We start from the raw sequence: 72,089 nt of genomic DNA on the forward strand, positions 1-72,089 counted from the left end.
TTTCTTGATAATATCACTAGTGAAGCAACTGCCCCTATTAGGTACCAGGTACCTCCTTTCAGAACTGACCTGACTGACCTATTCCATTCAACCTTCCTCTGTGTTCTGCCATGGATTACTTTTGTCATCTCCTTCATAGCCAGTTTCCACAGAATGTTTTCTGCTGGTTTCTTGGAAATTTTCTTCATTGTTTACAAACTATGGCATACACAACTCCAATTACTGTCAACAATAAGATGTCAGTACAGATCCAAATATATGTGGCTGAGTAGTACAAAGGAAGCATTCTCCTATTTCACACCCTTTGCTACCAGGACTGCTGCACTTTCTTCTGGTCCTAACACGGCATTTTTTTGTTTGTTTCTTTGTTTTATGTAAACTCTCTCCATGGAGGCCCTACACCACTATCGCAAGAATGGGAACTTGACTGGGCCTCCTTCAGAAACTGTTAGGAATGTTCTTTTACCAAGACAGATTGGCAATTAATCATGAGGGCTATAAGGTGTCAGAGGAAACACAGGGGAATTTGTATTTTCTTCTTACTCACAGAGGTGGATATTGGAAGTCACGTCTAAGGCTTGCTAAAGGATAGTCAAGCTGTTGGTCTCAGCATCATTCCCAACTCCTGCCAGCTCCCTATGTAATATGGACTAGGCTACTCAGTGTAAGACCATGGTGCAACAGTGTTTGCACTCAAAGTTGAACCACTTTAAGTGAACTGATGCAGCATTTAGACAGACAAACCTTTGGTGAGTGAAAAGCTTCTTTCTCCCTTTGATTTCAATCAGACCTACCAATCCATTAGTTTAAGTCTGAGGCACAAACACTGGCAGACCTGATTAGACCATGAACAAACCAAATAGCACCCAGAACCACCCAAATATGAACCTTTATATTATATTTTGGATTTGGTCATTGCACGTCCACCACATGATGGGGACATTTTTTACTATACCACTGGTTTAGGTATGTCTAATAGTGTAGTCAAAATAACAAGAACATCAACACAGACTGCAAAACACACCCAAGGAGTCTGGGAAATACTTGTATGGCTAATCTATCATAAGCTATGTGCAGCCATGGCTAGCTGGCTTCAGAAGGGTTTGGGAATGTCTACAGAAGGACTTGCCTCACTGTGAGTTCAAATCAGCCACACCCTCCATGGGAGAAAAAAAGAGGGTGAGCTTTGCAGTGGTTATAATTTTTTTGTTTGTTTTTTTTTGCATAGAAAAGGGGGAGTGATATGTTAGTTTGGAAAAAGACTCTCTGCTTGTCTACAAGCTAATTCCAAACGAGCGATGTGATTTACTCAGATGAACACACCCCGCTGCAGCTTGGCTAAAGTCAGTGGGTACCCACAGGAGTACGAGGGAGACTATTCCTCCTGACCAGCAGGCAAGCCTGCAGCCTACACAAACAATAAAGCTTATTTCCAGCTGGTGAACTGTAAGATTTAGAATTTAAAAGCAATGATTTTGAAACTAATTTGGGCACTGAAGTCCCTTATGTTTCCTCTAAAAAGCCTGGTCTGATGGTTGTTTAGTTTGTTAAACAACCCTTTACCTGTGGACAGACCAGCCCTTTGTCAGATCTTTTTTTCTACTTTGTGATTTTTCCCAGAAATTATAATTTAAAATAGGTTAAATTAAACTGAAAATCAGTTTGTTATAATTTTTTTCCATGCAGACAATTTAAAAAAATTAAAACCATTGAACTATTTTTATGTTGACTGAACTTTTCCAAGGTCCTTTTACTTACATAAAAATGAAAGAAAGCGACAGGTACTGGTTTATATTTCCCTTCTGTTTTACTAACAGAGAGAAAAAAAAAATTCCTGTTGGTTTCAAGTCCCACAAATTGTCCTTTTTTGGTCAAAAATAGGAACTATCTCAGGCAGTTTCCAAAGAGATTTCTTCTGTTTCTTCCCACCAGACATACTATTTTTCAGCCATCAACAGGAAGATTCCCACTGATACAAAAGGGAGTTGGGTCAGGCAGAATCACAACAATTTTGTGATTTTGTGAAAGGGATGTTCTCCCTTCTGGGAAACTAAACAAATAGAATAAAGTATTTTTCAGCTTTTACAGGTAAACCAGAGGAAACTACCATCCACCAGCAAAGCTATGCTAAAAAACCGGAAAGTTTTGCTATTATTCCTCTTGGAAAAATCATTGCTAGAAAACAGTGAAAAAGTAAGACTCTTCTACATCCAACCATTGAAACATTTCATAATTTTTACTGCCAACATCCAAAATATGGCCAAGGATAGGAGTGCTACTGTTTTTTACACAGAGATGGTGGCATTTTGGAATGAACATTCACCACACATCCAAAAAAAAAAAAAAAAAATATTCTATGCCTCTAAATACTCAACAAAATGCCCCCATCCTTTCCTTAAACAAATAATTTCATACAGTTATCCAGATGCAATAAAAACTTAAGAAACAAGCCTGGTTTTTTTTCAGATGTAAGGTCCCAGTCTTAAATATAATTGCATCCAGCCAGACTCCTGTGTTCACACAGGACACCACTGGCTTCAGCACTGCTCCACACAGGTTCAGGTTCTGCTTGCATGGAGTAATTACCAGATTGAGACCTATGGTAAGACTAGAGAAAAAAAATATTTTAAAAACCTCTACGTTGTTCAATATACAATAGACATAATTTTCTAAATGAGTTTGGAGTCCTTTATTATAGGCCTCTAAAAATTGTTGTTAGGGTTATACATTAAAAATACTAAAGTAATTAAAAAAGGGTTGTTTTTTTTTTCTGTGTTTGCTTGTTTCCTTCTATGGTACCATTAAGCTATAAATAATTTTAGGATAAAATGCCTAGGTATAAATGAAACTGTTAACCGATCGTGTTTGCTGATGTTCCTTTCTCACACTGCCCAAGTTGACTCCTTTAATCCAGCATCTTCTCTTGTTTCTTGCCTTCCTTTTTCTTCTTCTTGGATTCTGTCAAGATAATAATAACCATAAAAAATTAACATCTAACAGTCACTGCAATCAATTTCATTCAATGCCCCTGAAAGTTCCACTGGTTTACTCTATGCATATAAGAACTAACTTTGATTCCTCATTCTGACCAAGGAAAGGGAAAACAAGAGGAAAAGAAGAAAAAAGAAAAAAAAAAAAGAGACATCGAGTTGCTAGAGAAGGTGGAAAGGGGGCTGCACGTCCAGTTTGGAACCCTTCCTATCTGAGCAGCTGACCCTGTTTAGCATGCAAAGCATTGTCTCAGGAACTTGCTTTGAAAATAAGAAAACGGCAGGCAGCTCCTGGAGAAACCGGGTCATGGCTCAGTGGAGAGCTGGAAGAAATCTCTGCCCACCCTCCCCACACACATACCCTTCCCTTCGCTTCCTTTCTATTTAATTGTTAGTCTTTGGCTTTCTCTGAATACAAGAGCAACTCCAGAGCATGGTGAGAAAGCTCACTCATTTCTTCAGCTTCTCCATCGCCAAACCTTCGCCTTTGTCTGGGACAAACACCTACATACAACTTGAGAGGCAAAAGAAGTCATGAGAGCATAGTCTGTCCAGCCAGCTGGTGCCTATAGGACAGGGAAGGGACTGGAGAGCTTCTGCTTCTCTGATTAATTTGGGGTAAATAAGGGAATGATGTGCAGGTACAAGTGAAAGTTTATAAATTAAACTACCATCTGCAGTTACTTTCACTATGGTTTAGGGCAGTGTGGTGTTGTACAGGTAAAGGAAATTCACAGAGGGGCCTAAAAATAAATATTAAGAGGATTAGGTACTCTTGCATCACATGTCACCTTGTAATAAGGGAAAAAACAGTTCTCACTGGAAATGTAAATAAATCCTTGTGGATCCCACCACAAAATCAACAGGCATTACAGAGAGATGGAATACTTGCTATGAAGTATCTTTCCTGGCACCAAAACAGCAAGCAAGCAGACCCATGTTTGCCTTAACCCAGACTTTGCTTTCTTCCTTTAAACCCTGTCTTTGTTTCTTCCTTCTCAAAAAACATCACCTCCCCATGCCTGTCTCCACCCTCCAAAAAAAACCAAACAAACAAACAAACAAAAAAACCCAAAAAAATACAACCAAAACAAAACAAAAAAACCCAAACAAACAAAAACCTAACAAGCTGAGGAAAAAAAAAAATCTCAGGTTAAATAACAAATATCACCATAAATGAAAAGACAAGCACTTGGCCCTTAGTGTGGTATTATTTTTTCTGAGTATTATTCCTTTTTTTCTCTGACCATAGACAGTCAAGCAATCATCAGCTCTGGTAAAACCGGCTTACTTGCATTAAAGCCAAGGGAGCTGCACTGACATCTTTCAGCTATGGATAGGGTCAGTGTACCTCCAGAAGAAGGGACATTTAGGTCATCACATTTATTTTATTGTTGTTTTTCCTGTTTTTTAGTGTTTCAAAACAACATTTTTTCTTCATCTTTTTCAACAAGATAAAAATCTTTTCCAGTAATTCTTTAGTCAGAGCAATATAAAATACCTGTTTCATGTTTAGTCACATAATCTGCTCTAAAACCTTACAATCATTGCTTAACATTTAAAGGCATAATAATTCAAAACAAGAAGCAATTTGTAAGTCTGAAAATGAACATGATTTTATTATTATTATTATTATTATTATCATTATCATTATTATTTTATTTACCCATCTTTGTATTTGCATGCATGTATTTATGCACAATTGTAGTCTGGTGTCATTCACAAAATCTGGCACTATTTACAAACTGTCATTCCAAAACGTCCTTTTTCATTAAGTTAATAGCCGATCTGCTTTCAGCTAAAGCTTTTTCCCTCCTACAAATTTGCTGTCTCCCCTCCTATCCTCTTTTACCCACAGCCCCCTCTTCCTCTAATTTTCACTCTGTAACACTGACCCTCCTGGATTCTGCATTGATTGTGCTCTCTCTTACACCCTCTGCCCCACCTCCAACACTACTTTTTGTGAAAGAAACAGCAGCAGTTTGTCAATAAGACCAACACTGGAATCTGTTAAATATTTAGACTCAGCATAAGCAGAAAGGTGTTTTCTGCAGACTTCAGCTAAACTCACTAAAAGCCAAGGAGACACATGAACATGGACAGACCACCAACAGGACTTTGGAGGTGTTTAAAAGATGTATAGATGAGGTTCTGAGTGACATGGTTTAGAGGTGGACTTGACAGTGTCAGGTTAACAGTTGGACTCAATGATCTTAAAGGTGTTTTCCATCCAAAATGATTCTATGATTCTATGTCTTCTCCACTCTGGACCAGGCTTCCTTTACCTCAAGGAAATACTTAGTTTTACCATCCTTGTGTACCCTTGCAGTAAAACAAAAGCACCCGAAGGGCTATGTATGCTCCAGAATATTAATGACGGTGACAAAACAGTCCTCATTTTTTGTGTCTGTTTTACAGCATACACTTTCCTCCTTTCCTCTTGTCCCACAGTGAGAGGCTGCCCAGCCATGCTCTTGCTCAGATGGAGGCCAGAATCCTAGACCAGGGCACACGCAGACAGCAAATTCGGAATACCAATCCCTAACATTTTGTGATTCTGCGTGTATACGTGGCAGTTCCTGCAGGGCACGGCAACCAAGCATTGCACAGCCATCCCACTCCCCCCAGTAGCCAGAGCATTTCCAGTGAGATAAGAACACCCACACAGCATTGTACAAATAGCCCTGCAAGAGCAAACTGTGTCGATGCACACACACCAGATTATCTAATCATTCATTACCTGAATAACTCTATGAATAGCTGTATGCCTAAGAGTTGTTTGCAGGATTAAAAGGTGTGTGGTCATAGACTAGCACTGGACCCACTTCTGTGGGTCTGTGATGACCAGTAACAAAAATTCCAGTAAGCATCTTACTCAGTAAACAAATTAATTTGATAAGCAGAATTTTTCTATGCAATTTGGAAGGGCAGCAGACTTCTTTAAATAGCAATGTTTATTCTGAAGCCTCATTCTTACTGTAGAAGCAGCAAAAGAAAGTAATTATGTTGAACAGGAGCCACATACCATTTGAAGCCACTCTTAATGTATAAGGCACAAAAGGGAGGTAATTACATTTTAAGAGAAGCCAAGCTTTGTAAGGCAAGATTTGCAGGTATTTATTTTAACTTGTTGAGAAGAAGGTAACAATTCACTCATGGCACTGCTGAACTCCTATATATAAATGTCAAGCAGTGTCCCCAAAAGCAATAGAAATTATCCAAAATAGCAAAAGCTGTTCTGATGGCAGGTTAAAGCAAAGAATTTCCACAGCAGGTGTTCAGGACACAGTTTTTCCAGGAACTAGCACTCAGTCCCACTGAGTGCAGAGGAAGGCAGGTTTTCTAAAGGGCTCTCTACTTCTCATTGTGGCAAATTTTTCAACACATGTGGTTCCTATGGTGGTGCGGGGCAATGGAAACATTTGGTGCAGGACAATTTTGAACTTTGGGGTTGAAATGCCAAAGCACATGGAAGGGGGCAGGCTTGACTTTGACAAAGCCATGGATTTTACCCCTTGATAAAAAAAAAAAAAATCTCACCCTCATGCGCTTCACCCTGCTCCAAGGAACAGAAATTTTACCATCTTGTGATTTCTACGATTGTAGAAATAAACCCCTTGATTTCTGAAATACCCTTTAAATACAGCATTTCTTCTGCTTACAGAGAAAGAGAATATTTCATGGCTAATTCCTTTTCCTCCTATTTTCCTGCATTATATAAAGCATTTATGTATTCCAAATGAGTTTAAGAAAGAAAAACCACATTACGATAGCAATTTTGTTCCATAATGAATTATTCTGAAAAGCCTATTTAAGCAACACACAGTTCTACTGGATGGAAAAAAGGCAATGCTCCACTAGCTAAACAGCAGTAGAAGGCAACTTTCCAATTAATCAATGACCTTGATGTGACTTTTACTTCATTAATATATTACAATTGATTATATCCCTATACTTTAGCTCTGTGCTGTTTAATGACTTTCTGTAGTTGCCTGTAAGTGTTTCTTGATTCCTCCACTTTTCCAGTCACTCCTCTCCAGCAAGTTGTGTTCTGTTTCTCACTTTGCTAGATTTCCATTTTGGACAGGCCTGTATTTGTTCCCAGTTGAACATATGATGGACCCAATTCAAACCTAAAGGATGGAGCTGCATCACATGAGCCAGGAAGGCATGCTGCAATGTGTGTTATGAAGGAGGGAACAGCTAGATTTATGCCTCATGGAAAATGTTTCACTCATTTCTTTTCTCATTGGAATTGTAGGAAGAAATAAATTCAAAGAAAAGTTAATCCAATCTATTCTAAAACCATCCACAAAGCTCTGAAATTATCTTAGACAGACAGAAGCCATTGCTTGAACCTGACATTTGGATGTAAGAGCTAAAAAAATTTCACTTTTAACATCCTTATATAAAACTCATCAGGAATTATAGGAAGTTTTTTATAAGAGGTAATTTGTTGAAGCCAAGGATTTTCATCAGGAAAGTTTAATTTCAGTGATTTCCATCATTCAAAAATGTAGGAGAATAAGCTTCAAAATTGTCTACACAGAGACACACGCATGTTCTCTTTTTGCTAGGTGGCCTACTTGCCCAAAGATAAAGATCAGGAAAGTCTGATCTCATTTTCTTTGAGTTACATGTATGTAAGATGTTAAAGCCTTAAGACTAAGTATTTGGAAGATTTCAATGGATAAAATTTTCAAGTGAAGCTTGTTTTGCAATTGGAGATTGCTGAAGGGGTCTGGCTAACTGGAAGGTGATTTCCAGAAGTAACTCACTTTGCTCTCCTGTTTGCTGCTGCTTCTCATCTGCCTGTGACACATTTGTACAGCTCCCTCTGTAGGGTATAGTCTTTCTTACTGTTCTTTGTCATGTTCTGCACCCAGCACAAGAGGGACCCAGCCTCAGCTGGCTTTTCAGCCCTCTTTCTATGTTGTACACAAGATCCCTCTTAATGCCAGCAAGACAGATGCAGGCACAGACTGACACATTCAGAGTTTACTATCTGCATTCATACTTTTGCAGGAGATCGCTGGAAACAAAAGTATTAAGAATTCATTTAGAGTTTGGCATATACCTTTATAGAGAAAAGATCACACTTTGAGGCAGTGTATGTGTCAAATTGAGATCTATATCATATATAAATATATATTCTATATCAATAGTTATTTAGCAGAAAGTTATTTGTGATATACTGTGAATAGAGACCCCAGTTTGTTTAATCAGTTTTTGAAAACCAGGCATGCGCTTTTCTCTGTATTTCTCAGTTGTGCTTTCTGCACCTGCCCCAGATGGGATGTGAGGGGATCTACCTTCAGGGCAAGGGATGAGGGCTTGGCTTTGGTCAGTGCTTCACACTCTGAAAAGTTTGCAGTAAGCACAGATAGAAAAAAAAGACAGAGAGAAGAGGACATGGAAAATGAAAGGGAGGGATAAAGAAGTGGGGAAAAGGAAGGGGGAAAAGGAAGGGGGAAAAGGAAGGGGGAAAAGGAAGGGGGAAAAGGAAGGGGGAAAAGAAAAAGAACTCTCTCTGTTTCACTGCTGGGAACAGTTAAGGAGTGTAAACATTTGCTTATGGCACATCTTTTATCATGGCAAGTCCCACAGCTTCAGACATTTTCACAGCTCAAGGGTACTGACTAACGCCAAGAAGGCTGGATTGCTCTTGCAAGCCAGGAAAGTGAGACAATGAGCATGTAACAGAATTGGCACACACGAGGCTGTTTAAACTTTCACCCACAAAGGTCCGTATTAAACCCTGAAAGAAACTCCTGCAGGCACAAGATGGTTAAACAAGAGCACTTGCCACATCCCAGTTTTTCATCTTTCAGGGTAGCACAGAAAAAAATATTTGAAATACAAACCAGGGGGTGAAAAAACCTCAAGGTCTGGGTTTCACATGGAAAGTTCCAACCTTTTGTTTTCAAAAACAGCTGTAAGGGCTGCAGAACAACTAAAAAATTAAAAATATTTATTTGAGAAAAAAATAAAAAATTCCTTTCTCCCTCTTCTACAGACATTTCCTGTTCCCTGGAATCAGGACTATGTCAATCAGAATGACAGTATGTTATGATCTGACAATGCCTTCAAATTATTGATCCAAACAGTTTAATTTTTCAAAGGTACAGAAGCCATCTCAAGGGAGACTACAGTGCAAAGTCTCCAAGAAACATATGGAAATGGAAGCAGAAAAAAATATCAACCAAACTTTATTAGTTATGGGCTGCACTGGCAGCTTACGAACAGCTTGAGGCTGGTCCACACTGTAGCCATCATTGTGTATATTTCTCTTATATGGCTTACTCTTTTCCCCATTTAAATCAAGAAAAATCTTTTTTCCTCGTGTTACGGCAGCAGGAGACAAATCACAGAACAGTGTCTCAGAGCCTAAAGTTTCCAGTGAGTTTTACTTCATCTTGAAATAACAAGCCTTGTCCTCAGATTAGCAAGTGGCACAAGGAAACACAACCAAACATTTAGTACCCAGCCTTATCCCTCCGAACCACTGTTTCTGCTCTTGGTTTTCACATTTCTCAGCTCCATAAGGCATAAATTATTCATGGCAAAACTGCCTCTCACAATGTTTATGCAGTGCTTAGCACAATGGCACTCTTTTTCAGCTGGGGCCTCTGGGTACTCATGCAATACAAATAATCATGATGATAGCAACAATAATAAGAGCCAGCTCTGCTGTTCCCACCGGGCATCCACTGCCAGTGTCTGTCCCACAGAGCTCAGATCACTGTATTTCACTGCAGGCTCCTAGTCACTGCCACAGGCCATTCTTCAATAAACCTGCCTCGTCCTTTAAAGCAAGTTAAAAACCTCAGAGTTTTGGCTTTCAGCTTTTTGTTTAACTATCACAGCTGTTTCCTAATATGAGAAAATCCCTCATTTTTATATTTAATTAGTTTGAGCAGATCCTATTATTCTGCCTCCTGTAATACTAATTATTACGCTAGCTGCATGCCTGCACGACTAATGAGTTACATTAAAGATGGGGAATTCTGAAACCTACAGAGGGAGATGCAGCACAAGTGTGATGCCAAAATAGGAGACACCAGCATATTTCAAACAAAAGAAAATCACAGTCCTAACAAGTCATTTATTCTCCCCCTGTGTTTCCTCCAGTTATTCTTTAGAAGCAGACATCTTGTTGCTACATAGAGGCAAGGTTGAAGGAGGGCACTGCAGAAAAAGCAGATTGTCCAATATGCACAATGGAGTGGGCCACAGGTGATAATTTTCCTCAGTGCAGCATCCAGTTTGTCTGAGCAGTGAATATCTGCTGATCAGATGAGCGATTCATTCAGACATCACTGTCAGCTCCTTGCAACAGTCAGTAGCCAAGACACCCCGTCAAAGCACAGTCAGTCTGTTCTGGCAGTAGTGCACTGTGAGTAAGATGTCCTCTCTGAAGGCAGAAATCAAGACTGTCACTGTAGTGCTCAAAAACCACAGGTTTTCTGCTCCTGGCACCAAAGTAAGGCTGGGGATATACCTGATCATTAACAGAAGTTAGCTCTACTTTTTGACAACAGCCTCTCTAAGAAGACACAAGGTAAATCAGTGTCCAACACTGTCTTAAATCCACTGAGATTAATAATGTCAAAACCAAAGACCCTCGTTAAAGATTGTAGTTCATACACTCACCTTGAAGTAAATCATCACATTCTAATAATTATAATTGCAGACTAAGATAAAAGGGAGCAGCAGATACTACCCCGAGCATGGAGCCAAGAGTCATCAGCTCCTAGCTGAGTGCCTGGACCTGCCACTGGTGCTGTGCAAACCTGGAAACTCACTTAGCCTTTCCAACTTTCAAATATTACTTTTCTTTCAATTGTACTTCTTCAAGGAGTGACAGAAGGATTAGCTATTTGCTACCTGTAAAGATTGCTAAATAAAATAAACGAGGTAGTGCAGATTATTTATATTGCACTAAATTCTTAAGTTTTTCAAACAGTATAAAATTATTAAAAACACCTGGAGCACAGTCTTTCCTCTGCTGCAGTAGCATGTACTCTGTGCCAAACACAGGGAACTGCACTGACATCTTGCTAGACTTTCAAATGCTACACCTAATCTGCATTATAGTAAAGAGATTAGAGCCATTAACAACTTGAGTAGGTCTTGCCTTAATGTGAGCAACCTTTCCAAACACTGCGTGTTGGAGGATGTGATCTTTGGATGCCACTTCAATTACAAAAGACAACAGTGGTGTAAGCAGTGTTGTTTGCCAGCTCTACTTGGAGCTGTTTTCTTATATGGCAAAGACTCTGCCAAGCCAGCATAAAGCAAGTCATAGATCAGATGCACAGTAAATTGATAAAAAGTTGGGAAGGGAGATTTATTAAAAGGAACTAAATACAGCTGGGTGAAAACTTTATCAGATAAAAAAGGAGCATAATTCAAAAAATGAAGAGTATATTGCAGAAAGAGCAGGCGAACAGCTTATTCTATTTAATTTTATCTTAATCAGGAGAATAAATAGCTAAAAGTACAAGAGATTCTGGGAAAAAGAGAGGAAGAATGAGAGTTACTGAAAAAGTGGAAAAACAAAGCCTATCAAGCAACCCAGCTCAATAAAAATAAATTCATCCTCTCTTGGTGGTTAAAGCAAAGTGTTTCCTGAATCCTGACAATACTCCATTCTTTTACTTTCTGGCTGTCTGGAACCCGAACAACCATCAATCAAGTTTGGGGGGTTGTGAAGTAGGCCAGATGGAGTATGTTGGAAGCGTTTTCTGCTCTCCAGTGCAAGCTGGCCATTAGAGCAGCCACTCGACAGAAGTGCCTGAGTCTTCACATCTGTCAAGATAGTTTAGGGAGACCTTGAACATCCCAGGCCTTGCAGACACTGATTAGAATATGCAGTTGTATGCGCTAGAGGAGAGGTGGCTGTCTCTGCTGGGATTTTATGATAAAAATTATCCTTTCATCCTTTCAAGCCTTTGTGACAGGCTTTCTCATGACCTCATTTGTGTACTAAATACACAAACCATGGTGACAACCTCTCTGTCCAAATGTACAATATTCAAGAACGAACGACAGTTTTCATCCTGTGTTAACTACACTTTAGCACAGCAGCCCAGGATCAACATATTGTCTTCCAATCTGAGAACACCTCAGCAAAGCTATGGAGAAAAGAACTTGTCAGAATTTCAGATTAAATTCAAATTCCTGACTCATCCTCTGCTCTCCTCCTTAAATCCAATATACAGCAGAGCTTCTCTGCAAGCAGTGAGCTCCAAAATGTCCAAGTGTCACAGACTACAATCCCTACTTAAAAGTCAGCTGTTCAGAAGAAAAAGTACTGAGACAGAGGAATTGCTGATAAGGAAAAAAATACTTTTTTTTTTTAAAAAAAAAAAGTTTCCAAAATAATTAGAGTGCTTCAAAAAATTTTAAGGCTTTTCCGAAAGTGCTGACTAATGATAAACCAAATCTGTAAGAACAACTAAATCACCAGTTTATGAGGCAGGCATTGATTCCCAAGGTTAATGAGTATCTCCTAGTTTAATTTAGCATAAGTTTTGCCACAGCTCACAGAAGTTCCTGGAAAACCAAAATATACTTTTATCAGCAAATATGTAAAATGGTAACCCTTGGGATTTTTCTGCAGGTATAGTTTTCCTTTCTGTTAAGCATAAACTCCTATGAAACAGCAGTCATCTTTGAAATAGTTAGGTGAGAGGAGAGAGACACAAGATTCATCCTACCAGCAAAGTTACTGCGTGTTCATGAGCTGGAAAGGAAGAGGAGCAATGGGAGAGCAGCAATTACAGATAATATCAGTTTATTTGACTTCTTCTCAAATAACAGAGGAAGCGAGAAGGAACTTCAGACATCAAGCCACACTTAAGAAATGTGTCAGGTGAAATCCGATACACAACACTTCATTGGGCAAGCCTAGATGAAATAATCTGCTTTACCCACACACCTTCTTGGGTTCTTAACTAACTGCATTAATTAATTTTTTAAAAAAATTTAAGAGTTAGGGAGAATTGCAAAGGTCTCAGATGAATATATTTGCTCCACATGCAAGTAGTGATTAATAGAAAAAAATATTTGAGTTATTTTGTGAGTGTAATGAACAGAAAAGGAAGTATTATAGTGATATTTTCTTTTTCAACAAAAATCTGTAGAGGATATGTTTGGAATACTGTGTACAGTCCAGTCTCTTCATCTCAAAACTGATTTTGCAATAATAGAAGGAATTTAGATAAGTCCAATAGAGAATATTCTTATCATGGATAAATTGTTATATAACAAAACACTTAAGTCAGAGGATTTAGCTTTGAAAAATGGCAAGTGACAAAAAGAAACAGAAGATATCTAAACCTACAATTGATTAGAGAAGCTAAAGACGGCCTTTTACTCACCCAATTTTCAATATAAAGTCAAAAGGAAAAGTGATGTAATGGAGAGGTTACAAACACAACCTAATAGAAGGAAATTTTCAGGACACATGAAAGCAGCTTAGTCAGGAAGATCATGAAAACAACCGTTTTTCTGAATATACTGGTATTTTTCAGTGCAATATTCTCAGTCAGTTCACATCTGCTTTTGGTACTCCCGGCCTGTCACTGTCAGGGATGTATTCAGTGATGAAGCTCTTGAAGTGCACACCAGGCAGAGAGGTAACCATTTAGTGGTAGAACAGATTCCTGTAATCAATAAGCTCCTCACTTGCTATTCTGCTGCCAGAGCTCCCAAATGCCAGAGAGCCACTGCCCTGCTACTCCAGGCAATCACAGTAGGAACGTACAGCACTTGATAAGCGTTCACAGGTCTGGCTGCATATCAATGCAGACCTTATGAGACACATAGAAAAAAAAAAAAATGCTCCTTCCAAATAATGTATCATATGCTTTTTCTCTTGAAGCCTTGAGGCATTGATGTGAAGCTATGTGTGAAAAAGGAGGCTAACACATAACTACAGTCCATTCCAAGTGCTCAGATAATAATTTAGATCTTACTTCTCATCTCCAAAGAATTAAATTGGGTCCTATTCTAACTACAGATTGAATACAGTTTATTTTTTTACTTTATCTAGATGTAGACTTACTTTCAACCTGTAACTTCCTTCAACTCAGAAAGAAAATAAATACTCTTCTTCCATCCAACATGTAAGCATTCAGATTTTTTTACTCAGAAGTAAAGTTCAGTAGAGCACAACATTTCACACGGTACTAATCTGCTTGACCTGATTTCTTACTCTAGTTCCTCTGACTGCTGCCAATACACTTTCCAGTGTAGCTCCCATGTAGTTGTACCCACAGATCTGCAATATGGATTTCTTTTCCTTAGTTAGGGCCCAGGCAGGCTGCAAGTGTGTGACTTGAACGCATGCTGCTCCTCCTAATGCCAACAGCAGATGAACGAGCAGGTGGCATTCAGGAAGATACTGTGAGATTTCTAACACAAATCAGGAGAGCAGAATTTCTGCCCACAGTTATTACGATCACAAACCTACATTTGTACCTGTTTCTCCTTTTGTATTCCTTCAAATCAAATGAAGTCAAGATTTCTATTTAAGTCAAACCATGTTTGCTGCAGTCAGTCCCAATCTGACTTTCAGTTTCAGCTATAACTCACTCCTATCTACAATCTGTTAAAGTTAACTTGAATCTAACAATTTCACAAGCTCTGCCTTTCAAACTGTAACTTGAAAATGACCCTGTACCACCCAAGAACATTGTTCTCACAAAACTATGCTGCATCAATGCTCTGCTTTGTCTTCCTCTCCCCTCTTCTGACAGCCATTGATAGAATATACTGACTCAGCGGGATCAGAACAAGGCAGAGGCCCACTAGTGGCAACACAATAGGAAGCTTCATTCAATAAAGTCCCAAATGTTAATGGAAACTTACTCAGAAAAAACACCAAAAAAAAAACCACACCAAAATAAAACAAAACAAAACAAAAAAACACACAACAAACACCAAAAATTCCCCACATAAACACAAAAACCCAAATGCACACACCAAAGTTCTTCCCCTCAAAATAAGAAACAATAAAATCACACAGTTCAAGGGCCTTCCTGCATTCTCACCCAGTCACTTCCATCCCCAGATGAAGATGTTTATTGTTGCCAACTCAGCCAAGTCAGCTGGTCTCTGAAAATCTAGTCATATCCTTTCTGCTTCACAGCTTGTCATTATCTATGCAGGTTCTAGACTCAGCACTTATCTGATAACTCTGTGGATGGTGTATGAGGTAGACCAGTTACAGCTGTATCGACTGCAAAGCAGATGGATGTATGCACACATGCAGAAAGCGTCTGCAGGCTCATCAGGCATGTCTCTGGTTGCACAAGCAGAGCTGGCCACCTGCAGGTACTCCTCAGATCAATGGTGCCCCACCACGTACAACGTGAAAATTGCTCATCCCAGTTGCACCTGTCACTCCAAATCACATTTATTTTTATAATTATCCAAGTATTCAGAGCCTGGATTGTGTTAGACCTAGGTGGTTTTAAGCAAACAAGTGCCAGGGTAGCGTAGCTTGTATAATCCACTTAAAACACATTACTGCTGTATCTCAAACAAGATCTCACAGTTTTAGCTCCCACTGTAAATCATTGTACACACATAACACCTGTTACTCCAACAAAAGAATATATTAAAAGGCTTTAACAATTAGAAAGAAATTAACTTTGTCTAATGGACACCTGGAAACACAAATGCATGGCACATGCCTTTCTGTGTCCTAGGAATTATGCTGTCACTCGCATTTAAATAAGATATGTACATTCTGTACTCTCCTTCCTGCTATCTTTGAATAAAGAATATACAACCCCAAGAATGCAGAGCATCGACATATTTCAGCATGCAGTGAGCAGAACATTGCTTCAATACTACCCGTCCACAAGGAAAGCAGTCCTTTATTCCACTAGCCATTATTTGATACCAAACAAAACCTATATAAAAGGTATCTTTATCAAGAGATATTTTTCATGCTGTTATTGGTCTGTTCCCATCACCAGATGAATTATGGAAAGCATCTGTGCTCTGGAAGTCTAGTCGCATCAGCAAACTGGTAGCAGTACAGGTGGTCTAAGGTTAAAATTGGAGTTCTAATCTTCAGCCTACCTCTTATGCGTGAGACTGACCTGACTATACAACCTGGGAATATTGTCAGCCTGACAGCTGAGAAATAGGAGCAGTGCGGAACTGAGGAAAGGCCATGAAAGTACAATCTCCTATATTACTGAGCTCCCACTGAAGCATGCAGGACATCACAAATCGAGTGATTTAAATGAACTGGTGTGCAGCTTTCAGCAAATGAAATTTACCTTGAGGTTTGGTTTTGGTAAGCTTCCCACAGGGCTTTGAGATTGTGACAGTCTTCTGGCAGTCAGCATTATGAAGGGCTCTCTTTAGGTTCCCGGTTCGAGTCTTCAGGGCAGTATTCAAGTCACATTCTCCCCAGGCCTGGAACTGGTATTTGCACTCCGCTGCAAGGAGTAAATAAATGGTATTTTTTAAAACAGAATGACTGAGTGTGACAACAAAGATATTTTGAGTCTAATAGGATAACATGGACAGTCAGCGCTTGTAGACAAAAGGATCATGCAGCTGAAGAAAGGAATCCTAAGAAAAATTTAAAGATGATTTGCAATGATAACTGAAGTCTCCACCCCTGCCTCGAATATTTTAAAATTTAATCCTCTTGCCTTTGCATGGATATTGCATTATTGTCACATAAAGAACAAAATATTCAACTATGAAGATACACAATAAAAAGGAAGAGGAAGGGGAAGGCGAAGGGGAAGGCGAAGGCGAAGGGGAAGGGGAAGGGGAAGGGGAAGAGAAAACAACAGCAGTGGGAAATGTCATTCACATTTTATATGACTGTTCCTCCATTTGTGTGATGTCAAAAGTTACCAAATAAGGCTTGAATGGTTTCAAGAGCATATGTGCAAGTATGAACTTGTCAAGTCTGAAACTAGAGCACTGATTGCCTTGGTAAAGTCACAATGATGTTCAAAGCCTGTGGTTGTTTACTAGAAAAAAGCCAAATTTGCAAGAGTAATCAGATCTGAGTCCTGGACAGACATCTTGTCCAGGACAGAGCTGACACATCTTTCTGAACAGTTATTATGTATGCAAACCTTCTGAATGGAATAATATAGGTGAAATACTATAGGTCTTCATTCACTTGTTTCACTGTACACACCTGTAGCCACCCATGCTCCATGCTGCAAATAACACATTGCAAGGTCATATAAAGCCTGTGGTAAGCATCACAGAGATTCACAGGTGTGAGTGAACACACGACACTTAACATTGCTGCCTTAAATAGGGTTGTTCACCACAGGAGAGCAGATTTCAGCAAGCTTGTGGAAGACTGAATTTATAGTAAGAAGGCTATATGGACTTTCTGCAAAGGAGCAGCTTCTCTCTGAAGAAGTTGCCTTCTGAATGCCTTATGTGTTCTAGCTCCAATGAACTTGAAATATATGTACCCCTTACCTCCAAATTGCTTTTTCCAGTTGCAGGGAATCTTACACTTCTGAGTCTTGGTGGTTTGTTTGCACTCAGCTCCAGTGCGAGTGCCCTCACGTGTCCCCAGGCCACAGTCACCATTGGTGGGCACACAGACACTCCACTGCCATTCCCCACAGTCAGACTTCTTCGCCTTTTTCTCTAGATGAAGACAAGGAACCAAACCCAAGCAAGAGAAGCGGTCAGTACCCAGTGCCTATGGAGAAGTTCCCTAAATTTCACTAAACAGTCACAGCACCTGAAAGGGTGAATAAGACAGATATTTGTAAAACAATAGCTTCAAAAGCGAAAGGTCTGGAATCCACAGTTCTGCAGAGACAGGTCAGCCTCTTTGACTCCAAAGCAGGTGGATTATTTAAATTCAGTCCCACTACCATGTCTGCTAGTCCACTTAGATATTCTCAAGTGGATTCTCATCTTCAGAGTGGAGACTCATCTAGAAACACTGAGGGATCACTGCCCAACACACACAGGAAGGTGTACCCAGCAAGAACACTCCTCTGTCTCTAGTAGCTGGTGGCATGCAATTATTTTCAGTTCCAACCAAAGCAATACACACTATACAGATTAGAAATGGATGTGTTGATGTTGTATATCAGGGGATCCGAGCACCTCCAGAGAACAGAGGTGGGATACAAACTTTGCACTTGATATACCATGTTGCATTTCATATCAAGATATGACCAAAAGTTCGAAGGTGAAGAAAAAACTATATGGAGAAGTGTACTTGAAATGCTGTTAATACAGGTGGGTTTGTTGCTCAGGGACAACAGTAAGAATCATTACTTCATTTGAATCCTTAAACACAAGTCTGATGAGAAAAGACAGCACTGTTATCAGACACAAAGCTTTACAAAAATAATTAGTTAGGCCACCATCACAAATAACTTTGAATAACCTTATATAGAAATATTTCTTTTCAGCTCTTGTATATTTAAGTCAACATTTTCTAATACCTCCATTACCTCCATACAGTCACAATGGTTAGAAACACTTTTTTTTTTTTTTTTTTTTTTAATGAGAACACTAATCCTGATAGACTCACAGGTCTTATTAACTGGTGTGTAAGTAGCCTGTAAATAATAAGACCTTAAGCAAAACACAAAAATATATTTTCCTTAAAAAAAAAGTCAAAACTGAGTTTGGTAGATATGAATTTTCCACCCCAGGCCTGTCTCTCCTATAATGAGGTCTGAGTTCACCACTGACAGAAAGCAATTACTGCTGGATGTCCAGCTGTCTATAGGCAGCAATGAGTTAGTTCAATTCTTTGTTTGAGGATTTCCACATCACACAGTGTTGGCATAGCATTGTCATATACAACACTGAATGAGTGACATGATAACTGGTCTTTAATCATGCCTGTTTGGCTCTCCCTAAGTCAAGCATGAACCTACCCCTAGAGCAAATTTTAAGCTGCCTTGCAATGCACACTCTGTGATAAGCTAAGGACTCCATTCTCCAGGGCTGTCAAGCTGCCAGCTTTCATGGAAACTACTTTCTGTTTTCATATTTAACACAGAACAACACGTCACAGCCACAAATCCCTATGCTGTATGTCAAAAGGTTAACGAATGACCTGAATCTCATAACAAAACCAGAAGCATTTGACATTCTCCCACATATGCAATCTCTCTTGGGGATTAACTCCTCTGAATTATGCTGGATCTTACCTGGTTTCTCTTTTTTGCCAGCCTCAGCGGTACTCACAGCTGCCAGAATGAAAACAAGTGCCAGGAGGGCAGCTGTGAACAATCGACGTTTCTGTTGTTGCTGTTGCATTCTGGGGATTAACAAAAGAGAGGAAAAAAAAGTTGGTTAGACTGCAAAAGGTGGGACTCCATCTAAAGCGTTGCTATAGCATTTTTGGGAAGCTTGCTAATTATTGCTCACTTTCTAGAAACCTGCCAGAGAATCGAGGCTCCTGATGGGCCTGGAACTTCTCTCTTCTTTCCTGACCCCTACTTTGTGCTTCAGCTTACACATTCATGTAAGTAGGTAATGCTACACTGGCAATCTTGCAAGGGTTCATGTTCTTATTAGGCTTACTTGACATCTGGAAGGATCTTCTTTCATAAAAACTTTTATAGGTAATACGCGATGTTTTATCTCAATTGGCATTGGCGTGTTGCTACCTACCTTTTCCTTCCTTCTCCACTTAGTGTCTCTTCCTAGTATAAATTAAGCTAATTGCCAAATGGGAACAGAGATAGCACTTGCACACACAGCTACAGGCTATCCATAGAATGTTAATGAGCCCAAAATCTGGATTTGGGAAGCAAATATTAAAATATAAAAGTATAGTTAAAACATTTGATTGGTGGTGAAGCAACAGGTATCAGCCAATCAGCTGGCTGACTTCAATGGCTTAGACACACATTTCTCTTTCACTTTCCTATAATTTGCATTCTCATTTTGGCACTGTTTATCAGAAAGCAGGGCCATAACAAACATGTACATGGTAGACTAGAAATTGCTTATATAGAAGGTTTCTCCAGGTTGTTTGAGGATTTTGTTTGGTTAGTTGGGTTTTTTTGTTGTTTTGGGGGGTTTGTTTGTTTGTTTTTATTTTGTTTTGGTTTGAGTTTTTGGGGGTTGTTTTTTTTATTGTTTGTTTGTTTGTTTTCCAAACTAGGGCCCATGACATTCGTGCTACACCAGCCCTCTGAAGAAGTGTCAACAGTCAGCCACTAAGATGGCCTTAAAACCTCAACTAGACTGATGTTGCAGAGAGATAGAGGCAACCTGATACCATTTTGCTCAGCACAGCAACCTTAGGGGAGAAATAATGAGCAAAGAACGAAATGTATTAGAAATTTAATTTGGCACTCCTCAGTATTCCCTGCTGTCAACCTCTTATTCAAAAGCAACATAATTGTAATTGACATGGAAAACAGGAAGGAATCCCAAACACAGAGACTTTTAAGTATCCGGCTTTAATATAATGCTCGAAGACATATGATAAAACTTAATAATTTTGTTGAAATAAAGTTCATGTGAGGACTGCAAGAGACATGGCATTCAAATGTCTGAAAGCTGTCATTAGTACCAGTTTGGCTTGGAAGTACCATTTCCCACCATGAAGAAAGTACTACCAATGTTTCCAGTGAACTCAAAGAGAGCCTGGAATTAAAACATTCATGAGTCCTACAGGAGCTTGGGATTGTTTTTTCCTTTCTTCTACTACCTATTTCCACTTAGAGCCTCTTGTGTTTTACAGAAAATGAAATAAATAAAGAAAAATAAAATAAGCAATAGCAAAAAATAAATATGCAACTTGCCTTTTAATTCAGCTTACTTCAAACTGTTTCTTTATAATCAACCACAGTTGCAATATTGTTCAGACACCAAACTTCCCCCCTCAGCTCCTTTCCCTTGGAGAAACTTCACCACCAGTAGCACTGTACCTCACCTCACATCCCATTTTCTGTACAATTTATCTTCTCACTTCTGCTCTTTCAAATGAATCACCAGAATCCCTTGTTGAAGGAGGGAGTTAAGTGATTGTGTGGAAAAACACATGGGAAGAGAGAGACACATGCTTCTGTAATGTTAAGACACCATCTCAGCATGCTGCCTGGGGGTGGCAGAACCTGAAGCAAGGCAGCACCAGTGAGTTTGCTGCACAGGATGTAGCCACATGCAAGAAATGCCCACAGTGGGCTTGGGGCTCCCTCCTACACCCCTGCTGCCCATCTCAGAGACCTGGGATGTGGTCTCACATACCCCACGGGCTGCTGGCAGTCACTGGGAGCTGTGGATAACTGCCCATAATGAAGCTGCCTTATATTAAGTTGACAGAGGCTCAAATTCAAATCTGATTGACATTCTTTTCATGAAAATAGTCAGGGAATATAGTTGGGTTTTGGAATCTGAACCGTTCCAGAAGCCCTATAAACAAAAGCCCACAGAGCCTTAATATAGTATGTTTTTCTAAGACTCCAAGTCTCCCTACAGCCAAAACACTTGCCAAATTGTCTAAGGCAAACACTAAACCTGCAGATATATATATAGATATATATATATATATATCCCTCTGGCACAGAAAGCCAGGCTGCTTCCTGCAGTGCCTTCACTATTAATTACCAACAAATGAAAAGCCACATTGTACAGATGGAGGCCTTGCCTGACACACCAATATGTCAAACTTGATGTAAACAGTATGACCACAAAAAATTGAATAGTTTTTTTGCACGTGGTAGATCAACAAGGGCAGGTGCTCCCACAAAATTACAAATGGCCTACAAAAAGTACCCATTAAACACTAGATATTGTTTCAGAAGGTCAGAAAATCCCACCTGTCAGTAATCATTTGAGTTCAGTTTTCAGTTTTACTTGCAAATATTTCATCTGGCCATTAAAAAGATTGTTGAAGAGAAAAACTTGCCAGACTGGACTTGTTTTTGAAAACTATTCCACTGAAAATAACTTTGTTTTCTTTGGTTTATTTTTTCAAAAGTCAAAGGTGACAATTTCTCATTTTCATTACATTCTTTGATAACATTTCCAGTTCAACCTTGGAATTAAAAAACTGCCAAAACCACTAATAGCAATGAAAAAAACGGTGTTTCACAATATGCAAAATGGACTCCTCCTCGACATTTTGATGTTTGTAATGAGCCTTCTAACTACACCAATGGTAACAAGTAAATCATGTGCCATGAAGGCAAAGTATTTCTAAAATCCTGTATGACAAGCCCCTAAGCAGAGTAAGACAACAGCATTTAAACAAATGGCAGTAGCATTTACAACCAACAGCAAGAGGTGAAAATAAAAGTGAAGGAATGAAAAGAGACATTGGGGGTGAGGGGAGCTCCAGGAAACTTCAGAAGAGAGAAAAGTTTATAATGGTTTAGATGGTAAGCTGAAACAAGATCAGAAAAAGAGAGTGAGTAATCAAGAAAAGTGCACCAAAACAGGAATGAGAGAAGAGAGAAGTAGTTAATGATGGTTAAACACTACAATGGAGTGTGTTAGGAAAACATGAAGTATGTAAGAAGATGAGAAATGAAGCCCAGCTGAGATGCACCCTAGCAAATGGCTTATCCCAACAAGGAACTACTTCAGTTTTACAGTGGATTTCACAGCCAAGCTCTGCTTGGGAGTAAAAAGTGAAAGGAAAAATGAAAAATGAGAGACAAAAAAATTCATGAGTTCATCAACCATCCATCTATGGGTTCAATTGCATGTTGAGCACCAGAAAGAGATTCAGGCAGAAGTCACATTGCAGCTGCAATTTAAAGGACCTTCTGAGTGGAGCTTAAACCTCCCACTCCAAATCCCTCACTGCCCCTAACCTGATTTTACAATCACACTCGTCTCTCTTGAACCTGATTCATTAAATCATTCATTTGCTGTGAGCAGGACAGTCCACATGACTAAGCATACCAACTCCTTTAGAAAATACCTGTCCCCATGGACTGCAGCACACAAATCCCAGCTCTATCAGAGACCCAAACCAACATTTACATAGAGTAGGACACTGGCATGCAGACACTTCCATTTGGGTCCAGAAATGCTGCAAACTCTTTCACGCAGCTCCAGGCTTTGTCTAACAACCCAAGAGAAAGTTTACTCATTCCAACTCAAGACCCTGCAAATGCAGCTTGCTTCCTTCATACCCAAGTTGGCAGCCCAGGCGTTTTCATGATGTGCTCCTTAGATCTTTGGATCTCAGTTACTGCAAGTCAAGCTTGAAGGAGTGACTCTGTCTGCACTTATGCAATTAATTCATATTCAGGTTCTTAATTTCTCACATCTGAACGAGGCTTTCCTGAACACAAGCATTGAAACAAACCAGACAATTTCAGATCAAGCTCTATCAGTGAGCAAGTGTTTATTTTTCCTAGCCTCACTGAAGCTAGCATATGCAGCACTTCTTAGGATCACATATGCCTTTTGCAGGTGTCTTTTATGCTATTAATAACTATTACTCACAAGCCCTTCCCTTCATCTGTTTCTTCCAAAACACCTGGCAAGATCCCAGATTTTAGAAGCAAGTATTTTATTATTAGTCCCTATGAGTGTATCTCCCACTCTGAACTATCAGGTTCTCTCACATGGTTTAACCCATCCATATCCTCCAGCTCTTTCAGTATAATACGCCAAAAATCAACTGTATTGATTATGCTGTTACCCTGCATGTGTTGCAATACTGTATGTATTGTCATCACTAATGACAGAGCACACACTTTCTAGTGAGTTTGCAAAGCCCCAGAACTGAGGCTTGTGAAGTCTTGCTCTGTGTGAGCTTTCCTTGGCCTGTCTGAGCTTTGACACATTTGGTTTAGCTGCAACAGCAGATTTTCTAATTGACCAGCTAGCTATGGCTAATTTGATTTATTTTTCTTTGCCATCATTTGAAGCCACCAGGTTTTATTATGCTTTTAGAATAAAGTATAATACTGTGGAGAAATACAGGACTGGTATCTTGGAAAAGGACTTGAGAAGTGGAGACATGGAATCCAGTATAAGAGAAGTACAGGTATGGGAGATATGAGATGGGGCACAGGCTTGACAATGGAGACCCCCAGCTATAAAAAAGCTCACTCATGGTCCAGTAAAGAAATGTAGAGCTGGACAAAACTGGATATGTGAGTAAGAGAACACAAAAATATTTTCCAGCACACCTAAAAGGCACCATATATATTAGGTATGGGTACAATGTGGAGCTGCAGACCTACTAAGAAAGAGAAAGCCATAAAAGCACATTAGCAAACATAAAAACTAACACCAAGTTGATCCTAAAGTGAGTAATGGTCACCATAACCATCCACACCACCATCATAATGAAAGCACCAACCTTAGCACCAAGAGGAGCTGGGGAATGGTCAGCATAACATTAGGAAAAGAAGTTTAATCTAACTGCATATATAACAATTTTAACTGTAGTGGTAGTATTGTTGTTACTATGATTGTAACATCAGCATAGACATATTCTTTTTCTGTAATAATTACACCTACACTAATAATTATTCTTGGATTACTATTAAGATTTCATTTATACTAACAATATTTTTTTATTTATATTAAAATATTTGAAAGGTATGGTTCCTTTTTGCCCATTTTGGACATAACTATGAGTCCCAGCTTTGCCTTTTAGTGCACTATCATTTTCATCCCATGATCATGAATAAATAAAATGCATCCCAAAAGCAGACTTAAATTCCTAAAAACCATTATTTCTCTTCGCAAACACAGTTCGAGTCCTCTTTCAGCTCCTTACCCATGTTAGAACTACCTTTCGCATTAATCCTTTTTTTTTCCTGCTTGAATGAATAATTTCTCATCAAGTCCCACAACAAATACTTTAATAAATTACAGTTTGATTAGTCCCAGATTACTCATATCTACAAAATCAGTTTTTAAATGAGCTAGTTTGGGAGATCAGTCTCCTTTCAGTAAACACATGCTGTGTTTAATGAAACTTAACTTTACTTCCACTTCTTAAATTATTCTTTTATTCAAAATTTGTTCTATTTTGTGGTTCAACAAGGGCAGACGAACATCTCTACAGTTACCCAGATCTGTTTCTTTCCCCCTTCTTAAATATAAATATGTTTATTATGCTCCAGTGGTACAACAGCAGTAAGTATTTGACGTATGTTTTAACATATCAAGTGATGCTTTTGAAGTGCTGCAAGATGGAAACACACAGTTTTCTCTGTGAAAGAGAAGTTAACAGCATTTGGCTTTTAGGAGACTGACCTCCAAAACAGTTGCAGGAACTTCTGCTTCCCCAGGTCTCTTTCTCATTCACCATCTGGCGCATGTCCCTATGTCCTACCTGAGCTCCCATATTGAAAATGAAGGCAAATGCTCATGCTCTTTTGGATCCGTAACTTAGTGACCTGTAATCTTCCAACTGTAAAATGCTCCGTCTTCCCTGGCAGACATAAAAATTTCCTTTCTTGCCTTTATTTGTAGCACTAAGAATAATAATCGATGTAGGTTTGCTTTTTATTTCTTTGCAAGAATACAGTCAGCTTAGTTTTTGGTGAGTCTCAGCAATCTGTCACTTCTGGACTTCCAAGACACTACTTTCTACCTTTTTCTTAAATTCCTGCAAGCTCTCGATAGCAATTTAGTGGGTTGATCTCCAGTTAGATTTGGTATTTCTCTCTACAGGCTTCTTTTTCTCTCTTTTTTCTTGAGGAAGTAATTTGTTTTTACTTTGATACAAAGACATTTGAAGAAATCCTTTATTAAAAATCTTGCATTGGTCCAACACACATCACCAGTTTACTTAATACCTTAAAAATCAACTTTTAAAATTGAGAAACTGAATTAGATTTATGTTCATGATTCTATGTAATATAAACTGAATCAGCCTGTTAAAACTTGATACAAGTAGTTATTTTTAAGGATGAGCTTTAAGGATAAGCTGTAAGGTCATACTGAATTAAATTCTAAAATAGCATCAACTTTTTTATAGTCCTATGGTAGGTAGTGAAGAAATGACATCCACAAATAATTAGCCTCTATTATTATTAGCAGCATTTACCTTCTAATCTAAATTTGGAAAGATAAGCCCTTGTATAATGAGAGATCTCCATATTCTGTTTTCCTCATGCATAACACCACAAGGACTTCTAACTAAATTCACATGAAACTTTGGGTTGACACAAAACCAGTAGATATTTTTCCACATTCCTCGAAAGTAGTTTTGAGTTATATGAACCCTATCTTATGCATACTAGTAGCTCTGATTTATTTACAGTGTATCATTTATTTCCATTACAGCTCTATGACTCTTACTGTAGTTTCTGTCTTTACTGGACCTTTTCTGGATCTTGAAGTCCTGTCTAGCAGTCATGATTACCATTACAGAGTGTGTGGGGGCTATCTCAGTAATATCCATTTCCAGGTACTACACCTCTTTCCAGCTTCTCCAATGCCCAGGACAGCTGCACCTGATATTTTATCTCACCCAAACGTCTTCCAGGTATCACCTTTTTATTAAGTGTTTTCCACTCTGACAACTGCAGTTTTCAACAGCAGTAATTTATTTCTTTGTCTTGGCTACCCTGCTACTGTCATGTTGTTTCTTTATCTAATGCTAAATCTTTATCTATCTTATTTTTCCTTCCTGAGTACTAAAAGTAGACTCAGACATCACATGTGTTTCTCTGTATGCTTCCTTATATCTGAAGATCCCCAAACTTTCCTCAGAGCACAAAGCCTTGAGCTAGCTTGCTGATATTAATCATTTAGTTGCACCTTCATAGACCAAAGAAATGCTACGTTCATTTCAAACAGAACTACTATTATAGCAATAGTAGTCTAAGCCTAAAAGTAAGCTGAGGATTAAGGAAAGAAGGAACTTTTAATCATAACAACTGATTGCTCAACTAAATGATACTATCTCTGATTGAAAAAACATGCCTTAATCTCATTTCTAACAATGGTTATGTTTCAGAATGATTTTATTAAAGAAAACCTACTAGAATAATGATGAAACATCAAGTTTTCTTCTTTGGTCTAATAAGCAAGGGAATGATATTTTACTCTTGGAGGTAGGGCGTGGGTGAATTGGTCAGTGTACCAAAAAAACCCACCCATATTAATTCAGATAGGAGCAGCTACTGCAATCCTGCCAAAAACAAATTCTGTGTGCTCACTTCCCTTACTCCTTTGACTTTCCTGTGAGGAATCAGTGTTCTCTTGTGATATAATCATGAAATTTTAGGAACCAAACCATGGACCCCAATGTTCTGAGTCTGTGTGCTAACAAGTTCAACATCGTGTAGGAAACCCCAAACCCTACTGAAAAAGGCTCCTTGTCTTTCAGTCATAGGAGGATGGCTGTGTAGCATGGTCAGCACCTCAGCACCAGCCTCCAGGTCCCTGTTCCAACATGCATGACAACCTGCAGCTGGCAGGTTGCTCTGTCTGGCAAAATAACAGAGAATCAGGGAATTTCAACTAACAGGTGCTTCTCAACTTTTCTCTATCCTCTCCTTTGCTTCCGTGTTGGGGGGAGAGAGGGGCCACCCCACATGGAAGCAGCTCCAGCAATGCTCTCCCTTCATGCAGGAGATGGGAAACTGGCAAGCAGCAGCTGGTAGGTGTGGAGGGGTCTTGATAGATAAAGATTTGTTGCTGAATTAGTCAGGCTCAAAGGAATCTCAAGGCCTCTTCAAGAAGCTGAGAACAGAATCTGCTGTGAGAAAGAGGGGCATTCCTCAATCAGCAGGGTCCTGGCATGGCACAAATCATCGGACGTATCATCAGTGAGATTCCAGTGCATGGGCAGCCCATGATACTCATTTAGCGAATCTATGCTTGGAGCCTGGACGCGTGATTAGAATATAGTTGCATATATAAGGAGGCTTGTTTCTGTAATAAATGGCTTTAGCGTGATTCACATTGAATCGAATTGTTTGCTGAGTCCTTTATCGCTCCAACAGGTAGGGAAGAGGCAATTGCTTCCCAGGTGAGTTGGTACTGCAAGGAGTTGGGTAACCAGCAATTTATTCAGCACTATAGTGGCAAGTTAGAAAAAAAATAGAACAAAATTGAGTATAACTATCTGTTTCTTGCTACAGAACAGCCAGGGACAAGTGAGAAAACTCTAGAAGGCTGAAATTATATTTAGCAAACTTTTTTTTTTAAACAGCATTTATGCTCAGCTACAGCACAGGGCACCCATAATAACAAGCCAGAATCAAACATGCAGCTAAAAAGGAAAAAATCACAGCATGACCCTTCTGATCAGCCCAAATCAAATACTTCACTTAAAAAATTGCAGTGTGCAGCTCAGGAACTATATTTTGGAATATGCAATCAACTTCATGTTCTCTTTTCAAGATGGACATCATTAAGAGCCAGAAGAATGAGCAGAGGTCAGCAAGTAATGTCAACGCCATAAAAATAAGCAGGAAACCACGAGTTGCATGACTGAAGAAAATTATTAAAATATAAACAACAAAAAATCAAAAGTAATGACCAATTAGCATGCCCCATCTAGCTTTGTTCAAGTAAATAAGCTAAAGTAATTAGTTAAGTTGTGTATAACGGTTGCCCTAGCCTTTGATATTTGCATAGTTGATTGCATGTTTGTCTCTCACATCAGGCTAAGGAAAACACACACTGGATATTTTATATTTCTCACTCCCTAGGCATAAATTAATAGCCTGGGTACATGAATTCTGCCTTTAGTGCTAAGCATAATTTAGACTGACTCAAGAAAACAGACCATCCAAACAAATACAGACAGAACAGTTCTTTCAGTTTTCAAAAATGTTTAGCAAAATTAAAATATTTTGCTGAAATAAAAATATTATACCAAAATTAAAATGTTTCATGGGAGAACACCACTTTCAACAAGATGGCACATCTTTGAGAGCATTTTTATGAATTAAAATACATTTATTGTTGTTCTTACAACCTCACTAAGATCAAACTGTGTTCTCTCCCACTAAAAATATAGTTTTATGCAAGCTATACAAAGAATCCTACTGCTTCTCAGAGGCCGGCTCTCTGGATACTTCTACAACATAACATCAGAACTGGAAATCTGAACCTCCATTTGGACTTCTCATTAGCCAGCTCCATTTCTCAGGGAGTATGAAGAGCTGCGCAATTCCTTCATTGCAAGTTTTAATTAACATTTCTCCAACCCAGGACACTATAGACATTTATCTGATCACAGAAGAAGGAATCAATTATAAAATGTGTGATTTTGTGGAGGGTGAAAGTTTAGCATTCATGCAGTAGTGTTGTGAACAAAAATATAGTGGTAACAAATAGTTTCTTCCTCAGAGGAGAAGTGTAGTGAGTGGAAACACAGCTGAACAAACACAAGAGGCAGTACAAATGGTTAAAATGCCAGGGAACCAAAAGTCTAATAGAGGTGACCAAAATCCTCCAAAGGGGATTAAAAATTTTATTATTTTCTCTTCCCAACATGAGATTTTACAAAAGCGATTTTATTTTCAGAAAACCTAGGGAACACACCTAATATTTTTTAAATGTTATAACTGCGAAAAACACGTATTCAGTATCATAAGCTGATGTCAAGAAATTAACCATGTCAACAAAAGGGTGAAAAAACACGCTGTCCCTTTCAGAGAGGCATTACATTTACTAAATACAAAAAAAGACGGTTGATATTTCCTCTCTTAGTCCCCGGTCAGTGTATAGAGATAATTTTCTTAGCCCTGGCCTTCAAAATTTCACTTAGAAACTACATCATTGACATGAACATCACTATTGGAATCAGTTTTCTCTCCTCCTTCCCTGAGCTCTTATTTTGCTCCCATCCACAATATACACACTTTCTTCCTCTCTTTTGCTCATGGTGGTTCTGAGCAAGTCAGGGGTCTTGAGCAATAACTAATGCTGATTATGCTGATTTCTGCACCTGCCTCTTCTATTAACCTTCCCTCCCACTGCTCTAGCTGAGAGGCTGAAAAAAAATAAAACAAAAAACCCCAAACCAAGGCTGATACTTTAGTTCTTTAGTTTGTTCTGCTGTATTTCTTAACTAAAAAAAAAAAAACAAAAAAATAAAAACACAAAAAAAAACAAAGAACATTTTAAGCCACTTCTGTTACTGTGATTATTTTTCCCCTCCCTGCTCTTCCCACTATGATCACAGTTGCTGTGTCAGTATCTATGAAGTCACACTGAGGTTCTTTACACTTTCATGTCTCCAAGACTAAAGATCAGATTAAAGAGTGCAGGATTTAACTAGCCAACAATCAACCAGGAGTATTGCTGGAAACACCTGTATTCTCTTCAACTATTTTCCTTTCGTGACAACAAGGCCAAGCTGCTGATTCAACTCTCCTAGGCATCTCTTGCATCAATGTGTCTCTCATGGAGAATCCACACATCATGGTCAGAGTTTCCCCAGCCACAACTGCTAATAAATCTGCTCTGTCTATTCTCTTTTGACTTCATCTTCACCACTCCCCCAAAGTGCAAAAGATACAATCACCTGAGAACGATGGGGCAGGAGAGGGAAAACAAGCTCTTATCACAGTTACACTTTCTGCCTCCTTTCCCACCCCAAACTGGATAGTGTCATTGCTCTACTAAAGTCCTTCTGGTTGCCTGAGATTATCAAAACACAAAGTATTTTTTCATGGTTTTGCAATGACTCTAAGTGTCCGTATCTCTACTACTCAGATACCATGCTGCTACTGGGCCAGAAAAGGTCAAATAAACACTGTAATACAGAGTCTCCTGGTATAAGGAGTACAACTGATGTCTGTTCAGCTAGCTAATGTGTTTTCATCTACGAGGGATTATTTTGGGTACCTTCTGATAATGTTAAAGTAAGAAGTGCCATATTCCCATTTACTTGCTAAACGGAGGGTAGAAGAGTCTCTCATAGTCACTGTCTGGCCAAGAGAAAGTTTTCTTCACAACAGAATGAATTTATGAAGTCTCATTTTCTTGACTGCAGTAGTTGTAATAATGTCCCATGGATATCAAGTCAGGAGAAAAACAGGAGCAATCAATGATTATAATTGTTTTTGTAATTAGTTCCACAGCCAAATGTTATTATTACTACAATTATGAGGAAAAAACTGTATGCAGATATACACCAATGTCACCACAGCCCCAGTGGTCACACCATTATTGTGAATGCATCATGATTTGAGAGCTGTTTAAGCTGTGACATGATTTTCATAATGAACAGCTGTACTCTACAAGCCAGGCAGATGCCTCCACTGTATTCTTATTCTCTTTTTCTCCCTCTGCCTCAATGGGAACATATTCAGCTCAATGGCAACAGGCAAATCACAACATCTGTTATTGTCCTCACTTCTCCATCTATGAAATAGGGATAATAGCACTTGCATCCTTAAAAAAAACAAAAAAACAAAACAAAACAAAACAAAAAAACTAAACAAAAAAACCCAACACTGAGAAACCCATCATAAAAATGATTATGTGAAAGAAGGATCCAGCATTAGCTGAAGCTTGCTTTGCTTTCCTAGATCTCCTGCCTCTGTTGTTCCAAGCCTTGAGCAGGGTGGCCAGACTCCTCCAAACAGAGGAGAGCAGCGGCAACACTGCAGCTTCCAATGGCTCAGAACATTGTTGAGGGAAAGTTGCAAGACACAGTAGAAGCCCTTTCTCTTTTATAAGTATCTTTCCTTGAAAGCAATCAAGTTTTGTAAAATACTTAAGTTTTGATTTGACTGACCTGACTGTCAGGTTGAAGATTTTTTCTTTTTAACCTCTAATCAGACTCCAGGAAATACTCTATACTGCTAAAGAAAATGGCCCATTTTATTTCCTTTACTCATTATGACTCCCTGTCTCCTTTGCTGTCTATTTATTCAGATGGCACTCCAAAATATGCAATGAAGTCAGAAACCTGTTTAAGCTGAAAGCACATGGCCTCTCAGCTATTCCCTCTATTAAACTTTTTGAAGGATTACATTTATTTATTTTTTTTCAGATAGATTATCTTCTTGATTCAAGTGACAAATCTCATGGCACTGGGATATTTATGCAAAAGTGAATAAGGAAAAAATTAATTCAACCAAAACAAATATGATGTGCAAATGAAATTTATGTTTTGGCTATGTTATAGCACAGGACTAGCATGTGGTTTTAAATCATTCTCCTCCAAAAGCAGTTAGTGAGCAGAGGGCAACAGTTGTGTAGCATGTTATCTCCTCTTTGTTACTCAGAAAGCAAATAGCATCTCTGAGGCACATACATCCTCCAGTATGATACCAGTCAGCAAAGACAGAGTCCAGACCTCACCTTCTGCAACTGATACTCATAGAATCACAGAATCATTTATGTTGGAAAAGACCTTCAAGATAGAGTCCGACTGATAACCTAACACTGACAAGTCCACCACTATACCACGTCCCCAAACACCACATCTACATGCCTTTTAAATACCACCAAGGATAGTGACTCAGCCGCTTCTATGGGCAGCATGTTCCAGTGCTTGATAAGCCCTTTTCACTGAAGAAGCTTTTCCCTAATATCCAACCTAAACCTCCCCTGGCACAACTTGAGGTCCTTTCCTCTCATCCTATTGCTTATTACTTGGGAAAAGAGACTGACACCTCCCTTGCTACAACCTCCTTTCAGGTACTTCACATCCCTTCCTACTTGGCTAGGGCTTTAAGAACTGCCTCTGTTATTCCAAGTGCAATTTAAGAACCACCTTGAATTCACAAGGACATTCACCATGGCATTTAAGGATAGCAAAAAATGAGCAGAGATGCAGTGCCACTGCCTTTTCAAGTATGTGAGCCTGGCCAATGTTTACTAGCAGCAATATTGTCATGGTAATGGGCAACAGCTTTTCATGGCTGAGGTGAAGCACTGTCAGGCACTGATGCTGAACAACTGCATTTTGTGATAGCACCTCAAAGTCGTGCCTCCATCCATGTGAGATTGTCATAGAAACATAAGGCCAGGGGAAGACAGGAAAGTGTAATCACCTTCACATGGCTGAACAGAAACTGCGGTTTAGGGACATAAATCTACTTGTGTGTCATTATCCAAAAAGTGTGTGACAGAGAGAGAAGGTTTTTCAGAAAATTTTAGTCTTGCACCTTGGGCAGAAAAACATCGTAGACAGAAAACCCCACTTTCAAATTTGGCCAGGAAGACCAAGCTGCTCTGCTACAGTTCTCTTATCTGCAATAAGTTTCATATTTCTATCAAAGGTAAAAAAAAGTCAAATGATATTGTAGCTATACCATTCAATGCAGATGACAGAGGATGAAGTTGTACAGTGTGCAGTATATAAGAGGCGAGACTTTGGAGCAGCCTTTTTGGTTTTTAGACTGTTGAGCTCTTCTGCTACATTCCATAAAATCTTTCAAATTTGTAACTCAATACAGAGCTGTATATTTGCACCAAAATTTTGGTAGTTACAGAATAAGCCTGCATGCTGCTGTAGGAGTACTATTCAAAGGACACTGTGCCGCAGGTACCTTTCAGCCGTGAAACAGGTCAAAATACATTCAGTCTTTTAAATATCTGTTTTCATCTACCCAAGGAGGACAGGAATGTGTATTCATGATTGATTAACCTTCTCTGCCATCATCCTCATAAGCTGGAAGGTATTTGAAAAAATTAAGAAACTCCATTCAAATTAAAAATTCTTGTTATCTGACATCCCGGCTGTAATTTGATGGTCACCATTTTACCTTGTTCTTTTAATTTTCCTTCGAAGTCTCGTTTTCTCTAATCCCAGATGATGTCTCCCCTCCTCTTCATTCCTTTATCCTTATACACACATTTTTACAGAGAATCTCTTTATAACTTATTCTGCACCTATGGCTGCTTCAGGTCACAAAGTTCTCTTAAAACCACCAAAACAACTTTTTTTAAACAAAAAGTAAACAAACCATTAGAAGGCGACAGTTCCTAAGGGAAGACATATGCTTCCAAAATCAGATATATATCCAATTCCATCTATGTTTCTGTAATAAGGAATAGCTTCTAGCATAGGGAGAACATTAAGGAAGAGTACAAGGGAAAATAAATAATAAAACAGTAGTTATTTATATTATTAAATACTTAACAGCCTCATTGGATGGAAAGATCATCCACACCAATAATCAGAGAATTGAAAATTCACTGAGTAATAGTAATGTAAAATTTTAAATGCAGAATGGGAACTCTTCTTAAAATGTGGGCAAACACATATTTCACACTGTTCCCATAATCTTCATTTTGCAACTGCCAGAGATTGCTGTATTCACTGTGCAAGTGTGAGACAAAAATTCTTGGGGAGACAACTGGAGATTTTGGCAGCTGAGGGAGAACAGGATACTCAAAAAGAAGTATTAAGCCTGTTGAAATTTAAAACTATCATATTTGGTGTACAGAGTTAGTCTGCTGAGAATTAAAAAAAATAATAAATAAAAATCCAAGGACTATTTTTTCAGTTTACTCAAAATTCAAATAAATAAAAACATAACAGGTCACACTCAGCTTTCCTCAGAGATTTATTTCCAAGCCACAATTGCTAAAGAGCTTTTTTGTCTTATTTCTTTTTAAAAACAAAGTCCAGATTCTGCACAGACCAGTGTGACAAGAGTTATACTTAAGACCTATTGTATCACCACAGTATCACAGAATAAGCCAGTAGATGCCAGAAAGAGAAGACTGCATTTAGGAATAATAAATTGACATTTTTAACCTCTAAAGGGAGGCTACAGCTCTGAAGGAGGTTGAACTACTGCTGGAAGGCAGGTTTTATTCAAATTGAGTTCTTATTAACATACAAATAGAGTAATTTTTAAAAGCTGTGTCTATGCCACATAATCAAATCTAATAATAACTAGAAATAAAAAGAAAAAAAATGCAGGTTGACAGCAGCTCAGATTTGTTGTTGATCTACTGGGTGATTGTTTCCAGACAATATCTTTTCCCACTTCTCTCCAGACCAGACTGTTTTTCAGCTTTGGATCTTGTACCACATTGCCCAGCATCTTGCTGAAGCTCTTTGAGAACCATCCCTTTGGGACTCTGAACAATCAGTCACACAAACTTTGTGCTCATTCACCAGCAGAAATTAAAAGAGAAGATCACTTATGGTTTTGCTTGTTTTGTTTAATTTTCTGTCTTCAGATCCTATCTGTGATTGATAGCTGAGGTTTTGATTACTGTTTCCTACTCTTCAAGAGAGCCCTTGCTACAGCTCAGAGATTTCTCAGGCAGGCATCTCAATTGCCCCTATAGAGAATTTGTCTCATACTACAGATATTTCTAATGGCCTCAAAGGCATTTTCCTGTAAGGTGGGATTATTATGCCCTGGTGAGTATTTAAGTATTTTATACCACATGATTAGCTTCTACAGGAGATGTGGAGAAACTACTACTATAAAAAGCTTTACAGCATTCAGATATGCGAGCTTTTGGCTGAAAAGAAAAACTTCTCTGGTCCAAAAGAGAGGTGATGTAACTCAGGACCTCCTCATCAAATATCCTGTCAAAAAGATTATGATATAGAGTAGCCTTACTGCTCTCTGCTCCCTTGCACACGCAGCGGTTACTCTACAAACTTTTTAAATGAACCTGTAGTTCTGTATAGCTACATCTCGTAACTGAATTTCTCAGCGAATACAATATTTGTCAAGTGTGATTCAACAGAATTTCCTTGAGAATGTGTCTTTCAGCAGAATTGCAAGACAGTCCTCTTATCATGTGTGAAAGAAACTGCTCGCAAGCACTTCAACCATCATAAAGGAGGATTTTAGAACAAACTTCCAAATTTTTCTGTTTCCTGCATGCAACACTCAGGGATACTTAGAGATTCAAGTGAGAGGACTCCACACCCAAACTCATCTTTTTCGGACTATATTCCTGAAGTCGAAACCCAGGTGGTCTCTTTAGAGCCTGCTCATGAGTGGAACTCTAGGGATCACATTGATTACACCATTTGAGATGCACATTTTTATTCCCTTCCTCATTCAAACCATCACTTCTCCTCCTCCCATTCTTCTGCATTACTATTACGTGCAGAAATTCAGTACAGTATTTCCCCATATGAAGAAATTGGCAAGAAAAGACTGAGTGCTCTTTGCAGAAGTTTATCCTGGAATTACGCCAATAAACAATCGTTTTCCAGTTGCCACAAGCATTCCATTATTTCACTTTGGCCATTCAGTCCACTTCAGTTGAGCTCTGTTAGTGCTTCCTTAATAAACCCTTATTATCAGGGGCTTAGGCCTCAGTCATTTGAATTCATGCTCAGCTTGGTATTCAGAGGCCCAGTCCGAATGTCCTTAAAAAAACATATAGAATTAAAATACTTTGCCAGAGAGAAGAGACAATGGAATTTCTTTGGCTGCAAGTTATATTTGCACTCTTAAAGACTCAAGAAAAGCTGGATTTTGAGGCTTGTTTTATAAACAACACTTGGAGGGTTTGGTTCTCACAAGAAGGGAAATGTGACAGCAGTCTTGCCTTCATCCTTCTTTGCATGTATATGCTTGCTGTTTACAGCACAGTTTTCATTTTCTCATCCATTTTATATCATCTACTTTTGAGGCTAGATTTTAGGGGGGAAAAACCCAAAAGCAGTTTGAAGCTCCCGTGAGGACAGGTACCAAGCAGTTACAGCACCTTTGACAGCTCCTCCTCCCTTGGCACAACTCCCTGTAGCTCCCCTGTCTTGGTGCCTACTGAGGAGGCACCTCAAGCCACTCATCTGTACATCATGGGCTTTACAGCTTGGACCCAGGGCCCTCAGTTCCCCAAGAAAGCAGCAGGCAGTCTGTATAATTAAGGGCACCGCACACACACAATGAATTAGCAAGTTGACCAGCTCCAGACTTTGACTGTGGTTGCTTGAAATTCAGAGTTGTTGCTGCACAGATCAATTAAGAAGAACAGTTTGCCCAGAGATTAGTTCTAAATCCTGGACTGTTGGGTTTGCCACTGAAAAAGCTCACAGCTACCTCACTCATGTACTCCACTGTCATAAACCCCTTAATGTTTCACTTGTTCTTGATTTTCTGTTCTTTACAATAAAGGTGTAAAAGGCATTAATCATAGAAATTAACTGGCCCCAGGTTGGATGTCTTTAAGCAGTGCCTGTGCAAGGCAGGGGTAGTGGCATGTATGCCTCTGACACGGCTGGAATTGCATCTGTCTGTTCTTCTGCAGCAAGTTCACTTTGTACAAGTTGGATTCTACTGTAGTTACAGTAGCAACCTCTAGAATCTGACATTTAAATGCAAAAAGGTCTATCACCCATGGATCAAATTAGTAAGGGTTTGCACTACATTTATGCTCCTTCCCTTCCAAAATATCATCCATCAATGTCATACCATCCTTACTGTTCTAGAGACAAGCATCAGTGAAATACATTCTCATCCACTCTACCCTTTCCCCTCCTTTGCTCTCTGCAATTATAATCAGATTCGCAAAGCACAGAAAATGGAATCTCTGCCGTGCATCCTAATAAGGATGGTGGGTCCCCTAGAACAAAATGGCTGGCAAGACGTGGAAATCACTGCTGACTTGTTTTGGAAGCAGAACTAGGAGAAGACAAAAAAGTTATTAAAACACGTCTGTATTTTGGAATTCTAAAGTGAAGTCCTCCATTTGCTACTGCTAGTCACTCTGCATATTCTTACAAGCAGTAGTCCACCCTGGGAGGACAGAGAAAGTACAGAAGGTTTCTCAAAGAGGTACTTCTACTCCAGACAGAATCCCTTGGAAAAACTTTTTGTCTCTGTTCCCATAAACCCAGCTGAAACCCTTTACTATTATTGCTGGTTGAACAATTCAGAGAACACTACAGTAAAAACAGCTTTCCAGGGACTTCATGACTACTGTGAACTGCCATAATGGTAACAAAGGGGAGCTGGTGTGTGGCTGAAAGATCAGTTTCACAGGCTCCTCTCTGGGCCCAGGGGTCCTTGTCAGAGCAAAGAGCTCCTGAAGTCTCTGAATTCTTCATTTACACCAGAATTACACACAGGTGAGTCCTGAGACAACAAGAGTGCAAATGACCTCAAATGAAATCAGAGACATATAAATCTGAGATTGCAGCTGTCTAAAAATCATATCAGCGCACCAGACCTTATAAGATCTCCACTACTTTTTATACTCCTCATGAAGGAGTAGAGAGCTGAATATATTTGTAACTCTAAATGGTACCTCACCTTGGTCATTTGTTTCAAATTTCTTCCCAGATGTTTAATGGACAGAAAAGTACCATGGTATGCACGGCTGTTACAGTTTCTGTAAAACAGGAACTCACTTTCAATGAGTCTCCAAAGAACATGGTGGATTTTAACTACTTAGTTTTGTCATTTCTCATTTTTTGTGCATTTGCAAGAAATGACAGGTGAAAAAAGCTTTAATAAAAGTGCAATAGCTGAAGAAGTTATGAGGTAAGTACTGGGGAGAGGTGGGATAAGGAAAAAAGAAGAAGTGGGGGATGTTATGTCTTTATAGTTTTGGTGGAAAGTTATGACAAGTCATGATTGTTTTATTTCTGTGCAACTCAAACATAGTCCATTCTTGTATCTGCAACACACCTACCACCACTAGGAGTGATTTCCTCAGAAACACACCAGGACTTTATTGCAAAACTCCAAGTACAAGGTTAGTATAATCTGTCATGAATTAAAGGCATGATTACTCGTCAGGGAAGACAATTCAAAGGCCCTCGAGGTAGACTCAGTTGTGATATCTGCATAGGTGCAATACAGCATTGCCCTCTGCTGGATTTTAAGCTGCCTACTCATGCAGAAGTTGCCTCTGGCTGAGCTATAAAGGATGATTTTTTTAAACAAGCACTGTGCTAATTATCACTAGGGAATATCCTGCCACCAAATAAGGAATGAAACAGTGAACTAATGCTTATTCCTATGCCTTTCTTTTCTACAGGACTAGTACTGCTTCAGACAGGGACAGTGTTGTCTCATTCACCCCTTGCCTGGTCTAGCAACAGTCACAAATTATTATGCATTCCCGGAATCCAAACACTGAACAGAATCAGTGCACGATCAGATACACAACATCTAAATAGGCAGAGGCTGAATTTTAGATTAACTCTGCCTAAATCCATGCCACAGTTCTGGTACGTACAAGAATGGTCCATCTTGCATGACTGTCATATCCAACTGGCTGTTTCCCAGCACACAGCATTACCAACAGACAGAAGCCTGTTGCCACCAACTCCTTTCCGAGAACCTCCTTATGAAAAGTCAGGTGCTATTTCCAGTCTCATCATAGGTATGAATATGAAGACTACCTCAGTGTAGACTAATGTATGATGAGTACAACAAGAACAAGGAAGGGCAAACTGGATGCAGCACTTAAGCGTAAGGCAATTTCTTTTTTTGTCTGTTCTTGTTGTTTAGCATCTATCATTTGCTGACTCTTCCCTGGCTCATTGGCATTTGGTATAACTAACAAAATGCACACACAGATACAGGTGTATACTTATGCCTATATGTGTAAATACATTTGAACACAGTTGCCTGTGATGGGTTAATTATAACCATATGATCTAGATTAAGGCAACAAATTCCATTTATGTACTTCTTCAGCTATTATTCTTGCTGATAAAGTAAAAGACACAGCAGGGCATTTTGTACCTTGTAGCTTGATGCTGTGCAAAATGGGACCACATCCAGAGAATCAGGACATCTGCTAATTCAGACTAATATATGGAAAACTGAGAGTTAGCAAAACACTACTTCAGAAAAAAGTGCAAAAAGAAAACCCATTTCTATTTATACTAATTTCCAACCCACAGTCTACCTTTGCACTACTTAAATTGTCCTTTATTGGGTTTCTTTCCATTTTGCTTTTCCTACCATCTTTCTCTCTTTCAGTTTCTACTTTATTCTCCCATTCCAATCTCATTTTAATGTTTTACTCATTTTCCATTTTCCACCAAAAATAGCTAATCTGCAAAAGTAGCTGCTTATAACCCTGATTTTCTTAGGATTCCAACTCTGTTCTGTATCTGGTCTGTACTAGTTGCTGTGGGAGCAATTCACTCTTCTTGGTGGGTGGTGTTGTTAATAGTAATAACAATAATGATGATAATAATAATAATAATAATAAACTCAGTTTCTAAAGATACTTTCTTGCTTTGTTGCTTGATAGGAATATCTGTACTCTAAAAAGCTCCCTCTAGTCTGCTCCTCCCTGCAAGGTATTCTGCAGCTCTCTGGGGGAGGCTTCTTCCTAAAAATAAATGTGATGATTTGTTTTCTCTTATGTTACAGTTAATTAATTTTTGCCACCATAACATTTCACCATTTCATTATCTGCATTTCCAAAGTATCAAACAGCACTTCGCCCTTTTCCTGCTTCTTTTTTCTTTTCCCCTGTACTGTCAAGCTGAGACCAATGGCTGGAGTTTAATATCAAGATTATCAACCCCAGTCATGTGCAATGAAAATAAAAAACAAATCCCACATTGTTTGCTCTCTTGAAAGAAGTTAGCAGGAGAAGTCAAGAATATTTGATAATCTAGCAACTTCAGCTCACAAACTGTGGAAAGTAGGAAATTTAAATGTAATAAAAGGTCTGTGTCACTACATATGAAAGTGCTCAGACATGAAAATATGAAGAATGTACTGAATTGCTGACAGATAGAAGACAACAATTATATACTTAGGATACAAAAAAAATTTTTTTAAAAAAAGAATGGTGATAGGGTTCATATTATCCAGAACCCCAGAACCCAACTCTTAAGTAGAAAGTTTATATAGCTGCCAAAAGATAATTTTATGGAGTAGGCAGGGATTAAAGAGCACAATTTACAGCATCAGCTCAATTTTTCACTGCCTTGTGCTTTATCTAGTTACACATACTTGTGCAAATGGGGGAGCAAACTGATCCATTAACATTTTATACTGCCCTTGAACCAATGACTGAACAACATGAGGAGCCATAAAATCGATCTTGTAATGGTATCAGAAACCTAAACATGCAAAGTCCAAAACAGTACCAATTATCAACTATGTGGGAAATACCAGCAGTCATTATGGCCAGTGTTCCTGCTCTGACAGGAGGATTGGTCTAGATCTTTCAAGGTCCCTTCCAATCCCTAACATTCTGCGATTCTGTGATGCAAATGATCTCTCCAGATTAAGACTGAGGGAATAAGTCTTAACACAAACGGTTCAGCACAGCAGTCAGAGATACAAGGGAATATATAAAATTCTCAATATGTCACACTCAAGTGCATTCCTTAACTTTACGTTTTAAAGCACGACCATTCACATGAAAAAAATAAATATAATAATATGTAAGTTGCAAAGACATACTTTATTTAAGACTATAATCTTGAACACTGGGCACACCATATATCATGACCGATTATATTATAGTCCATATTTTCTACATTAGCTAACCATTTTTTAAATTGGAAAATGCTTCATGACAATGATGTATCAGAATGCGAAAAATCTCCATGTGACACTGTCCTGTCTTGAACATACTTGTAGGTAAACCACCACAGAGGAAAAAAAAAAGACTTTGCAAAGCTATAGATGGCCACAAACAGAAGAGTAACAATATATCCCTGATACCTCTTAATAGCAATGTCAGCAAGCCAATATAAGAAAGATATCAAACTGTCTTTTTTCTCCCAGGGTGTGGGTGTCTCAAAGGCCTTGGCACATTCCAAAGCGGTTTGCAGAGTCCCTGGATGTCAGGACTGGAGTGGGAGTGGACTCCGGCAACATGCAGCCCACATTTCAATCAAATGTTGCCAATAGGGAAAGCGGGTAAAAATAGTTTGTTCTCTTTACAGCTATATACCATAAAACTGAATTTGGAAATTATTGCCAGCAAGCAGGTAGAAAAAGTCTCACATGGATTTGCCTGAAAGAAATGGTGATATTTAAGCTTTTCTGAGACTTTTAGTCCCCATCAGACAAAATACCTATGAGGACTGAGTTCAAGTTTCATCTGCAATAAGGCATGAGTCCAAGCTCAAACAGTAAAACCCTTTGACTGACTTACATGCCCTCACATCTCTTGGCACCATGACTATGAAATTTGAAAGATAGAAGAGCAATGCTGATAGGATGGCAAGGAACAACCTCTCACTGTTGAAACTTTCTGAAAATTATGCTGTTTGTTATTGCTCTTTACATGCCAAAAGAAAGCAGAGCCAAAAGGCGCTTTGCTTACAAACAAAACCTGAAGTACTGGCCAGTTTCATGCAAACACGTTTCCTTCCCACCTCAACCTTTGCAAAAAGAAAAATAATAATTAGAAACCCCCAAACCAAAGCCTCAAACCATCAATGGACCCAGGTATTGGATCTTCTCTTCTATACAAAACTACAGGTTCACATATTCATTTCCATAAGGCTGCATTCTTTAGAAAATAAAAACCTACATTAAGTAAACTTGCTGCTTTTAACAAATGAGGGTGGAGATCCCCAAAACTGTGATGGTTTTTTGGTTTGGTTTGGTTTTGGTTTTTTGTTTGTTTTTTGTTTTTCTGGTAGCTTGCTGTGCTGATGGAGTTAACCACGCATGTGCTTGGATATTCAGTTCCAAGGGAGTTAAGACCTTACAGGCATGTGAGATATCTAAGATTCACAAAATGTGGATCTTTTGTACCTCCGCTCAGTGCTCAGCTAGTGCTGATAATGTCTCAGATGGCAGTGCAGTTTAAATATAGCTAAACATAAATGTAGCTCAGCTTTATCCCAAATAGCTAGAATACTGGAAATCTCTGGCTTCGTAGGGTTCATTATAAGCTAACTTACCTCATTACCTTTTTGTATACTATAGCCAGACTATCTTCAGCACCCAAGCTACCACTCAGGCCTTTATGAATTCCAGTCATACACTCTTAATTCTCCCTGTACATCAATCTTAATAACTCTTGATTCCACTCCTAAACAATTAGCTCAACAAAGCTGAATACACCTTCTATGATGTGTGCCCACACGGGAATCAAACCCCAAATCCAGCCTAACCAGATTAGGTTTTTTGTTCTTTCTGGATAGTTTGTGATGCACGAGGTATACTGAAACCTGTTGGCTCTTTTCTATTTTTACTTTTTGCTAAGAAAAGAGTTCAGCTTTTGGGTAAGACTGTCTCCCTCTCTAATGAAGAGCAGTTGGCACACATGCATGCAGGAAGGCAGGGTTAAATCCAGACTTGCTTACAGCTCCAGACCATTTCAGTTAACTTCCTTCTCTACCATGCCCTCCTTGGGCCACTTCATCACATTTACTTACAAAGAAATAAACACACTGTATATCTGTTTACCAGTTACTTTCACTCATTTCTTCACCAACAGACTATTTCTGCCATTCTTTGTTCTAGCAATAGGAGAGACAGAGCCACACAAAGCAGAACACAGAAAGAAGAAGAGTTGAGGAAAGAGGATATTTGATCCTGAAGCATTCTTCTGTTTCCATTTCATTCATATTTGTATCTTCTTCTACGATGGAAAGAAGGAAGAACAGCTTACATTGCCAAGGATCATAACACCAGCTTTTTCATGTGTGGATTCAGGATGGCAAGAGGGAGCATTCCTGCAAGTAATTAGCCTTGACTGCTAATCACATCAGCCAAAAGTGATGAGCAAATTAGAGCTTCAGTAGAGCAACTAGTCTTATGCTGTTCCTGGATCCCTAGAGCAGCTCTGCTAGTTACTATGATGCTCTAGTGCACAGAGACATGCAATACATTCTCACTACCACACCAGGACTGGCCCTTGGAAGGGATGGAAATAAAGTCTGGGTCTCTGCTATCAGCATCTTGCTCCACCCAAATGACCATGTTTCCTTACAGATCAAGGCAGATATTAGACTTCTGATTCACTTCATTGATCTGCACCCATGCTGCAACAGTACAAACCAAAGAAGGGCAGAAATTATTTGCTTGATCTTTTCAGAGTCAACATTTGCCTGATTTGCAGTGTTCCAGAAAAAGACAAAAGTCATGATCCAGTCACAACAAACACAGTGAGAAGAGGACAGGGACTTGGATTCAAATTTGTTCATATCCCTTGTCTACTAATCCTTCAAAAGAAAAAAAAAAAAAAAAGGCAAATATAATATAACACTGTGTTTCTACATGACCTGTCACTTGAGGTCTTATTCATTGCTGAAGATATTATTACAAGGTAAAGTCTCAGCACACACACCTCACCTGCAAAAAAAGGGCACTTCATTCAGAAGTTATATAAATAGGAAAAAAAGTAAGCATGTAGAAAGTACTGCACAGTTTACACCTACAAGGTCTACACCTGGGACCTGAACAAAGTGACCATGCAAGAAGCCCCAGAGCCTATTTTTACAGACTTCTCCTAAGTGATATATATGAAGCATAAGATTCAAGAGTTGATTCCCTCCAAAAGTCCTCCCAGAGCCAGGGCTGGATCTCACACAGGTCAGCTGCAATGCTTTGTAACCTTATTCCCACCCCTTGAGCCCCTAGACCTGCACCCATTTCCCAATGAATGCCACCTTCCTGACTGACTGCACCTGTATGCAAAGAAAAGCTCAGTTCAGCTGGGCATCAGACTGGTCCTTCTCTCCCAGGGATACAATTCCTAGAGGCAGTCTTGTGCCATGTTCCATACTTGAATTACTGCAGACATTTGCAGTGGAGGGAGAGCAACAGGGCCCTTGCTTCAGTGTCACACAGCATCTATGCTACAGCCACCACAAAGGGGTGAGCAGAACTCAAACGATGCAGGGAATGCACAATGATGACTCTCTATTACAGCTCAGAGGTTTGCAAGATTGGGGTGGGGGGGTAGGAGGGAATCAGGCTCTGCTTTTACAGATGTTGCATATATATGTTATACAGACATGTGAAACAGTCTCCAAAAGCTGCCAGGGACGGGACAAAAGCTGTCTGTATGTTAAATACACTGAACAAAGAAACAATCAGTCCCAACTCTGTCACTCAAGGAAAAGACTCTGAAAGTTCTCAGGGTAGAGGACTGTATCAGAGGCAGCAAAGGCCTAAAAGAGATGAGATTAAATGGAGTTAGAGATGATGATTAGGAATGGAATGGGCCAGGAGACACAGCAACAAGCAGGCTATGCATTACAGAGCAAGGCTGATACAGAAAGTACCTGCATATGAAGCTCAGCCCGACTGTGATGAAGCAGTTGCTCAAACATCCTAAGAGGAGGCGACTAGTTTCTGTGTTCTGACATTTTTAGAAACTCAGTGAAGAAAAAGGAGGAAAATAAATACTTCAGAAAATTCTCTTCTCAATCCAAGATGATGATAACTTAATTATGCTGGAACTTATTAAGAGCTAGACTTTAAAGAAAAGCACCCTGTAAGATTTCAAATGATGGAAACACAGAATTTAATCGTTATTACCACTAAACTCTACAGAATTTAAGTGAAAACAGTTACAGGTAGATGTCAGGTTTCCAACTGCTAGAAGGTCAGAGGAATTTGACTCTCTCTTGTATAAACATTTACGTAAATCAAAGGCTGTGAGGGATTTAAGGATGGGAGTTCCACGTCAGAAGAGTGGGATTTCCAGTACCTATTTCCAGAGCTGTGATCTAGGCTACCCCACCCCACTTCCTCCACGCTCCCTGCTGCCACTGCCAGAGGAGAGGCTGGTTGTAAGGAGCTTTCTGCCAGAAGAAGGTTGGATGATTAAGCTAACTGCCTCACAAGCCTCACAGATTTTATCTTCCTCCTTAATGACCCAGAAATAACTCTGACTAGAAAAAGGAGAGCTCTTAGTAACAAAGGAGACTGGGGGCAAGAAGGAACGAGGAGTTGAAGCCATCCCAGTGCCCAGCTGACAGCAGCTCATTCTCTTACCAGTTTTTTCTATCAGCTTTTTATCCTCATGGGTTCCACGAAAGCCATATTTAAACACTTCATGCAATCAAGGCCTCTGCACACCACCCAGATTGCACAAAACATCCAATTGTTCCTCTGTATATACTGAAGGTTTGGCCTTTCCTCCAAAGCAAAGACAATTCTGATTTAGATGGCTTCCCATCAAACCTAGCTCCTGGCTATGCTGGCTTCCCTGCTTCACCACCAAAGACAACACAAGGATGCTTAGAAAGCATGGCAGTCTTCAGTGCATCAGTGTAAACCACAACATAAGTCTAATTTCCCCGCAGCTCCAGGCTGTCATACACCACAATTAAGTCCCTTTGAATGAGTAAGAACATTGTCACTTCAAAGACAAAACTTTATCAGGATGTCAGCCTGTGCACATGACTAGAACAGTAGCTAAAATGGCAACATTTCTTATCTTAGTTCCTCCAAGTAAAAAGTTAATTTAGTATAATTTGTCGCCTTCTCTTTTAACATAATACACAGGTGCATGCCCTTCTTTTCAGCTCCACCAGCATACACTGCTATTCTGTAACATAGAAATTGACCAGCAGAAGGGGAGAGATGGGGTGCAAGGCTGAACAAGACAATTGCTCAGGAGTCACAGAATTGGTCTTTATAAGAATCAGAGAATGGTTGAGGTTGGAAGAAACTTCTAGGAGTCATCTTATTCAATCCCCTGCTCAAGCAGGGCCACCTAGAGCCAGTTGCCCAGGAACACGTCCAAATGGCGTTCAAATATCTCCAAGGGTGTAAACTCCAACACCTCTCTGGGCAACCTGTGTCAATGCTCAATCTGTGAGCTCTGTTCAGTGTTCTGTCAGTGCTGTTCTTAGCCAGGAAGAGCCCCACCATCTCCCTTGTGCCTGACACCACAAGCAGGCCTGGTTTTGTACAAGGCTGGACACTCACAGAGCTGGTCAAACTCCCTTGGTGTGATGTTGGGTTTTGCTTCTCCCAATCCTGGAGCATCCACATCACTGTGTGGCATCCACACTAGCATGTGCTAGTTTTACAGTATAGACCAAACCAGCTAGGGAGGCACAAGTCCTGTGATTTAATGTTTTGTCATGTCTGCTTTTCAGCAAGATACATCTCTAAATAGAAGGCATAATTATTATAACTTACGCAATGCTGTATTTCTGCATCTTAATTCTCAAAATGGCTTGACAGAGGAAGGAAAACTGCTTGTGCTTTACCCAGTCAATCCTATTACCATCTCTGCAAGGCAGAGTACTCCCACTCAGATAACACACAGATTAGCAATGAGGTCAGCTTTGTGATTACTCCTGGTACTGGCTCTTTTAAGCAGAATCAACATTAACAAGTGGGTTTGCTACAGAGAGGGGAAGAAGATATTACAAGCAGGCATGAAAATAAATAGAAATGTAGGACGAGTAAGCAAGGCAACATCCCACTGGGTGAAACTACAGGACTGTCTCACGAAGGAAAGTATATGTGGAAAAGTAGGATTGAGCACAGCAGAACAGGTAAGTCAAGTCTCTGAATTAAATCAAATCCCTGCACTTCCTCCCCATTGTCTTCATTTCTTGTTTATTCTCTTTCAGGTGAAAGGATTAGAGGACTAACAAAACTGAAAGTCCTGCTGGAGCAGATTTATATCAAACAAGCATCTCACCAGCAAAAGCAGATTAAAAAAGGAGCCAAACCTCTCAAGGGGGAAAAGACAACAGCCCTGGTTCATGGGCCAGTACACTTGCTACAAGAGCTGCTGTTGAGGCAGCTTCCTTGCATTGAGAACATGCTGCAATGAGCATCACCATCATTCAGATACAGAGAAACTGCCAATCAAATGCTATAATTATAAATAAGAGAGCTGAAAGGATAGCAGCTCCCTCTTATTCTGGTGCTGGCAGACAGAGAATCTGAGTCTACTAAAATAGGCCAATATCTTCCTCATTAAGAAAGAAACTCCCCTCCCTTAGCCTTTGCACTGCTTCCTTCTACCTTTCATGTAAAAAGACCTACGATGCTTTGTCTCTGCCCTATTTCTGAGGTCCCCTCGGCCTGAGTTTGCATACCTCTGAACCAGCGGCTGCTGTTACAGTTTTGATCCTTTCCCTGGCTGGTCTAGTTGCCATTATTAGCTGCAGCACTTCTCCAAAGTTAGAGCTGGTTCTCTCAGCAGTCTCTCCTTTAGCATGGACTAATACACATTACAACTGATGCTCTCCCTAATTAGAGGACTTTTCACATCTTTAGAGTTACATGTGACTGACGGAGTTCTCATTAATTCAGTAATATAAGCATCTATTCCTCCTTTGCTTCTCAGTTTTTCTGGCACATCAAACTATTCCTTCCCTATCTTCTCCAATCATGCTCCCCCTGAAAAAAAAGAAAAAAAGTATATGGATGTCAAACTTTTCTAATCACTTTCGTAATTCATCATTTTCATCTCCTATGGTCACTATTCACAGTCTCAGTTTTTACTTTTATTGCATCACAAAGATGCAGGATTTGTGCATTTTAATCTGAAAAATCCAGTGTTCCTTATGGTTTGAGTTTGTGTTTATTGCTAAAAAAGTGAAGAAATGACAAAGAGAAAAAAAAGTTATCCTACTAGACCAATTACTGGCTACTACTGTCTTATATACCACACAGAGGGAGGAAATACCCACAAAAATATGGGTTTAAGGTTGCTAATTTAAAATATTCTGGAAATAATTTTTGATATTAATTAAATAGTAATGAAAAACACAATAGTAAAACACAGGCAAGAGTCTGTCACAGTTTACTTTCAGCAAAGAACCCGAACGGCCTCCAGCAATGAAAGCCGCAATTTTCTAGCCACAGAAAAACACAGAATCCTCCTCCACCTCAAACATGTTAACCCATTTGCTACAGGGGCCACAAGGAAGCTCAGGGATGCTAGTGAATGGTAGGACAGGCAGAGGTACCATAATGATGAGAAAGACATAGCTAAGAGGTATCAAGTACCCTGAGAGATGTGCCAACTTGACCTGGATGATGAAGGCTTTGCATCAAATGTGATTCAGAGTACAAAGAGACTTTTATAAACCTTGGCTGCTGTGTGCACAGCACAGTTTTTGACAGCGACATCCTCAGGATTGGCAGGAAGAGTATAGTCCAGCAAAATCTGAATAGATTTAGCTATTTCAGAAATATTGTGTCTGGGTGAGGTTTCAAAGCAAGATCCATAAGGAGTTTAGTACCAGACTTGTGCATTTTCATTGAAAACAGAAAACAGATGAGACCAATGGCAAAAAGCTTTATATACTACAAAATTAGCAGGTTTTCCTGGTTATACACATTAGGATCAAGACATCATAAAAGAAGAACTGGATCACCTTGAGGAGAGAAGAATAACAAGTACTGCAACTCAATAGTGCCACAAGAAAGATTACGCACTTGGGAAGTAACAGCAAGTTCCGTTTTGAACCACTGACTCATCAGATGGCACGAGTGAGAAAGGGGAGTTTTAATACAAACCCTGATTACCACCATGATGAGATGATTCAAAGAGTAGATGTGAATTCAGAATATATCATGCACATGTGGCACAAAGTCCTGGTACCTCCTGTCAATTCCTTCCTCATGTAATCAACCTTCAGAGAAGTAACTTCTGCAAATGACAAAGTCCAGCAGATTTTCTTTTGGTTTAGATTTTTTTTTTTATACAAGGATTGGCATGTTTCCAAATTTAGTGGTTTCAATACCCCTAAATTTTAGATGTTTGGAAACAGCTTGATACACTTTGCTCTACTTCACATGCTGTCTTCTGGGACATAAACTTTCTCTCAGTGACTATTTATACAATGCCAAGAAAACATCTCTCATCTTTGTTGGCTGAGTCTTCCTGGCATCTCTGTGAAAGAAATGAAAAAATAACATAATGAAATCCCAAACTGGCCAGGATACTTATGTATACTCAATTTCCCCCTCCCATTTCTTGGAGACAGACTTGAACAGAAGATTACATTTGTTGATCAAAGGGTGAGGGGAATCCTCTCTACTTTTCACACCATATCTGTATGCAGATTTTGGAGCGTGGCCTCACTGAAGCCCAGTGTATGGCAACACAAATGAACTACCCCTATATTAAGTCACCAGATGTAATCCTGACAGCAACTCCAAGCACTTGGTTTCCTCCTCCTCTGATCTCTCTCTTTCTCCTGCCTCCCTCTCCTTTTGCTTTGATGACTTTGACAGCCAAGTTCTTGGAGAGTTACTCCAGGTTACAACGTGTCACCTTTAATGGAATTCAAAGCTTTAATTCAGAAAGTGGCCACTCTTGACCTCTGGCCCCACTGCCACCCACTCTGCCACCCCCCTCCTTTCTCCATCACCATGGAAATGAATAGCCAAGCGAAAAAATGGGAGCAGGCGAAATCTAAAGCTTTTCACAGAGCCCCCAAAAGAAAGATGAATGAAACTCATTCATCACCGAGCAAGGGACCTAGAGAGCAACGCTGACTGAAAAGCAAGCCAGAGGGAGAGCAAGCAAGGGAGAGAGACAGACTGAGATAGAAAAGGTTACCTCATGCAGGAAGTTATGTGATTTGAAAAAGAAAAGCACAGGAGGTGTGAGGGAACATAGTTCACTTGCAAAAACTGCAGATTCTGCCAAGAAAGATGCTGTTATTTGGGAAGGAGGAGTTATTTCCTCAGCCTCTTCCCCAGATAGATTTTCTTGTCTGATTACCAGGAAAGGATGGAAATTGAAGGGGAGAAGGGAGAAATGTCTGAAAAGAAATTGCAGTGAGTGCCTAAAGGATAAGCAACTCATTGCAAGGCAAAAATATAACTAGAAACAAAGCTCTGTGTGTAGTGTTGAAATTCCCTTCATTGAATCTCCTACTTTAGAGTTATTTTGCCCCTAATGCATATACTTGCCTTTCCTCCACATCATCTTTGCATCACATAGTTCGATTTGTCTTGCTATGTGATATTAATCAAATATCAAGGCAATTTTTAGCACTAGGGAGCAAAGGCACTTGAGAGGCAATAGCTTATTCACTCAGACATAGCATCAGTTTTCTGGTGTGTTCCTCTAATAACCCCATTTCTCACAACCTCACTACAACTGCATTGGCAAACAGCTCCTTCTTTCAGGGCATCTGAAACAGATGCATAGTAAAAGAAAAAAGTTAAATGACACCATGTATCCCAATGTCAGATGAAGGAAAGTGTGCTACTGCATGCCATCCTATAGAGCCGAGGAAGCTTGCTGATGTTAGTGATAGAGAGGGAGAGAAAGGAAAGTCAGAGAAGCAGCAGATCCAAAGAGCTTACTTACCTACAGCACTTGAAAAAGAGATAAGCAGGACAGAAGGAAGGCAAGAAGCAGTGGCAAGTGATTCCCTAAACCCTGAATCTTTTGTGAAGGTATTAGATAAGTGTCATAGATTATACTGGGATATTTATATCACTGATTACTTCCCAGAATAACCAATCAAAATTCATCTCAAACACACCAAATATTAGGCAGAAGCCAGCAGGGCATTCTGGGATGCTTATGGGAGAAAAGCTGTGAAGGGCAGATCTCAGCAAGAGGCAAATTCTTACCCAAGAATGCCTTCCTGCCTTATCCTGGCAGAGAAATGGTAATGCAGTTCTCCTTTTCACTGAAGGCCAGTCCAAAGCTTACCCATTAAGTACAACTCAGAAGAGAGCCTACCCAGAGATTAAGTGATAACTCCAGGAGATAGCTGCCCCTTGCAGAGCAATTACCGTTCTGAAGCATGAGATTTTTTTTTTTCCTCCTTCCGAAAGCTAATCAGGCATGATTCCCTTTCATTCGCCCAATCCCTTTGCCACAATTTAATTCCTTTTTTAGTGGCCTGGTGAAAAGATATCACTCAAGAGGCAGCAATCATTAAACTTCATTCATCATTAATTCAGTGAACAAGCCAAGCTTCCTGGGAGTGGCACTAGCAACTCCACCGGCCAGTGAGCTCAGACCAATAGCTCATACTTAAGCTTCAGCTTTTCGATAACCTGTATTAATTACCCTCCACAGTGGCTCATACTCTAGCTCTATAACCTGAGCCATGCCGTGTATTCCTAAGGGAGGGGAGTTCAGGGACAAGTAGAAACATTCACTTCAGTATATATTGTATACACAGCCTATGAGTCACAGTAAGAGGGACCCAGTATATTCATAAATCCTTTTGAAAAAAAAAGAAAAATAGATGTGACAACTTGCGTACAAATGAACTGAAACTAAAGCTGGCACTCTCCATTGCTCCCAAGTCTCTCTTGCACAGCTATAAGAATGTGCCTATCAGAAATGGAAGCAGACACACATAACGCTCCTTCTCATTTGCTGAATACCTGCTGTTGAAGTGGGGGTTTTACCTCATTGCTCATTTCCTATTATTGGGGAATCATTCCCTCCAAATATCCAAAGGCTCGCTAAGGCCACAGATATCACCTGTTAAAGCTGGTGAAGCGTATTTCACTGAAGAAGGATGTCAGCACTGAAGGCACGATGCAGAATCACTGCTACCCCTCTCTGTCTCATCCTTTGTGAGAACCCACTCTGCAGCTGTAGGAGAGCCAGGAGTAATGCTGCAGGCTTATAGACTGAGGACAGAAGGGAGAGCACTGCAATACAGCAGAGAGGGAGAGGAAAGAGCCAAGAAACCTTGCAGTGCTGCTTCTCACACCTTGCCTCATCCTTCCCACTGCTCTGGCCTGCAGACTTCTTCCTCTCTCCCCACCTTCATGGACCTCTAGCTTTGCCTCTTCAAAAGGTGGCTTGCAAACAGAAAGAAAGGGATCACTTAGGAAAGGTTTTGCTAGTTATCAAAACCAACTCTTTATTCAGGGTGTGTCAATAGTTAATAGGAAGATGCTATTCCACACAGCTCTGGTCTAAACCAATTTTTTAGGACTAAAAACAGGTAACAGTATTATCTCAGTGAGGAATTACCATCTAAATGGTTCTTCTCCCTGGTGGCCTCAGCCTAAGGCTTTAAATTGTCTTCAATGAAGATGTCTCTGGTTGATCCCTGCTTAATTCTCACTGTAGGGAAGTTCAGGTCAGCCCTGTGCTGCACATCTGTTCATGTTAAATAGATAGATTTTGGTAGCAGTAAATTGTGCCATAAATGGGTCCACAGAGGTGGGAAGCTTCATTTGGCCTTCAAAGTAACCAGCTTCCTACAGTAAATTTAAAAACTTCAGTGCTCCAAACCATGAAGGACACCTGCATGTCATTAAGTACTTAATGCTGAGCATACAGCTTTCTGGGTCACCATCTGTTCAGCAGGAGCACCAGCTCCTGGCTGCTGTTCCCCAATCCAGTGTGCCTCAGGGTTTGAACTCTCAGCCTTGGCAGCTCACAATTACCCAAAGGTAGCATGGATGGATCTTCTGTGTCAGCAACACATAAAAAAAAAAAAAAAAAAAAAAAAAAAGACCACAAAAAAACAGTGTCTCAAGAGAGAACAATTCATCCAGGCAGAGCTTAGTAAAGTCTGCTTAAGGATTAGGGGCTAATCAGAATAGCTCATAATGTATATATGCCTTTGTTGTATCTACTGCTGCGCTTTTAATCTCATCAAGATGCCTACTTACCTGCAGTTATCTAGCTCTGGTAAAACTTATTGTCTGTGTTGTTTAAATAAAATTCTCTGTTGTGCTAGAAGGTTTGTTATCTAGGCAACTACTCACAGAAGAAAGTTCAAAAATTTGCATGCCCTCACCTAAACAACAAAATATGTCGAAAACAGTTTTAATAGAAATAGTAGGAGCCACTTGCATAAAGCTAGAGAATAAATATCTCATCAGCTCTAGAAAACCAGAATGACTTTCTCTCTAGCTCCACAGGAAACAATTTGGCCCAGGGCTGGCAGTTCTATCAAAAGTTTTCAGCCAAGAGCTTTGGACTTTTGAAGTTAAATCACCAGATGGTTCCCCTAAATAAACATCATTAAATTAGGAAACATTAATCACAGAGCTAAAACAAAAGGTAATGGGTCCTAATGGTCACTGGGGAAGCATGACCTTTGCATAAAACAAGACAGGAGAGCAAACAGATGCTGCTCTAAGGTCTGGGGAACTGCTGTTGGCTATAACCACTTTCCACATCACAGAATAACAACGTCTGCTTTTTGCCCCGTGTCCTCCCCACCCAAGTCCATTACACATGAAAATGCAATTTAAGGAAATGTACTTTGTGGAAGAGTTCCATATTCTCAGAGGGAGGAATAAACAAGTTTTTCCCATTTGGGAAAATCCTGTTTGGGATTTGATCTTTCAGAATCTTCCTGAGTAAAGCCAGCAGTTTATTATAACTATAGCCATAAATATGGTCTCTCAATCCCACAAGCAAAGAAAGACAATAAAGCTGACATCCTCCTCCTCTCTAATGCCTCTGTTTCCCTAGTCTTGCAAAATCCAGAAGACCTCATTACCCCTACATAGCTTGTGCATTCCCCAACTAGAAATGGGCAAGAAATAGCAAACAATGGCATGGATACTCTTCTCTGAACTGGCAATACTTAAGTTTGATCTAGTTTATTTCACTCTAAATAACTTTGTTTACATTAAAAAGTTGACACAATCTACCTATTTCACAAATGCATGTTTTTCTTCACTCAGATTTACTTTTCCAAGAGTCTTTATACAGGGCAAGAATGAAAGAGTGTAAGACAATGCTTGGATGGAGACCTTTTGTGATAAAGGACCAGGGTTTCCAGCATAATGCCTGTGGCCTGTCCGTCTGCTATCAAGAAAGTCATTCTTGATTAGAAAGAAAAGCACACATTTAGCTACCATTCCACTAAGGTAAGGCACGCAGGAAAACAAAACAAAAATAAAACAACTGCACACACACCACACTCTACACCACACACTTAGAAAGGAAAGAGTAAGCAACTCCATACTTTGATGATAAATGCTCTCCCAGCATGGACCCTTTAGTTTCTATAATGCACGTTTCCCTGTTCACTCTTGTTTTTCACATGATGTTTGGCTCTGTTTTACTAGGTTTACAGCAGCTGTGTTACAATTTTATATGATAAAGGGCAACACAAGAGGTGTGACTTGCAACATGTCACAGCCTTTGTAGGACGCAAGTTGGCATCTAAATTACAGTATATGTGTTACAGTTTAAAAGAGAACTCCATTATTGTTAAAGCAGGACACATTTGCTATCTTTTAAAACACAGATTTCTGCTTCATTGACCTTCCCACATTTCACCTCTGAGCAGCTGAGAAAAACTCTTCTGTCAAGATCAAATGAATGGCTCTGTGCAAAAGCCCCAAGTTAGCTTCTCGTACTAATCTTCTGAAATCCTCAAATTCCACATTGGCCATCTATACTTCATAAGATGAGGGATCCACTGCCTTCTATGAAAGCTTTTGTGAAATTTTCATCCTGCCTCCCACCATCAACACTGTAAAATAGTAAATTAGTTTGTAATTGAATTTTTCTTATCATGGCTTTCCCCACTAAGTTGCAAAGGCCTTCAGTACTTGTTATTTTTCTTCCCTAAAAGATATTTATAATGTGGTTATCTGTTCTCCTTGAGTCTGTCAGGCAGACTAAGCTCTTTAAGCCGCAGAGCAAATTTTCTCCTGCCATTAGTTTGTAGGAAAGCTTTTCCATTCTTTTTTTCATTTTTGCACCTTTTGAAAATGTTGACACCAACACACAATGCCTTATCATGTTATCTCCCTCATCAGCACCATTGCCCTGGTCTGGCCCTCTCATGTATATGCTTAATAATTCATTTTAGGCATTTCTCTACAGCACTACCTTCAGAACTCATCTGCCAATGCCTACCTCCTATCACCCCTAAAATCCTTTTTAATCACTGCTTTCCAGATATTTCCCAATATTCGAGTTTCATTCATACATATGGAGCTAGAAAAGCCTAAAACATGCTGTGCCAAGACACCTGTATCTTTATTTTCAGCCCTGAAAACACAACAGGGAAAATGTCACCCATCCCTAAGACACAAACATAGACACAGGAAGGAACAGGTGGAAAGAGGCTCCCTGCCTTTTTCTGGCACCTTTCCCTATTTCCATAAAGGTAGCAAGAGGTCCTCATCAGCCTCAGGCTGTTAATAATGATGCCAATGCTCAGTTTGTAAGGAGTTTTGCAATATTTAGCATTTTCCTTAAAGAATAAAGTCTAATTCTTCATTCATTTTTAAAAGAAAGAAAAAAAAAAATCAGTTTTTAGCTTTAAAGAAAATACTTGGGAGTGTGACCAATGAGTTACATTAAAATAATAAAAACCTATGTAGAGGGTCAGAACAAAGAATCCGAACATTGTTTTGGATTTTCTTCATCTAGTGATTTTTAGGCCAGTATCCTGACAGGAAAGGGGGAGGAGTGGGGCTGTCAGTACTGTATTCAGTGAGTATAATTACACTGAATTAGCGCTAAGGGGTTTAGAGGGAGAGAAAAAATACTATTCCACAGAGTTAATATAAAGTAGGCTTTCATGTACATACAAACCCACAAGGAGTAAGCTACTGCCTGCTGAGACCTGTTTGGAAGCCAAGGGATTGATCGGACTCGGACAGCCCTTGCTTAAGAAAAAAGCTGCAGTTGTGAATTACTGTAAAGCAGTATTCACATGACTGATGGGTTTACCCCCACCATCACATTTGTTTCAAAGATCTATTTTCTCTTCTGCAATGATGGTGTGAATTAACCCCCTCTCACAATAGCTGGCTGGATTTTGCAAGGCCAGTCCAAGGTCTAGGAGCTCGATGAATCTTTTCTCTTATGCAGTACTGTGACCAGGAAAATGGGAAAGAGATGCTGTTTAACACCCAGAGCACCATGACACCAACCTCTTCAAACAGTCTGCAAACTCTCTGCCATCAGATCAGCCAGCTCCTCACCTACCTGTAGAATCACCTTTGAAGGAACTCTCTGATCTCCCTTGCAGTCTGACACCACTTGTCCTTACATCCAAAGGATTGTAAGGTGTATTTATTTCATCTCTTGCCTTTTTAACCCAACTTGTTCTCAGTAATAGATGATTTTTTTTTCTTCTTTTTCTCCATGGAGAGCAAAAGAAAGCCTGAACAGTAAAGAATCCAGAGACTCCAGGTAGATTTGTGATGTGATTTGTCCTCAAGCCTCAGGTACTGTAAATTTAAAGAAGTAGTTAGAATGGCCAAGGGAATGGGAGAGAACAACCAGAAATGCGTCCAGATAATGACCAGCTTTTTAAAAGCTCCTGTAATCTTTTGAATTGACAGTATGACACAGAAAGCCAGATTTCCATGGAAGCCCGATCACACGCCTGCTTAGGAACAGGCCCACAGCATCTCAGGAACAGCTCATTCAGCCAGGAATAAATCTGTTTGTGTCAACCACAAACTGCCCTGTGCTCTTCCTAGTTCCCAGGAAGGTACTACATGTATGAATAAGATTTCTTTTTTTTTCTTTATGAGGTAAATACACTGCTTAAAAGGGGGAAAAAACCCAACCAAACAAACAACAGAGCATTAAATACTATTAGTTACACCAAGCTGGCTGCAGGGAAGTGAAATGCAACCTTCCCATGCACAACTCTGCAAATGCGTTTCACACTGTGTCTGCACCATTTCGTTTCTCTTGCCCTGGACTTCCACAAAACCGTGTGTCTTATCCTACAGTACCTCCTGTGCATTCACAGTCTTGTTAAAGCCACAGGGAGAAAAGAAAAAAGAAATATTCATTGCCATCTGTGTCACTGTACTCCCCACTAGCACGCTGCCAGCAACTCTTAACTGCTAGCAGCAGCACCCATCGCTCCCCACAGGGTGAGACTCCTCCATCCCAGCCCCATCACTCCACCTGTCATTTCAGGCCTAGCCCTGGGAAAAGGGTGCAAGAGCACAACACTGAAGTTGGTTTTACAATGAACATTAGGCAGAGGAGCTTCTCGGCATGTCCTGACTTGGCTTGTCACAAGTCATCGTAGAAGTTCTCTGCCCTCAGGTTTAGACTACCTTGTAATCCTCTTTCATCTTTCCTCAGACAACACCTTCATCTGTGTCAATAGTTATGGCAGATGTCGCAGGAATCACAAATGTTGAACCCAAACACTCTGAAAGGTCTCGGCCTGAATAACCCACCCTCCAAAGGAGCACATGCTAAAGCAGCACCAAATGGGGTGAAACACAGTCCAGCCACTACACTTGATTTTCAGTTGGAGATAAAAATTCTGAGGCTAAAATGTATGATGACTGAAAGTATCCATTAAGCAGACTAGACCCTGTGCAAAGTTATTAGTGACCCATACAAACCACAACTAGACCTCAGCTCTCTTGGAATGACCAAGTTAGCAGATGAACGTCCAGCATCCTCAGCAGCTTACAGAAACCTCTGTCAGACTTTCTTCTGCTATCTTACAACCATGTTCCCAGATTTCATATGCGTACATTTTATTAACCACGAAGGGCAGCATATTTCATTTCTCTGTGGAAAAGCTCTCGCAGTTGCAGAGAAACCATCCAATCTGTCAGGATCACTTCAACTTTTACTGTGCTTGTGACCTCTGTTGCTGTGATTTGCAAGTTCTACATGTGTGCTTTCTGCTCCACCATGCAAACAGGGAAGGATGAGAAGGGGATTAATGGCAGACTACGCCAGGACCCCACACAGTTGCTGGCAGCCTGCAAACCGCACATCTGGAAACACACACCATAAGACAATGTCATGTTCCCTGCCAGCTCACACAGGATTCAACAGAGCAGCAGAGTACACCAGCATTATTGGTGTACTAATATGACACTGCTGTGTTAACAGAGCTGTCAAATCCCATAGACCCACCATACCAAGCTGAAGGCTCATGTCACTCCCAGGAAGCCGGTGGTCAGTCTTTCTACTTGTCATATGACAAAAATGTTTCCACTGAGCTCTGACAAGCACACTAAGTTATTCTCTTTTCTCACCCACCAAATCTCCTAACTGTGCGGTTCAATCCGGTGGCAAGAGCAGCTGGATGTGAAACACAGGTGTGCTGTTAAGGTCAGCCAAGTTATTTCATTTCCAAAGCCTATACCCAGTGGAGTACCATTAAAACCAGACATGTTGCTCTTCTCATTCCAGCTAAACAATGATTTACTTTGAACAAAAGCTACTCATCACCCCTTCATTTGCCACACTCTGAGGCATCGTAGGCAAGTGATCTAAAAGCACCATCAACAGAAGCAGGAGGTTAACTGAAACTCCGGTCAGCTTCTGCTACTGCTGATGCTGTGTGTGTCATGGCAAAAGCTGCAACGCATTTAGTGGCTTGCATCATGGCAAGGAGCACTAAGCCCTTATGCCTATTCACAGCACCCTACATAAAAGCCACTTGAGCTCATCAATAATAGGAACGAGCTCTTTCATAAGTCCAGCCCAATCCAGTTAACAGGCTTATCTTGAAATGCTGAGAGACAGGGCTTACAAATGGCAATGCACCTAACTTGCAAACACTAGTTTGCTAAAAGTTAAGGAAGAACTTGCATGCACTGCCTAGCTTGGGTTCATAACTGCCTCTTTCCTCTCCATATATTCCTTTACAAATGCTGTTCTCTAAAGCTATGAATTTAAGAAGGCCTTGAATGATCTTTGCGATTAGTAATCATTATTATAAATCTTGTTCCACTAGCATCAAAAAAAAGGATACTGTTAAATACAGAAGCCCATTTCAGTCTTCCTGCTCAATTAGCCTTCCTTTCCTGCTCTTGGCATATGTTTGCATAAGTTGATTTGGTTCTGCTAAAGAGATGACAGGATGCATCAAAATAGAAAAAAAGATGCACAGAGGCTTTGAGACTGTTTGTTGTGACATCAGTTGGTGATAACACACTACTGTCCCCATCTCCCTCATTCCACCTGTGCAGAGACGTGACCCGAGGAAGGGCTCATTCCTGACCTTCCGCTGAGGAGCAAGCACATAAGCGGGCGCCTCTCCTGTCCTACCCACCACCACTAAGCATGCAGGGTAGCTCCAAAATGAAGGATGCAACAAAAGACTGTGTTGGGATTCATTACTTAAAAGGTAATAACCTGAAAGTACCTGTAACCTCATTTGCTAAGTCTTGATTTTCTGTAATAGAAACTGGGGAGGAAGGGGGGAAGCATCAGTTTTGCCCACAGTATGAATAATTCTAGGAGTTAAATGAAAGGCATTTTAGAAGTGTAAGTGTTACTATGAGAAGTTAATATTAAAAATATTCTCTGTGACATCCAGGGTGACTAAATCAGTATCAGATTAATTGAACATAGGCAGATTCAAGAGAAAACAAGTAGTTTTCAAAGGATATTTCAACTCTGACAACATACTTGTTTTCAAATAGTTGTCCATTTACCACAGCTGGAAAACATCAGGGTGTCAAATTAGATGAACAAGAGTGCAATCAGCCTCCATTTCTGATATCACAAACACCTTCCTGGAACACAGTTTGCTCAAGTGTTAATCAGAAAAAAAAAAAAAAAGGCAGTAACAAAAAGAGTGTTAATGATAAACTACACAGCCAATCTAAACCACAAGCCTATGTACATATACACATTTATTTTTACATATACATTGGTGGACTTTAGACCAGGCCTTTAGCTAACATGCCTTGAGGGGATTCTTCTAAAAGGATAAAACATACAATGTCGAGCTATACTTTCACACATACCAAGCAAGAAAGAGTAAGAAGTCAGAAGTACAAATTTGACTTTTCAGGCTCCCTTCAATGAGCATTTGCTTGCAGGAAGGTATACTAGGGTAGTGTTTCCAACTACAAACTCTGAGCTATGGTCCTGAGGATGATAGAACACAACCCTTCAATTCAGACCAGAGATGATCAATGCAAAATGCTTGATGATCAAATAATGATGACATTACCATTTTCTAGAAATGTGATAATTTTTATAAATTATTTTCAGTGTAAACAATTCATATAGTGACAGCTGATCGAAAGCTTGCAAAAGGAAAAATTACAAATAATTAGTCCCAAATAATGGAATATAATTGATTTAGGAATTAGACAAGGCTATGTTTCTAGACTAATTTTCAAAGGGAGAATTGCACAGTTCAGATAGAATTCTATGTTTACATCCTATGGAAATGTCTCTCAATCCTTTGAAAACTTCACCCCAAGGTTATTGTTTGGTGGATGCTACGATTCGGAGGTTGTTACCAGCCCTGCCAGATAGAGTTAGGGAAAATAAAAATAAAACTAAAAACAAACAAACAAACAAAAAACACACCACAAAAACAACACCACACACACTCACCACATGCAACCAATTAGAGAGCTTTGGTTGCAGTAAACTGCATTTCCAGAGTTGAAAAAAATCAGTTAAAGGCAAGTGTAATACATCTAGCTTGAAACAGAAGCCCCACAAACTAGAAAAGCTTAAAAAAGAATATTTTTCACAATGGTAAATCATGCCTTGCTAATCTACAAGAAGAACTGAAGAACTTATCTTGGCTATTTTTCACTAAAGTGTTTGGATTTTCAAAGACTTGGGAAAAGCAACAACAACAAAGCTATCAGGAGAGCTTGGTAATCTTGGGATAAAAGGTAAGGTCCTGTCAGCATTTAATTATTATTCAAGGAACTGGTAAACCAAGGGTAAGAACAAAAATTAGTTCTTCATATGGAAGGTGGGGTTGTAGCACCCAATGTTCAGCCTAGCATTAGTGTTGTCAAGTGCATTCATGAATCATTAGAAAGAATAAAATACAAGGCAACCAAATATACTGCCCATATAAAATTGTATTAGTCAACAGTATGGAGGTCCTTGTCTTCACAACTACCCAGACAACTGGATAACACAAATATCAGATACATTTCCCCATGGACAAGTTGAAGTCTAATGGAACAAATATATATATATATATACTTACATACCACTAAATACCAATATAGTGAATAAACTTCTAGACATCAAAAAAAGTTCTGGAGACAAGAATGTCATATCCTTGTGCTTAGTGGAAAAGTCGTTTCAGACTAGACAAAACCTTAGAATAGCACTTCTAAAACTTTAAACTGTAGTATGAAAAAATGTTTGACTACGGAAATTAGAATGCAATTATAGAATGCCAGGTTAAACTTTAAGCAAATGTACTCACTAAAATAAGGGCATGAATTGTGAGCATACTTAGAAATAAACACACTGAAACATTTTGCTGATTTAGAACCAGGTGTGGAGATGTAAAAGGCCACTGAAAACGAGAAACATGAGGGAATATGTAATATTTACATAGGGGGACCTACTACACTCTTTAAATAGAAGAGATGTTAAAACAGAGAGAACTTTGTGTTATGAAAATAAGGACATTAGAGACAGGAATTCAGAATTAAGATTAAGGAAACATCAGCTATTTAATTATGGAAATATACCTTCAAAACAGTTTGGGTATCGTTTATCTGTTTTGGGGAAAAATCCGTTTCAGATCCATACACATTTAAAGATACTTGCAAAAAGTTTTAAGCCACCCACAAAACCATGGTTTTGTAGACCCTGACCCATGCTCTTCCATCCACTTTTGTGTCTTGTACAATTGGACTGCTACTCATTGGGCATAATCCACGTCTTAGAAAAATCCAGAGCTATTTCACAGCCCCATACAGCTTCTTCTATAGAAGCAGTGGCAACTTTCAATGGTTTAGCTTCGCAAGGCAGTAAGACTGGGACTAGAGAGGAATCTGAGCAAGGAAACTAGAGAAGTAGGTGAGGCTGCTCAAAGTGGGCAGATCACTTGGGATCAGCTGTTGCAGCTTGGAAGTTCTGCTACTCCAAAAAGTTTTTAGGCCTGTAATACTTTTTTAAGCCTGCAAGAATAGAAGACATATAAAAGAGATTTAAAAATATATATATCCCTTTCATTTCACAAAAATCACAGTGAAAACTATATGTATTCTAGGCTAAGGCTCTAGTTAACACTGAGTAAAGGCTAAAATGTCTTTTGCAACAGAAGCTATGATTTTATAGGGAAAAAAATCCCAAGCACCATGTCCTGTGGAACAGTTCAAAAGAACATGCACAAGTCTTTGGAAAAAATGGAATCAAAATTACATTTTAATTCAATTTTATAATTATAGTAGTCGTAACTGTAAATAACAATTATAAATTATTACAATTGTTTACAAATATTTTGTAAAAAACAATTTTGTAATATTTTTGTAATAATGTATAATTGTTTACAAATGCTTACAATTATTACAATTATATGTACAGTTAAAATTATACATATAAATTATATTCTGATTTTCAAAGATATACTTTGAAAAAAAAATTGGTCAAGAAAGGATAAATTTGAGAAAAAGCTCCTCATTCCATATTGCTCTATACTATACTACTCTTTTTCTGAGATATTGTGATCATAAAAATGCTGTAATAAACAGTATCAGCTGTACATCATAGGGCACCATGAAGATTTTACTGTAGCAAATGTACCTCTCATATGTAGGCTCAAGCTCTTGTTTCCATTCCCTCAATTCTCATTAAGTGTTACAAGTGTTCAGGTGCACACTAGAGTTTCATTGACTTGGAATAGAAAACTTGGATTCAGTAACTCAAGAATTTCCATCTCAATAAGCCTGATGTGAAATATTTCAGCCTCAATCTTTCTTGGCTTAGACTCGTAATTTGCACATCACAGACTTCTGCTTTGAGTTTCTTGTCAGTTTCAGAATTTCCTATTGAGATAAGACAAGAAATTCCCACCTACAATTACTTGAGAAACACCAGTTGGTAAAATCCCAAGTAGAATTAGAGCCATATTGCACATGCTGAAAGTGTCAATACAGAAAGATGCAAACTTGTCAGTTCTAGTACGTGTTGTGTAATTGGAAATTCTGAAGTTAGATAACATATTTTTGCTACACGTCCCTACAGTTTGGAAAGTTTCTCCAAATGAAGACTCGCTTTTGATGTGCATGTGTAAAGTAGAATGTTGGGGCAAAGTATCTACACCTCTCTTTTTTTTCTATATAAAAATGCACTGTCTCCATATCTACTCAACCTACAGTTGTGGTTAGCACAAGAGGTGTTCTTATTTAAAGGACTACTTCCTTGTAGATATAGTCATAAATAATTCAAACTAAACTGTAGTACACAGCAATTAAATGAACAAAGTACATGCTGTAATGTTCTACCTCTGTTTTTCCTTGTACAACAGCATTCAACCTCCAGCCATTCTCAAGTGCTCTCACCCTTTGTGAAAATTAGCACAGAGAAGCTGTATTTGGGCACAGAGAATCAGCCAAAGGACAGCCAGGATCATGTAGTACATTGTGCTACTGTATAAGAAGAGGTGTTTGTAAGTACTTCTCTCAGTTGCAAAATACTGAAAAGTTCTATAAATATTTTTTTAAAGCAGTCTCAAAATAACTTTTCTAGATCAAAGTTATGCTTAAGAGCAAGGAGTTCACCCACTTTTCCTCCCATTCCCAAGCCTTTCTGAACTTCAGATTTTTTTCATCATGAAAACTTGACAATTTTGCAGGTAGTTAGGGACAGTGAGAGAAAGTGTTGCCCACTTTCCTACATTACCAATTCCAGACAGCTTTACAAAACCATTTCAGATACAAAGCCCAGAGGTTTTCTCCCTTAAGAGGTAAAACCAAGAGCTGATCCCAGAGGGAAGATAGCAGCCTCCACCTCTCATCAGGATGAAGTCAGAACCTTCACAGCACCAGATAGTTGTACAGGGACAGGTTTTGGCAAGGGGTTATGCCCAGCCCACCCCGTGTCTTGGAAAGACATGGTTATTAACATGGACCAACAGAAGATGTTTATGTCAGAAAGCAGAGGAGAAAACCAGCTCACCAATAGTTTATATTTGACCAAAAAATACAGGATCAGCTCATGCTTAAACAGATCTCCAGAAAAATACCAAGTGAAGGTGTCAAAGACCCTCATGGTAAATGTATTGCTATAAAACTTACCACAAGAGATTTCATCCCCACCCACTTATTACGGGCATGCACCTGAACACATACTGTATTACCAGAGATTTTTACATCTGCTAACTGTGTCAATCTTATAAATCAAGGCACTGATAAGCAAAGGTGTCACCTGCACTTTCATATTTACATTGTCTAAGTAAATCTCATTGTTGTCAGTGAGGTAACTCATAGCCCATAAAGCTGTTCCAATGCAACAGACGTGAAAAGACTATACCTCAAATTACAGGCTATGGAGAGAAGAGACTAGCACCTGTTAAAGCATCCACCTAAAATCCCAATGTCCACTCACTATTAATGAGTCCAAAACAGAAACTAAACTCCATGTCCCATAGGAAGACAGGTTCTGGAGATAACAAACATGAAGGGAACAGAGCTTGCCTTCACTTTGTCATGGTTCTCATAGTATTGCTGAAGTGCAAGGAAATCCTGAAAATTAGATGCCCTATTTAGGCAGACCACAATCCCTACAACTCTTTATAAATCCTATGTTGGTGGCTTATCTATTTATGATTATTAACAGAAGGAAAAAAGAGCAGCCTTTAGGCTCTTCTGAACTCTGTAGATCTTTGGTCAAACTGGCCAGGGGATCACTGTACCCTAACTGGCTTCCTCATGGTCTTCTGTTGGTTTTTTTTTCCCTGCTGCATAAGTAAGCCTAGAAAAGAGGAGGAGGCCTGCAGCACAGAGTAAGTATGCTAATGCCATATCATACTGACTGCCATGCCAACGGCAATCACACATGCACCCGCTCACACGCTTCTGCCAAATAATCACTTAAGCAAACATCAACTACAGAGATTAGCAAAAGCATCTGACAACGTGCAAATCAGACAAGAAACATGGGCTGAAGGGACAGCTTAGGAAAGTGAGGATTTAATAAGCAAAATGACGTGAAGTTTCTGAATCAAAGCTTGCAGTGTTTCTGAAAGATTGCTGAAAATCCTATCTGTTGGCCTTAGAGGGAAAGCTAGTAAATTTTTTCCATCCCTCTGTCCCTACCGCATATCAGCTGCACCAAGGCAGGCTTCTAATAAAAGCAAATGACTCCTGTGCAAACATCATCTTAGTGACCTCTGGGAAGGCAGCAATCCAAACAAACAACCAGGCAGTCAGGTGGCACATGCTATTGGGAAGCAATTGTGGCATCTCAGAGGCCTTTCCACAGCACCAGAAGGAAAGCTAAGCTACAACCATAGAAGACTGCATTTCCAGGAGAAACAATCCTAGGCAGGTAGAACAAGAAATTCACACTATTTTTGTTTAACATGGTGAGGGTGTGGAGGCTACTTTGGAACACATAATTTTTGTTGTTCAAACTAGAGGAACAAAGTGTTTTCCTATCAGAATTAAGGCAGAGTATCAGAATATTCTCTTGATTTATCTTTAATTTACTAAAAGGTGCCTCATTCCAAAGGCACTTCCAATGAAAGTAATGAGATTCTGCTGCAAGAAGTGTAGAAAGAGTCACAACCATTTACTAACATTGTAACTCGTTTGTGTCTTATTTTGAAGAATTTGTCACCAAAGCAAAGGGATGAATCTTAGACTGAATTCTACAGTCCTTATTCTGATGAAGCTCTTGCTGAAGCATCAGCTTTGCCTGAATAATGGTTGAAGGAGGTGTGCCTGGTTTAGAATTAATCTCTGCTTGACAGGAAGAATATGATTCTTAGGGAACTGAAAAAGATCTCAATATAGAAATAGAAGAAGTTCAGTTGTCCAAAAGCAAACTGTGACCTTGCAGTGCCATAATGCTACAGAGACAGCACTGTATTAGAAGTGCCATCTTTCTACCAAGGTTATTTCTAAGTTCCTTCCTATATCACTTTCAGAGACAGCAGACCTTTCTTAGGACAATCATTCATTACTGTCTAAAAAAGTGCCTAGAAGAGAATAGCAGAAATGTTAAAATAGGGATATTGAGCCAATGTCACTCTTCCCATTGTTGCTTGCATGCTGTAAACCTGTAAAAAACAAACAAACAAAAAACAACAAATCACAAACAAACAAACCACCCCCCCACACACACACACACACAAAAAAAGCAAAACAAAACAAAACAAAGCACCTGTATAACACTTATTTTTAAATCCAAACTTTTTTATATAAGAACTACCTACGCAAAGTATTAAGCAAATTTTGGATGCTCCTGTCACGTAGGCAAAGATGCTCCAGACTGTGAGCCTTCTGTTGCCGGCTACAGATGGGCACATGCATTTGCATTGCACTACTAAGGCTCTTTTGCACTTTGAGATACATGTGTGAGAAGCATAGCTAAAAAAATAAATACATAAATAAATCTGTTGTACTAGTGATCCATCAAGACAAGGAAGCTTTAAATGCAATAGTCAGAGCATCTTTAGTTGGTTATGAAACTAATGCCATTGTTTGTATGGTTCTGTAAAGCAAAAGCCAAGAACAAAACTGTTTTTGTGCCTGATATCCAGTGACTGAATTTGAGAAGCCAGTTCAGTCATTCTCATTGCTTGCAATCAGATAGTGATATTCTGACTTCCACAGATAGCTATATATTTACTGCTTGTGTTGACATACAGGGAATTCCTCCTGTCTTATATATCCATAGAGCATGATTATCTGCTTTTTAACTTTCTAATCCCTAGATATGGTATAAAGCAGCAGGTGGATGCAGGTAGCAAAGTCAGATGGTGAAAACAACACCAGAGTGGCCTGCCTTAATGAGCTCAGAAGATCAAGACCAGCTTTGCATTCAAGCCTGAAAAATAGGCTACTGCAACCTCATTGCCAGCATCACCAGCACCGTGCCTGTCTCCAGCACCGTGCCTGTCTCCACTGCCAGCTGGACCAGCCCCACTAAGATGACAGAGCATCAGCCTAGGTGTGTAGAGAGAGGTTTGCTGGAAGGAAAGAAGAACCCATCCAGTCTCCATCTGGTTTGACTCCAGGGAGGAGAACTTGTACAGATAGTGAGTTCCTCCAAAAATATTGTCTGAAGATGGCAAATAGTCTATTTCATTTACACTGTTAGCTGGCTGTGAACTAGTACCAAAACAAGCATTTGGACCGAGGTATTAGAGAACTATTTCTCCTCTATCTCTTCTCTCCCCACAGGCACTTGAGGATGGTACCATCTACAACTAAACAGGAGATGTTTACAAAGTCCAAGCCACACTGGAACTCTGCAGAAACTAATGAGGAAGGAAGATTTTTATAATGCTCTCATGAAACATTTAATGAGTTCTGAAATAGTGCTGGCAGGCCTCAGAGGAGAAAGGTCTAGTTTACAATTGAACTTTGCAGTTTACTAAATGGCAGCGGACCGGAGCCTCAAAGCACTATTTATTTTCAGAGACTATTTTTATCAGAAAAAAAACAACTCCTGTAATGCACTTCTACTCTGGAAGTCTTTACCCTTCTGTTGCAGCTGCCATGCAATCAATGGCATTTGCCAAGCAATGTGCTCCTAGGGTCCAAATTAACATATTAATGCATTTTTTGTAATGTAACGGAACTGGATTTTGCCTCAGACACAGTCAGCTCTACTCCTCACCTCCAGAGGTTATCCACATTGAAACCAAAATCTGCTATTCTGATACAACAAGGAAGAGCAGAGGCTTTTTGGAGCAGAGGGACAGAGGGGGTGGAAATCACCTGGTTGCACCAGTAACACATCTAGCTCTTTATTACGTTCACATTCCCCCTTCTCATCTCCCATGAAACTGCCTACAGCTGTGTTCTCTCAACCTTCGGTCTGAAAGACATTAAAAAGTAGTCTGCAAGATGATTACAGTTTCTAAAAAGTCACTCCCACATATGTAAGCAAGCAAGGAAATGAGAAATGTTAACAAAAAAAAACCAAAACAAAAATCATCATGATGCCACTGCAGGAGGTAGAGTCAGACAGGTTAAATGGTTCAGTGATTTTATTCCTTGGAATAAAATGAAGTGAGGCATATGGGCCAACAGAGAGTCTAGTTTGGTAGATCCCACTGACCCTTTCTACCATGATAAGGTAAGACACTGCTGGAAGTGTAACAAACTGAATGACTTCAATATCACTAAGTCAAACACAACCTGCACCAGGGCCTTTTAAGTCTTAAGCATCCTTACTCTTCACTAGTGAAAAGACTGTAGGAATTTTAAGCAGCAAATTCTGTGCTGAGTGCCAACTCTTATTTCCATGGGCTGGATCAAGCTAATGTAGTGGGATTAAGGAGTTTTTCCAGCTGATGACCACCTCTGTTTGACACAAGATCAACAGTTTGCGAAGCATGTTTAAATAATCATTAAAAAAAAATAATAATAATCTACTGGTCTTCATTTAGTGTCTATTACTCTTGGCAGAAATAACAGGTATCAGTCCTTTGGAAGGCAATGACACACAGAAGATGTGCCTTTTCTTATCTTGTATAGTTGCTGCTGTGCTGATCCACAGACACACAGCCATACCACTTCTTACACAACTACAATGCTTCATGGGTTATCATAGTAAAAAACAAACATCCACATACAGAAGACATTACTCACTCCTTTAATTTCATTTTTCCACAGTGCTTCTGCTGAAGAAATTGCTGTGAGACAACTGATTCAAATTTCCCCCAACTCTCCTCAAATGCACATTGAACACTTGACAATGGCCACTTTTCTACTTTCCTCTCCACGCTCCACTGGAGAGGACCCTCTATGCATTCAGAACAGCACAATGGAGAATGATTTCCAAAGCATTAACTTGGAGCCATTGAGACTTGGAAGTTTTCAAAATGACTCTATTGTGCTCAAAGGATTCTAGACTACCCCAGCTACTCTAGAAGAGAGTCTTTCTCCCTTTCTCAAAAACATCCATCCCTCAAGTCATCCCTGGAGTGCATTGTTGGGGCTGATTCGTTAGTGTAGCAAGTGCCATCAGTCAACGCTTGACAGATACAAATAATATCAGGATATGGATATAAATTAGTGCGACAGACCCTAAATAGTTTTGACAGGTTTAGTAAGTATATATAGCAACACAGAATGCTATTCTTGCTGTCAGACATCAATATGTAGACAGAAGATTTGGGGCACCATGGAAACTCAGTGACATAAGAGTGGTATTGATTGGGCAGAAAATGAGGCTGCAATTTAAGTTTAAGGCTGCCAGAGATGCCAAGAATGGAGAATGACCTCCAGCAGTGAGTTTTCAGCATAAGCTCCCTGTGAACAAGCTAGTCCAAGAAGGATAAATCAGGGACATGGGTCGACCAAATGCAGGCTACCCTAAGCAGATGAGAATCACTCTGTGTGTCTGCGCGTTACAGTGACCTAGTTCGTTCAAAGACAGCATTTTGAATGGTTTATTATAGAGGCTTGAAACAAAGAGATTTCCTCAATTAAAGTCCTGAAATGAATCCTCAGAATGAAAATGCTCTTGATACACTGATCAGCAAGAGGCTGTAAATACCGAAGTAAAGTGTACGTTGTTAAAGACCAGTTCCCACAGAAAACACCACGGTTGGGAGTGTAGGTAATGAGGGGGCCTGAACCAAGCAGGAGGTTCCGTGAGGAATGCCAGCTCCATCCCTATTGCCCTAGGGTTACACAAAAACATTTGTTACACTGTAACACTTGATAAATCATACCTTCCCTGCCACAAAAGCACGCTAGAACAAAATAGAGTACAAGTTAAAGGAGTGCATTTTCTGAGCTCCTGTAAAGGATTATTTTTAACTATCTGAGGACTCAGGAACAGCCATTCCCAGAATGATCCCAGAAAACAAGGGATGTGTCAGGGAAGTGCCTTGCTGGAGTCATGAGTGCTGGAAGTCAGCTAAGTAATAATACTCACATTAGTGATGAAAAGATGAATCTACAAAAAACATCCATCAGTACAGCTGTGTCAGGAATAAGATAAGCCTCCAAAGTGTCCTCAGTATCAGTATGGGCATAGAGGAATACAGGTATGTGGCACTGGGACAGCAGCACTACGTTTTGTAACACTATAGTAAGATCAACCTTCTGCTCCAAGGATGTATCAGTCACAGGTCACGTATCAAGTAACTGGTGATACACATCTGGATAATTGCAAAAAAGTCTGGTTTTCCTAGACAGCTTCTACGCTGTAAACAAAGACTTACTATTTGTAAAAGAAAAAATTGTTGCTGGATTCTCTTTTTTCTACCCAAGAGCTTGCTCGGGAGCACACTGAAGTCAGTAAGTTTCTCTCCTTCAGTTTCATCCAAAGCTTCGTAAGTAGCAAATCACCAAATAGTTTGGCTTACTCTGGAGACAGTAACATATCAAACCCCAGCTTTCCTGCTCTTTAGGAAGAGTCACTAAATTATTCAGCAGATTTTTCTTTGCTGCTGCCTTTGTTTGTTTGTTTAACCTCCCCAATGAAGTACCCTCTCCATTCACTTCCAAATTTTCACTACTACAGCAAATTAAAAAATTTTATCACAAATATGAAGGCTTCTTTTTCCCTCTGGATCACTTCTGATTGAAAGGTCAGACTTTTTTATTGTAGTTGTTTTTCTTTTTTTTTTTAATTCTTATTTATTTTCAGGGAGGAAACAGGACAAAAATTGCTTTGTCAATCAGCTCATGTACACTGTCCAGAAAATGTAAAAGGCATTTATTTATTTACAACAACTTTTCCCATATTTTTCCCTTGTCTCTCTTTCTCTCTGTCCCTTCCCTCCTTCTCTCTAATGCAAGAAGTTACACACTCAGGCTATTTCTTGTGCAAAAAGTTGAACTTTGCTAAAAGCTCAACAAAATCAAGGCACAAAGGGAAAACAAGGAAAGGGCAGAGAGTTCAAGAGCCACAGGTAAAGCACTCTTCCACTGTAATACAGGTCATTTAGAGCAAACAGGATTTAGTTAAAACACCTACCACTATCCATAGCTGCTGGTTTATCTCGCAGAGAAAGATTTAATGCATGTCGCAAATATTTCCACAATGGTCCCAAGAACCAACTAGTCTCTAGGGTTTACCAGCTTCAGAGTGTACCACTAAGATAATGCACAGTAGACATTCACTGCCAAGGCAACCACTTGCAGTGTGGAAGAGAGGTGTGTGACAGCCAACTGGGACATGTAAAAGGAGCAGATGAGCTCCCGAAGAATGAAGACTACTTCTCCTGTATTAGAAGCTCTACCTTTACAAAGGAGAGGATGAAAGAGGGCAAGGAGTTGGAAGCATAGGTATTGGAGACCATAACACATTTGTAGAATAATGTGTGTGCTCAACAGAGGGAAACTGTGCTTTCACCGTTAACTCGGCTTTTCTCCCAACCCATCCCTCCTGAGTAAATGGAAGGCATAAACTCACAATGGCAGTTTTAAATAGATCTATCAGCACTTGCTAGATTCAGTTGTTCTAGTGGAAGTAAACTACGGATAAGAAGGCAAAGTCCCAAGAAAAATATCGAAGTCCTCGGTCTGAGGGTACAATTTAACC

At 39.5% G+C, this 72,089-nt stretch overlaps 1 protein-coding gene across 1 annotated transcript; it reads right to left on the bottom strand.

The window, feature by feature from the left end:
* Nucleotides 1-2,905: 2,905 nt before the first annotated feature.
* On the bottom strand, nt 2,906-51,475 carry PTN (pleiotrophin; the record flags this gene model as incomplete). Its single annotated transcript, XM_080363781.1, has 5 exons — nt 51,435-51,475; nt 19,178-19,287; nt 17,472-17,645; nt 16,292-16,453; nt 2,906-2,958 (listed from the first exon to the last, which is right to left on the bottom strand). Exons 2-5 carry the CDS (start codon nt 19,284-19,286, stop codon nt 2,906-2,908), a joined length of 498 nt encoding a protein of 165 aa, XP_080219907.1. The 5' UTR covers nt 19,287; nt 51,435-51,475.
* Between the last annotated feature and the right edge of the window lie 20,614 nt (nt 51,476-72,089).

Source organism: Nesoenas mayeri, assembly GCF_963082525.1.
Source record: "Nesoenas mayeri genome assembly, chromosome: 1".
NCBI classification, from domain to species: domain Eukaryota; kingdom Metazoa; phylum Chordata; class Aves; order Columbiformes; family Columbidae; genus Nesoenas; species Nesoenas mayeri.